Source organism: Ornithodoros turicata, chromosome 3 (assembly GCF_037126465.1).
Source record: "Ornithodoros turicata isolate Travis chromosome 3, ASM3712646v1, whole genome shotgun sequence".
NCBI classification, from domain to species: Eukaryota; Metazoa; Arthropoda; class Arachnida; order Ixodida; family Argasidae; genus Ornithodoros; species Ornithodoros turicata.
In genome coordinates, this window is record NC_088203.1 from 28,746,959 (window position 1) to 28,819,047 (window position 72,089).

General features: G+C 45.9%; 2 protein-coding genes across 2 annotated transcripts; both read left to right on the top strand.

Moving 5' to 3' along the window:
• The first annotated feature begins 9,169 nt into the window (after positions 1-9,169).
• Positions 9,170-37,709, top strand: LOC135390131 (tetraspanin-33-like). The gene is made up of 5 exons (XM_064620124.1): positions 9,170-9,466; positions 11,179-11,420; positions 13,717-13,932; positions 18,073-18,289; positions 37,255-37,709. Exons 1-5 carry the CDS (start codon positions 9,302-9,304, stop codon positions 37,621-37,623), a joined length of 1,209 nt encoding a protein of 402 aa, XP_064476194.1. The 5' UTR covers positions 9,170-9,301; the 3' UTR covers positions 37,624-37,709.
• Positions 37,710-47,457: 9,748 nt separating this feature from the next.
• On the top strand, positions 47,458-50,209 carry LOC135389247 (E3 SUMO-protein ligase ZBED1-like). Its single transcript, XM_064619312.1, has 2 exons — positions 47,458-47,759; positions 49,150-50,209. Exons 1-2 carry the CDS (start codon positions 47,458-47,460, stop codon positions 50,207-50,209), a joined length of 1,362 nt encoding a protein of 453 aa, XP_064475382.1.
• The last annotated feature ends 21,880 nt before the right edge of the window (positions 50,210-72,089 follow it).

Here is a 72,089-nt window from a genome sequence, read left to right on the forward strand (position 1 = left end):
TATACTTCGTAGGACCTGGAACTCATAACGTGAATATTTACTCTTAAAGTGAATACTGACGAATACCAGACTTTCCTCTTTTTCTCTTTTCTTTTTGCTGCCATGTGTGTCTCTCTTACTCATTACGCTGTACACCTACGGTTGGCGTCTCATGATATCGAAGTTCCCATGATCATCAGACACTAACATTTTTAACCGCCACCTATTTAAACGAGTACCACAATGTAATATCCGAATGTATCTTGTAGGATCCCTTAGGTATGCGAAGAAGAGGAGGAGGACAATAAAATTCATTCTGAGGTTCGGAGGCACAAGAGTGAAGTGGTCTTACATTGGCGCAGTCGACATTCCCAACAATGTGGGTTGAATTCCACATAAAAGGCACCCCTGATAACCCACGGGTCACCAGCTGCTCCGCTGAAGGAGAGCAAATTGATTTATCCGTGTCTAAGAGCCAGGATGACCTCCTTCAATATATACTGGCCAAGACAGAGGCAGGCAACGTAGCAAACCTTCAACAAAAATAAGTTGTTAATATAAACATGAAGATAGAGGACTTCCGTCGACTAATCCCGCGGCATGCGAGCGTTGGATCAACTCTGCTCAACATAGAGGGGGGAAGAATGTCGGTTGTCCATTGGCAGGAAGCCAGGGGTGTCGCCACTAGGCGTCGCAGAATTGAACGGCGTTCGCCTCTCAGCAGAACAATACTGGTCCGTTTCCGATACGAGAGTGCTGCTTCTGCGGCGCTGTCGGCCTGCTTGCTCCCCACGGCACCACAATGGGCTGGAACCCACTGGAGAACTAGCCTGTGGCCTGCTGCGTAGATAGTGTGGTAAGCTATTAACACATCTGTGACTAGGGGTGCGGATGGGCCTCGTATGCCGGAGTTTTCAATTGCATAAAGTGCAGATTCGGAGTCTGTGAAGACTGCCCATTCCCGCGGTGTAAAATCAGCGATGTGTTGTAGAAAGAAAAGGATGGCATAGAGTTCCGCAGCTGTGGAGGAGGTTGGATGTGAAAGGCGTCTTCAGTCTACTACGCCTTCGGATGGTATGACGAATGCTGAGGCGGACTTGTCGTTTCGGGGTGCGCCATCGGTATATGCTGCCGTAAACGTAGAAAACTTCTCGTCTACCAGAGCATGAAAATGGGCTCGGAGGACTTGAGGGGGGACCTGATCTCTTCTTTCCAGAATGTTTGGAAGGCGTACAAATGCTGCATTAATCCACCGAATGCGCCTCGATGTGGCCTTTACAGCTCAGTGGCGTTATCGCTTGAGGCAACTTTACTCTCCCACCTGCTGCCAATGTGGTGTTCTTGAGGATCTGGAGCATATTCTTCTCCATTGCTCCCACTACCAACCTTGCCGAACCACACTCTCCGAGTCTCTTCGTCAGCTGGACTCTCGCCCCTTCTCCCTATCGAAATTGCTTGTTCCCTGGCCTAATCCAGCCCAGCAACGCTCTGTGCTCAAAGCTATTCTGACATTTCTGGACACCATCGGACTTCGATCGTTATTGTGATGGGGCTCGTTATTTTATTCCCCACATTCCCACCAGCCATGGGGTAGAGTATCGCCTGTGGCGATGAACTTCCCCACTCTCCAAAGCCAAAAATAAAGTTGTTGTTGTTGTTGTCCCGCGGGTATCTGACGGAGACCATTCTCCCGCGACTCAGAGCCAAGAACACTTTCCCCATGTCGATACACAAGCCATTCTTGGTATTATTCATGCGCAACAAAATCGAATGGCAAAGCAACAGCAGATATTACTAGATTTCCTAAGCATTCACTATGGAAAGTCGCCGCTCCGATATCTTCAAGCCCGACTGTTTTGACGGTCAATCGCAAAGCGCTGACTCTCTGTATGAGCACGCTTGCGAACGGTATCGATGGACCACCGATGCAGCCAAGATAGAGAATCTCCGTTCCTTCGTAACAGACACTGCAAAAAAGTGGTATGACTTCCGCATTTTGGCCAATCAAGCTGACTCGTGGGAGTCGTGGAAAGACAGTTTCTCGAAGTCATCCCAAGAAAACATAGTGCGTAGATGGAATGAAGCCATCATCTACGAATACCACACTGCATCCATATATAACGGATTACTTCTTTGAAAAAATCCGACTTCTTCAACGCGCAGAATCACGTCTCCCAGATGAGACTCTGGTTGCGCTAGTTATACATGGCCTTCCAAATGACATGCGTCAACTCATTAAAATCCGGGAGCCTCAAGATCCCCAACGCCTACTCTACTGCCTTCGAGATTTGGGTACTGAAAGTAGGACACGCTGTTGCGCTGCTCGAAGAATGTCAGTGCGGTCGCGAAGTGTCAATGTCCGGGCCTTGTTTCTCACTGGTGTCATCGGCACCGTCTTGCTGCACATGATCGGAGGCAACAGCAGCAATCACACCGTCATCAGTCATAGCTGCACACGCGTCATCATCCTTATCAACGTCAACGTAGTCAGAAACCGCAGCATCATCTACGGCAGTCGCAGTGAGCCTCTGCATCAGGGATCGCAGCTCAGCTAGGGGAATGTCTTCATCGGCCAACGGGCTGTAAGCAGCAGGCCCTCTGGTTGGAGTTTTCCCCTCTAGAACCGGACAGTTGCTCGAGATATTTCCAAATGACTCGACTGGTCAACGTGACCCAACGCACACAAATAGAAAAGGGGGTCATCGTGCATGGTTGTCTCCCCTACGGAGGAATGTAGGTCCCCGACGTGTGACAGGAATAACCCTAAAAGAGCGAAAAGGGTGACGAGGCGGGGTCAGCGTCTCCTCTTACTCATGGTAGTCCGGATAACTGAAGCTGGATTACAAGAATTTTTGACTTTGGTTCCCTGGAATTCTTGTCCGAGTACGGAAGCTGAAGTCCGGATAAACGAGAACAAAATACATGGAGGAAAATCCGTTCCCGTGCCTTTTTTCAGGATACCGGGGGATCTGGATACATGAAGTCCGGATAAACGGGGGTCGACTGTAGTAGAATAAAGGAAATAATTTTGGGATAGTGATTCAATAAATAACAGGTTCCCTGTCTAGAGCGTACGCGTCCTTGAGCCACGCAGCTGCATGATGACGTCCTACCGCGACGCTAGTGTTTCAGGTGGACCTTGTCCAGAGGAGCATTAGTGGAAAAAAACAGTGTAGCCCTGAGACAATAGGATGGCGTCACGACCAATGAGCAAAGCCTGCAGGGGGCGCAAGGATTCACTTCTCTCTTGGACACTGGCAGGTATGGACACATTAATTCTGCTCCTAGCAATTGCGTTGGCCGTCAGTGGAAGAGCGTAGCTTGGGTGGGGTTCTGTCTGGCTCTGATTGGGTGCGGATGTGTGGTTCGTCACTGGTGAATGGTGTTCGACGATGCAGGTGGATTTTGTGGCGAGCAGATTTACAATGAAGGAATGTAGTGTACGTGTCCGATGATGGTAAGTGTCTTTTCACTCTGTTCAAGTGTCTCTGTGTTTGTTTTCCTCTGTTGCCCAGCAGTCGTGCGATTTGTCCTGACGTGTCCTGACATGCCCCGACATGTATGCTTTCCTTTGTTGACGCTTTGTATTTTTAGTGCTAGAACAGTTCTTAATAATTTTGTGATTAAATTAGTTCAGAAAACAACTGCAAGAGGGACAGATGCATGCCTTTATAGAAGAGAAAAAAGCATTACGATTCAGTTCCATGCCTGGCTGTCGGATGGAGTAGACGCATCGTTCTGCGCTCCTTGTTACCCATACACTGTATTGAATTGTTGAGTGCCTAGTCCTCTTATTAACCATTGATGGAGTTACGTGTTAGAATATTTTGTTCTTTTGCAAGTCTCATTTAGTAAGACTGAAATTCCTACGATCAGTTTCCATGCATGGTGCTCTTCTGCAATAGTTTCCTATGCAATCATTATAGAAGAATAAAGGAAATAATCTTGGGATAGTGATTCAACAAATAATAGGTCCCCTGTCTAGAGAGTACGCGTCCTTGAGCCACGCAGGTGCATGATGACGTCATGCCATGGCTTCATTGCAGATTGACCTTGTCCAGTTGTGTCGACCGTGTGAGAAAGAAAAAAAACGGTGTAGCCTTGGGACAATGGGATGACGTCATGACCAATGAGCAACGCAAGAAGATGGCGCAGGAATGCTCTTCTCTCTTAGCCTCTCGCAGGTGGTCGCTGCAGAGAGCGCTAGGAGCCCCCGCGCGCGTAGTGGCCGCGGCGTCTCAGTCAGTTGCTCGCTGGCTGTCGTGGATAGCAGATGTGCGCTCGGTTGCTCCGCAGTCCCCACGCTCGCTCAGTTTCTGCCTGGCTGTCGGATGGAGCAGTCGCATCGGTCTGCGCTCCTGTTGTGGTGGGTTGATTTGTTGTGTAACTAATTCTTTCGCCAACTTTGTCCCCGCTTTGTTTGCGATTTACATGCCCGTGCACGTCGGGTGCTGGTTGCTGTTGTCCGGGCATTCCCGCCATTTTCTATCTTCTTCTGCCTTGGAAACGAGAGTAGTGCTGGCATGATCCTTAATAATTTTGTCATGAGATTAGTTGAGAAAGTAACCGCTTGGGGGTGCAGCTGCGGGACTTTATACAGGAGAAAAAACCATTGCGAGTCAGTTCTCTGCCTGGCTGTCGGATGGAGCAGTCACATCGTTCTGTACTCCTGTTGTGATGGGCTCATTTGTTGTGTAACTATTTCTTTTTGTTGTTAGCTATTGATGGTTAGCATATTTACTCTTGCTTTCCCAGTCTCTGTATTATGAGTGTCTTTCTCCTCGCATGCCCAGAGCTGTCCTAACCTGCCCAGACATGCCATGATGACGTCACACCTGACGTCACAGGATGTCTGGAACTGGTGGTCATAGCTGCGATGCTTTGCAACCTGCCTCTGTGCTCCGTCGCCCGGCGATGGTCAGCGGCCGTCCCGTACCTCTTTCTCCAAGATGGCATCGTTGATCTTCAACTAAACTCCTTCTCTCCACTCTATCACTATCTATTTTTTTCTTTTTTATGGACACAGGTTGCCGCCAACGCACAGCTGGCCTGAACACGAGTTAGACGCTCCCCAATTAGTGTGATGACTCATTAGATGATGCTGATTAATGTGGGAGGTCCCAATTAGCTCTAATCAGAGGTGGGGAGTAATGCATTACAAAGTAATGCATTACCGGTAATGCATTACTTTTGAGTAATGAGTAATGGTAATGAATTACATTTTGCCAGCAAGTAATGAGTAACGGTAATGCATTACATTTCGACTGAGTAATGCAGGGTGGCATTACTCAATACTTTTGTCGAATGTTCATTGAGCCACGTGAAGATTGGGAATATCCAGGTTTTCTTCAACCCGCCTTTAACAATGAGCGCAGGGCAACAAGGAAAGAGAAAGGCGCAGCCTGGGGAATTCTGCAAGGGTTCAACAGTCGGCGGCGTGTGTCACAAGTGTCTACATGATGATATCACCGATTTTCTCCTGTGTGAATTTGGAGTAAAGGATAGTCAGTGGAATCGAAACATAGCCTCTATGAAGGTATCACGTAACATTTGCTGTAGTGATTCACTGTTTTGGTATGGCACCCTGTTAGTTTCTCTTGTGCTGTCAGAGGTAGTTTTTCTGCCAGTTTTTCTGTAGGCTGGGCTTCATCTGCCGGCTCCATAATGCTAGAAAAGGCATCTGCAATAAATCTTATCTATAGTATTTGCCTATCAGACTTGCTTCTGCGGGGATTTACTGGCACCAATTTGGGGATACTCGGGTGGCTATTGCCTATAGCAAAAAAAAAGCAAGAGAAAAACTTTTGCATAGCATCTTTGAGGTTTATACCCTAAAACGTAAATGTAATGCCACAGTAATGCCATTACTTTGTTAAAGTAATGACATTACTAATGCATTACTAATATCCAAAAAGTAATGAGTAATGTAATGCATTAGTTTGTTATGCAAGTAATGAGTAATGGTAATGCATTACAAAATAAAAGTAATTTCCCCACCTCTGGCTCTAATTGATTAATTAATCGTGTTTAAGGCTAGTTGTGCGTTGGTGGCAGTCTGTGTCCGGTGATTACTACTTGCGAGGACGGGGGAGATAGCGTCACGGACAAGTTTCAGATTCATTACAGTTATGCGATCGTAACCTTGGGACACGTTACGGAGTGATGATATCACACGCGACGCTTTCACCGGGCACGTAGGTTGTAGGGGGAAAGACTGAGATACACGCGGTAGAACGGGAGCGAAATGTGACTGAGGTGATTGTGATATCTCTGTTAAATTCCTAACTGTAGAAATGAAGTGATTACCGAAAGCAGATGCGATGTCATGTGAATCATGATAAGTTAGACCATTGGAAGTAATCTTATCAGAAAGAGAAAATGACTGACGGCTCTGTCTATTAAGGAAGGAATTGACGATTTTCCACTTATCTTTGACGTTTGTGCAAGATGCAATTCTTGAATGAAAATACAATCTCTTAGCACTGTGTAGTACTCCGGATAAATATATGGAATACATGTCCACCAAGGTCAACCTAGCGACTGATAAAGGGTGGTAAAAGAAATTATCATCCAATTACAATTAAATCAAATTATCCTAATTGCTGCAGGTAGAACTTTGCAACCTTTTAGGCACAACATATGCGACGACTATTACCTCCTAAAAGGTGTAACTGCTCAACCTTGTTTTCTAAGGGTGTGGTGGCTGTGAAAGGGCCCGCCGTTGTCGGCCTCACATAGGTGGGCAACGTCTCGACCGACGCCCTGGGGGAATGTGCGTGCTGGGCCGATTTCTAGGGGAAGTGTACCGACATATGTATGAAAGCGTCTGAGGAAAACCCAGGAAAAACCCCAGGCAGCACAGACGGCAGCGGGATTTGAACCCGGGTACCGCCTAGTGTCGACGTGACATGGCCAGCACCCTAGCCACTGAGCCACGGGAGCTTTTTTTTTCACCATGTAATAACGTATATTTACAAACATTAAAATAAGCTATGACTGTACAGTGCTAATGAGTGATGGATTATGTATGATGCACAACGCAGCATCCAAATACACAGGATACAATAATTACATGGTACACAGGACACAGGTTACACAGGTCACACACAGAGAGTAATAATTTACATAGAGGACAGCGATTCACACAGACGTTCTAACCACGGTGGTGCTTCCAAATGCTGCATGCAGCATAGCTTCAGCTGCGTTATTTCCACTTTAAAATACTGCATGGGCGACGCCAATGGCTCTTCATTTCTGTCCACCATATGCAGCTTCCACATAGCTATCAACATGATCATATCGTAGCGTATCTCTTCATTCGGATGTAAGGGTAGAAATCTCATTGTGTGTGTTCAGAGAGAGGCGTTTATTCAGCACTTTAATCTGTATGTCGTCCCAGAAAAACTGTGCTTCCGTACAATCAAGAAAGATGTCGTCAACGGTTTCAGGGACTTTGCAAAACCTGCAGTTGGCAGACCATGGAACATATATGCCTTTCTGTTCCAACCATGCTTTCACAGAGAGCGTTGATGTGCGAAGCTTTAAAAAGAATCTTTTCATATTCGGCTTTATGTGCATGCGTTTGACCCTGTATAAAACATCCGCTCCAGGCCTCTCAGACGGAATTTGCCTGTAAATTGGCCCGGGAAACAAGGTATCTATCAAATGGGCTGCCAACACTTTCTTCGAAACCGAAAAGAGGTACTCTAGGGTAAACCTGACTTTCAGAAAGTTGATGCAGCCCACGGCCTCCTTATAAAACCCTGTAAACTGCAGGCTTTGTTCGTGGAATCCAACATTATATATCAGGCATATAGTTGTAGGCTACCGCTCTCTTCACGGCGTCTAATAGCGGGTGCACAGACTGCCTATAAAACCAGAGTCTCATAATTAGCTGCTTTACAAACAAGTGCTGCAGATCTAAACCTCCATCCTTGACTTTCTTGAAAAGGTTTTCTCGGCGCGTTCTTTCAAATGTTGAGCACCATATCGTGGTGGCAAACACCCGATGGCATGCATGTACTATTTTACGGGAACACTAGAGTACTTGCAAAATATATACCATTTTCGCCACCAAAAACACATTACAAACTGAAGCCCGCTGGAATATTGACAGTTCCTTGCCTTGCCTCTCCAGGTGAATGCATGCTTTTTCATCTTATCAATTCTTCCTAACCACATCCTGTTCGTGTTTCTACTTTCGTCTAATGGCACCCCCAGGTAGTCCGGGTTGCGCATCTGCCATTTGATATCGCAAAATATTTCTGGAGTTGAACCCCAAAGCCCACACCATACTCCTAAAAACTTCTCTTTGTTTACTTGAGCTCAAGAAGCTGCACAAAACAAGTCGACCTGCTCCATTATTTTTTCGGCACTTCTCTTATCTTTCACCAAGAACGCAACGTCATCTGCATACGCCACAACTTTAACTTCAACACCACACAGGTGAAAGCCATTAACGTCATACTGACATATTACGTGTCTACACAGCGGCCCTAAGTACAAATCGAAAAGTAGAGGCGATAAGTGACAACCTTGCCGAACCGAAGCTCCAAGCGCAATCGGGGTGGCAATGAATCTATTCACCACAAGGCTCGTTGCAACTAGCTTGTAGCACAGCTGGATGTTATTTACAAACCTATCTCCCATGTTGACATGACGCAGCAATGCGAACAGGTATGTATGGCAAACTCTATCGAAAGCTTTCGAAAGATCCAACTGTAGCATCGCCACATGCCCACGCTCATATCTGCACCAGCCCAACACCGTACGAACTAGATGTATATTGCTTTGTATTCTTCTATTCTTGATGGCACACGTTTGATGTTCCCCTACTATAGATCGGGCAACACGAATTGCAGACGTGCAGCAAGCACGTTAGCGTAAATTTTGTAGTCAACATTGCAGAGGATAATAGACCTATAGTCAGTCACTTTCGGAGTGGGCCCCTCTGCTATTTTCTTCGGGATTAATACAGTGTGCGACCTCCGAAAACTAAGAGAAAAAAATGCCCTTTTCCTCCGCTTCTCCATAAACATTAAGTAAAACAGGGGTGAGCAGCTCTACGTAATTCTTGTAGAACTGGTCATGGAACTGTGGGTGGCGGTGGTGGTGGTGGTGAAAGGGCTCGCCGGGAATTGTGGGAAAATGACGACCTAGACCCACCTGGTGTAGCAAACAATAAATCGCCATGGACAGCAGCGTGCACTGCACCCGCCGATCGTGACGGGAAAGAAGAAGTGCGATGGGCGACAGCGGGGCTTGAAGAAGAAAAACACCCACCGCCGGTACTCGTGCCCGGAGAAGAACATCACCGGTGGAAATGGATTTTATTCTATCAGGGCTGAACAGCATCAATCGCTTTATCCCAGACTATTTCATCAGGCCCTTCTTGATCGCCTTCAACTGCTTCGGCATGTTGATCACGGGAACTCTAAGCTCCGCCGTGCTTTTGGAATTCCTAGAGCACCACTACATTCACACCAAGGTATGTATGAATCTCGGGTCCAGAAACCTGCCGCCCAGCGCGATTTCTGAAAGCTGATAACATTCTGAGAACGGGGGGGGGGGGGGTAGCTTGCCGTTGTTGGCCGCACTCAAGTGGGCATCGTCACGACTATAGCAAAAAAAAAAAAAAAGAAACAGAACAGAACTTCACCGCATAGCACGTTGTCCGCCAACCGTTGCCACGTATGATAGGGTTACCGCGTCTGATTCGAAGAGCGAGGGAGGCGTACGCCTTTTTGTAGCAATTTGGATAAATGATAATTGCTACAAAAAGGCGTACGCCCCTTTCTCTCTTAAAATCAGAAGCCATAATCCTATCATTCGTGGCAGTGCTGGTTGGCGCACAACGTGCTATGAAGTGAACTCTGTTCTGAGAGTGTAGGCCATTACGGATAGGTATCATACCGCGTTCCTGGCATCGTGTTGTACTGATCTGCATTTGCATGCGTGTTTGTTTTCCTTTTCAATTTCATGTAGCAAATCATGAGCAGTCCGCAGTAAAGTCAGAGCTTGATTTGTTGCGCCGTACTAAGGAGATTGTACGCTGAAGGAGCAAACATCGACGGCTGTTCAGCTGTTGCATATCGACCCACGTGTATCAGTGCCGCGGGTAGAAAACGTAGTTCAGAAACGGATATCCCACACTTAGAATACCTGAAACACAAACGGAAACTATAGTAATTTACGGTAATAATTCGGATACCGCAGGACCCGAATTATTACCACTAATGTGTATATTTTGGGGCACGTATATGTATATTTTGAATAAACGTCTCTTATGTGCATGTATCCCTGGAGTCCTCAAAATAGACTTCAGAACGTACAGGAATTAGGTTCTGTCACGATCTCAAAGCAAAAAAGGAAAGAAAAGAAACAAGGAGGAGGAGGAGTGTCGTTGGGAGGAACCCGAGAGGTCTGCCTGCCTGATTAGGCGGCATGTTTCTGGGGAAGGGAAAGGTGGTGGAGAGGAGGAGAGGAAAGGGTGAAGTGGAAGACCGAGCGGAATCCGCTCGGGGGGAGGATAGCTGCGTCCATGGGCCGACTTCAGGGGAACTGTGCCGGCATACGCCTATTACACATCTGAGGGAAACCCAGGAAAAACCCCAGACGGCACAGCCGGCCCGCGGATTCGAACCGCGGAACTCCCAGTCTCCAAGCGCACGCGTTACCGCTGCGCCACCGGAGCTGGTCAGAAAAGAAACAAGGAAAACAAAAAGCGGGGGTTGGGGCGGTACCGAAAACCGAAACGGAAACGAAAGCTACAATGGTGGTAACCGAAACTGAAACTGAAACAAATAAGGGCAAGTAACGGAGGTGGTAACGGAAACGAAACATATTCCATTACCTTTCCCTGCCTACACACTTAAAGCAAAGCTTCACCACATAGCACGTTGAAAGCCAACCATTGTACAGAGTGATAGCTCTATCACTCTTGATTTGTGGAAAGCACAGGGCGTACTCTTTTGTGTGACCATTAACATCCCCGCATACGTGTCACAAAAAGGCGTATACCTCCTGTTTTCAACAAATCGGGCGAGATGTCATTCGGGATGATGGTTGGCTAGGAGCGTGCTATGTGGTGAAGTTCATTTTTAAGAATGTACGTTCCTTTAGTGCCTCTGAAAAACGTGGATAGTAACAAAAAGAAAAAAAGCGTGGCAATGCAGGCCTTACGGCTTCTTTCTATTGTAGGGAGGACGAAACCTCAGGAACACGGCGTTAGCCCAAGTGATCGCCACAGTGGAACTTGGTCTCATTTCGGTGGGTGTGTCGCTGTTCGCTGTCTTTGCCCTAGGCTTTACGGCCGTCGTACGGAACGGTGAGAGGCTGCTTAGCTTCTACCTGAAGTGCCTCGTCGTTCTCTCTGCAATGGCTTTCTCCGCGTCGCTTTGTACAGCGTGTTTACCCTTCGTAGCAAGCCCCCTGGTTAGCAGGTAAGTAGCCATTCTGATGTCACGGTCCCCCATAAGTGCACCATTGGGGAAGCTTGATGACTAGCAAAGCGTTTGCACAGAGCTTATATCAATCATAACGAAAGGAAAGTTAGGTAGCACGCGAGCTGGTGGTGACGATCCATGACTTGAAAACCCGAGACGAGGTAGGGACCAAAAACAGACAAACACAAACACGCTCTCCGTTAAGTCGCCATTAAGTAGTAGCAGCAGTAGTAGTAGTAGTAGCTAAGTAGTAGTTAAGTAGTAGTAGTAGTAGCCATTAAGTAGCCACAAACACGGTCTCCGTGTTTGTGTTTGTGTTTTTCTGTTTGTGTCCCTACCTCGTCTCGGGTTTTCAAGTCATGGATCTTATATCAATAGTTCTTCTTGAACATCATGATACTGGGTATTGGCGCCTGAATACTAGCGTCCTCTGTCGGATGGAGTTATCCACGGAGGAAAGAATCCTAACCGTACACTGCATATCCCTGCCCCAGAGAAATGTGGGAGAAGTGCACTCCTAAAACAGGACTTCGACGCATCGCACGGTGAAGGCAAACCATTCCACATAATTATACCTTTGTCACTCTTGATTTGTGGAAGGTGCTAGGCGTACGCCTTTTTGTAACAATTAACATAGCTGCATGAGTGTAATAAAAAAACAGACGCTTCCCGTTCTTAGTCAATTAGGGACAGAAAGACGTCATTAGGGTTGGTGGTTTGCTATAAGCGTGACATGCGGTGAAGTTCGGTTCTAATGGCGAATTCGGGTGGTCATTTCGTGGCAACACGGCCTAGCGCTCGGAAATTTCTAGGTCGGCGCCCGCGCTGCATCACGTGACCACAGCAAGTTGCCGTAGCCGCACTAACCTAACCTAACCAATCACCGAACTAACCTAGGACAGCGTAAACTATGAGGTTAAGTTAGGTTGGTGCGGCTGTGATAGCCTGCGTCGTCCCCCAAATTCCTTTTAAAACAGATCCTTTGAAACCGGGAGGCGAGGCAAGCTGCCACAGTCGCACTAATCTAACTTATCACTAAACTAACCAACCTAGGTTAGTTTAGTTTAGTAGTAGTAGTACTTTAGTGATAAGGTAGATTAGTTTAATGCGGCTGTAACATGCTTGCCTTGCCTCCCCAAATCCGTTTCTATAATGAAGTCGACTTGCGGAATGGTGACGCCCAAAGGTGATCCAATGTCCAGCCGGCAATGGATCAGTGGTCATTCCGAAGTGTCATTTCGTGTCCGCATCTCGTTAAGCTGGTGATTAAATGCGTGACGATAAAATTTCCTCGAGATCGAGGGAAGATACAGGACGAGGAGAAGACTGTCACATTATGTTCATCGAGTAGAAGCGCACATAAATACACGGGGTGACGATATGAGATGGGCGATTTTACGACCGCTATGACGAGTAAAGTCTCCTTCATTTTATTCCAATATCATGCACGTCGTAATTATTCTATGTGATCACTTCCATACTTTATTGTAACTGTCGCCTTCTGTTCTTTTTTTTTTTCGTTTTTTCTTCTTTTTTCGTTTTGCGCACATCACTAACTCAAAAACAAGTCCATATGATCCGTTCCTTTGCGTTCCGGCTTCCATATTGGTGGTGCCAATTTCTCCATGCTCTTTTTTTCTTTTTACTCACTCACTCTTTGCATTCCGTTCCTTGTACATAGCACTCCCGAAGCGTTTTGCAAGATTCCCGACGCAAACGGGCATTTAATGAAATGCCTAGCCGAGCCCGGCATTTCATAAAATGGATGGAATCGTTCAGTTCTTTAAGAGATGCCTGGTTTAGCCCGTTGCCTGTAACACATGTTACGAATATCAAATAGTAGTAGAATAAACAAAGAGTTCCAGTCATTTTTCCAATGAATCCACAGAGGTTAAGATATCTGCATTCTGTAACGTTTTCATCAGTGTTGTTAGAAGAGATGTAAACCAGTGGCTCATAGTATTGCAAAACTTTGGTAACAAATAGTCAGCCGTCTGCATGCCGTAGTTCGTACGACTATAAGGGTAGGCATGTAAATTACGCTTTCGGAGTGGGTAGCGCTTGGTTGTGGTGAACTGAATTGCACCTTAACAAAAGTTGTTGTACGCCAATAACCCAAGCTTTAAAGTATATAAGTACTGACAAACCGAAAAGTCCCTGAAGATATTGCTGTAGCATTCACAATGAAGTGTATACTGCTTTCTTTTCCAATGCATAAATTGTAGTTCATTTATCGAGCTAGAGTCCTTCTTAGCCAACTTGCCATGTCTAATCAACCCACACTTTCACGCAGGCTCATCGGCGCTGACGGCCTGAAGATGTACGGTATAGCTCCTGAATGGGACCGCGCCTTCAACTTGGTACAGGTGAACCTACAGTGCTGCGGCATTGGTTCAGGCGGTTTCCGAGAATGGTCGCACAATGACGCCTTCAAGTGCTCCGCGGATAACCCGAGCTCAACTCGCTGTGGCGTGCCGTCGTCCTGTTGCAAAACCCACAAAGGTGTCCGGTAAGCCATGTAAAACCTCCTCTGACACGAATTTTTAGACTTCAGTTGGTTCTTATAGCGAAGTTGTTTGGTGCCTGCAACGTAGACCTTGCTTGTTGCGAGGTGTGCCCTACATTAGCGGTTTGATTTTGCGACCCGTGCTGTGAAAAGCACATGCAGGTACAAAAGTAGATAGGTGCAGTAAACTGTCAGTAATCGACTCGCTGACAGCACTGATGACTTTTGGAAAACGCCCAGACGCACAACAAGGCAAGGCGTTTTGGCCACCGCACAACTAAGGGTGTCTTACGTAGACTGTGAAGGTCTGGAACACATGTATGCCATACAAGGTGTCGAAACTTTCTTAACGGGAAGGCCCACAGCGGAAAACCTGAAAGTACCAGCACTGTTGCCAGTACTGTTGGTACTGCCGATCAGGGAAGGGTAATGGTAATTGAAACAGAAACGGTATATTACCGAAATTGGAGATGGTAACTATAACGGAAACGCGTACTAGTGTCCTCCATTACCGGAAACAGGAACGGAAACGAAAATTATCGTCCGGTATTGAATTCGGGTAATGGCTGTTACTGTTGTGCGATGACATTTCAGTGACTCTTCATTTTATCTTTGTATTTTTATGACTTCATTCCCTGTGATTCTCTAAATATTACACGACAGCATGCAAACAAAGCGCAATATTGGATATCGAGGGTGCATCACTCGCTATCTATTCGTGACATTACCTACCTACATGACATCAAAACATGATACTTACACAACATAGACTTCACGCACTCTACTCCACCATAGCACGAGGATGACAGCATATGATTTTTATCTTTCTATATTTTTTCTTTACTTTCTTCCTTTCACCATGACTATGGCAGTATTGTTTAATACTGAGAGCGTCCGCCTATGAATGCGACATTGGACAAAGGTTACGCCCATCTTGGGTTGCTGGGTGACTGAAGACAGAAGTCTGACTGGTACATGTTCCTACGCTTCGGCGTGAGTTTACTTGCGTAGTGTGTACGCGTGGCACCGAAGCAGCACTTGGGCAAAACAGGGTGCTGACAGAGCCGGACGGGCTGTCCTCCCGCAGCTCCGTAGCCGTTCTATGTCCTCCCGCAGCCGTTCCATTACCGGAAACAGTAACGGAAACGTAACGGAAACGAAATTAAAATCCGGTGTCAGAAACGGATAACGGAAACGAAAATATAGCAGTAACGAAAATGGAAACTGCAACGAAAATACTTCCGTTATCCTTCCCTGCTGCCGATCGAAACGTCAACTAATGTCGACTGACTATAGTGCTAACAACAGAGAAGGGGAATCTACAAGTTACCCATACCGGCCTCTGTGGCTCACTCGGTAGCGTGTTCGCCTTCTGAAACAGAGATCCCGGGTTCGAACATGGCCGAGGACGCCAGCAACTTGGTGGCAGTGTACAGGTTGCTTAGACACGTCGTCTTCCGCGAGGGACTTAAATACGGGGTGCCGTGTGATGAGCTTTCGTCGCACCTTAAAGGACCGTCAGGTGGGCAAAAGCAATCCACAGACCGACCGCTGTGGCGTCGCTCATGATCTGTTGTCTCGCGACGTAAACCCCCAATTATTATCATTATTATTACAAGTTACCCGTCACAGTGTAAAATAATGTAATCAAGTTGCGAAGTTATTGAGATGGAGTTGAGGATTAGGCCACGATCATGGACCCTTACATAGCAAGCGTTATCGTTATTTTTCAAGTTGGCGCTCTTGAAACACCACGCGGCGGTACGTGTAAACCGTAGTGGTATGGGCTGCGATTTCCAATAAACGTTATGATTGGCGTTAAAACATCCCTTTGGGGGACCAAGGGGGACCGCTTTTGATCAAGAAAGCGGGCAACACGTGTGTTAGCTCGGAAAGTATTTCGATATCTGAAAGGGAAAGGGAGTTCCTGTTGCAATGAATATAAGCACTTGCCATGTGACATGTCAGTAAAGTTGTTGAAAGTGAGCGCTCGATGTTGTGTGTGTCTGTGTTCGTCCTGGTTTTAGCGCTTTTACGTTATGGAAGTTATGATTGGCCCTCACGCAAGAGGTGATGTGATGCATCTAACGGGATAACGAGAAGTTGAAGGTCGGAGCCCTATAGTTACTTTTGAAACGTGAAACCAGGGGCCAGTTGTTTTCGAGGAACTTGCAAGGTAATATGGCTATTTAGTTATTGGCCGTTGTATAATAGACCTCGTATTGCCGACTGTAATATGGGACAAGCGTAAGCTTGCTCACTTTTAGAAAAGCAAGTGCCGCTTGTGGCACGGAAAGGCTCATCGGAGCTCAGAGCGGCTTGAAGCATTACGAGACCGCCAGAGACGGAGGCAGAAGAACAACATTCCCATTGTGCGCAGCGGGATCGTCAGCCTTGGTAAACCATAACCGAAGCAGACGACACAGCAGTGTCCCTCAAGGTTCCCATCATGCTTTCCGCCGCGCGCTTGCTGGCGCGCGCATCTATTTCACATTGATGTTGACGTTTTGTATAGTATCTGTACGCGTGACGAATGTTTTGTCTGCAGCATGTCGACATACAATAGTATTGGTTTTCCAAATTTGAAGAATATGCCCCTGCACCGAAAAGTATAACAGAAAAGAGAGAGGGAAAAAAAGATATCGCGAGCTGCGTACAATCCGACAACGGATGGTTAAGATCTATATTATATTATAAATCTTCAATATGACTAAAGAGACCGTACCTTGATGTGCCATCTTCGTAGGATGACGTTTGATGGATTCGACAGGTAAACTTCGTCAGTAGAAAAGTCATCGAAATTTGAAGTGCGATATGAGTTTGCGTGCATGTTTATGTATCAGAACTTTTTGAAAAGCAGCTTGCAACATACCCCGGGTTAAAAAGTTACCAACACTCTTAAAAATGAGTTTCACCGCATAGCACGCTCCTAGCCAACCATCATCTCGAATGATATTGTTATCTGCCCTGATTTGTTGAAAACGGGAGGCGTACGCCTTTTTTGTGACAATTATGCTGTTCATAATTGTCACAAAAAAGGCGTATGCCTCCCGTTTTCAACAAATCAGGGCAGATAACGATATCATTCGAGATAATGGTTGGCTAGGAGCGTGCCATGCGGCGAAACTCATTCTTAAGAGTGTAGAAGCTGGACGAGCTACCTCATTTTTGCGGCAATTACGAACTGCATAATACCACAAAAATAAAAGAACGAACGATGGGGAAGGAACGATGTCACTCGGGATGATGGTTGGCTAGGAGCGTGCACTCGTAGCAATGAACTTCACCGGATAGCACGCTCCCAGCCAAGCATCATCTCGAATGATATCGTTATCTGATCTGCCCTTATTTGTTGAAAACGAGAGGCGTACGCCTTTTTTGTGACAATTATGAACAGCATAAGTGTCACAAAAAAGACGTACGCCTACCGTTTCCAACAAATCAGGGCAGATAACGATATCTGAGAACGATATCAGCGCAGATAACGAGATTATGGTTGGCTAGGAGCGTGCTATGCGGTGAAGTTCCTTTTTAAGAGTTTACGCGCTCACTCTAAAAACTGAAGTTTACCGCATAATACAACTCCAGCTAAGCATCATTGCGTTGCGTTGGGCCCGAATGACATACTTCTCTCACCAGACTTTCGCACTTGCACAGTTACGTCGACGGTTACAAAGAGGGCGTGCGCCGCGTGCTTTCCACACATCCGAAGTGCTGATGGCGTAATTCTGTGCGACGGTTCGCTTTCACTATGTTGCGTGGCGAAGTGCAGGAGTCGAGAAACGAGAGGAGGAACGCGACGTAAAAGCAACGCGTAAGAGGGTTTCAGGGAGCCGATTTTACAACCGCACTTGGAAAATCGGTAAAATTTTATTCTAATTTTTTTCTGGTGTACGAGTTGTTCGACGGGAAGAACCTTCCAAGCAAAAATCCTACGAGGCGTTATGAAAAGTATAAAAAACATCATAGTCCTCCCTTTAATTTAATTTTTCTTGGCAGTGCGGCTCAGGGATAGGTATGCTCTTACCGCGGCTTTGCTTCTGCTTGATATGTATCACAATATTGCGATTGCATATATTGCATATGTGTATTTTACACCATTTCATGTTGCGAGTAACGTGCTAATAACCCGTGTCGTCGCAGTGCCGACTCCAGTTGTGGCCGCGGTGTACAGAACCAGACGGACGCGGTGGCATGGAAACGTGTCTACAGACAAGGCTGTGTTCAAGCTGCGATGGACTCGCTCCGTGGCAGGATGATTCCGTTAGGAGGAAGTGTCATCGTCGTTGCGTTGTTGGTAATCATCGCGGCAGCTTCGACGAGGTATATGAGCATGAGAGAAGAGGCCCGAAGACGTAAGGTACGTTGTGACGTATAACGCCCAGGTAGGTTGTGTAATACGGGGCGATATGGCACGTCCGAGATACAGCACGGTCAATGGTCCATTACCATAAAGATCAGGACAGGCAGTTTATGTTGAAGGTGTCTAATAGCTTGTGGCCTGTAAACCTAGCGTAACCTAGTTACAAGTATGATGACAGAGAACGCCTAATATTCTTATTTGCTTGCAAAATTGAGGAAAAAACGGCTCGAAAGACGCCTGATGGCAAATAATCCCCAATTCATCAAGCAACAGTGATTTATGCGTGATTCCACGATTCCGTGATTTATGCGTGATTCCATGTGCGTCTAGATATACTGAACTACCCCTAGTACACTGTAGCGGCAGAGTTATTCCGCTCTCCGATTGGCTAAGTGTGCGCAGGCGTATAGTGTGAGCTCTCCTTTCGTTTTTCTTCTTTCATAAGGCCCAACCGCGTACCTCCCACGACTTCCCGACGGAAGCCGGACAACTTTCTCACCGCCAGGACAACCCGTGGGAAAAATGGCGGAACAAACCGCATGCACAGATTTCCACTGCGGCGGACGTACTCATTTCTTCCGCTTTTTTTTTTAATATGGATTATGCACTGCATGATGCTACAAAAAAAGCCACGCCTCCCGCTTTCGTCAAACCAGGACGAGAACGAAGTCATTTGTGATGATAGTTGGATAGGAGCGTGCTATGAGATGTTCGTTTTTAAGAGTGTACCGCTTTGCTGCTTTTCACGTGCGAAATGGAGTAACGAGCCGGTCGCCCCACACTGTGAGCACCCTTCTAGTACCCCGCAAAGCACCCTTCTAGCCAATCATCATCCCGAATGACAACTATCTCACCCCTGATTTGTTGAAAACGGAAAGCGGAGCCTATTTTGTACCCATTTTGCCGTACGTAATGACTAGTCTCCACCTCCCATTTTCAAGAAATCAGGGCCGAGAACGTTGCCAATCGGGATGATCGTTGGTTAGGAGCGTGCTATATGATGTTCATTTTTTCGGAGTGTACGGTGTCCAAGAAGGTAAGAAGTGCTATGATGGCAGAGCGTTGGTGGGCTGGATTCGGCCATGGACGAAGCAATTTTGACAAAGAGGGGGGGGGGGAGCGTTCAGCTGATTAACAGTCCCAGAAAGAGTGGTTCGGGAAGGTTGGTAGTGAGGGCAAGAACGTGCTCTGCAGGGTTAGTCTAGCAAACGCTACACATTTCGATCGCAACGTAAAAATAGAATACTGGGTTTAGCCTACCCCAAACTTCACTACCCAAACTACTTTCAAGTATTGTTGAAATTTTTTGTAAGCACTATGGTCATGTAGAAAGGAAATTAAAAATCAAGCAAAAACACGCGCAATGCGTTTTCAATGGCCTATCTCACGCAAACACCGCCTTTCTTTCTTGTGTCTGCTTCACGTTCACATCACCGCACACAGACTACGCTGCCTACAATAGCCATTCTGACCATGATTCTGACGTTACGCACTAATCCTCTTCCTCTGTATGTTGGCGCCACCTGTGCGCGGTGAAATGAAAATGGAGTGCACATAGGAGAAAATGGCGGCGTTTGAGTGAAATAGGCCACAGAAAACGCATAGTGTGAGATTTTGCTTCATTTTAAATTTTTCTTCTACAGGGCCATATAACGCTCACAAAAAACTCGGGCAAACATGAGGCAAAGTTTGGGCTGGGCTAAACCCGCAGGGGTGACACAAACCTGCCATTGTTGTAACCACCCTGCTGGTGCTTTTGGCAAAACTGCCATCTTGTCCTGGTCGCACGTCATAGAAGACGTCATTTTGAGGTCATGTGACTTCGTTTGCATGTCGTTTTGCCGCTTACCGACATATTTCTGTCGTCATAACGAGAACAGATGAACGTGTTTTGTCAGCGTAGACTATGCGGTGCTTCTTCCGCAACATGGTAGCCCATTTCACCTTAGTTTAAGTACATCGCATCGGCTCAGTGCGTCTTAACGCGCGGTCGTTACCACATCTTTGGAAGTCGTCAACAGTACGAGGCCTGATTTGCAAAACTGCGCGTTTTACTGCGAGATTATCGGATACAAATAATTACCGTGATCGAAAAACATCCAAAACGCCGCACAGAAAAAACAACCGTATTGTTTGCAAACGGTTTGGCCGCCAATCACGGGCGCCGCCATCCTTAAGCCCACGTGTGCCTTGACGTTTGCTGTGACGTGCAACCAGGACCTGCCCTTGATGCATTGCGTTCGCTCAGCACGCTTTCGCCCATGGAACAATACATTGGATGCCACCCCTGCGGCTAAACCCCGTCTTCTATTTTTACGATGCATTCAAAGTGTGTAACGTTTGCTAAACTAACCCTGTGGATCTCCCAGATCACTGCAGTGACGGCATCTGCGAGGGCCAATTTGTCTCAAGCGGTAATGCCACTCAGCTGTAGAAGCCGCATTGTGTCGCATCCGATGAATTAATGCAGCTTCTTGACGGGAAGTGTTTCGTTCCGAGAGGTGTCGAGCGATGGATCAACTCTCTAAGTATGGAAGGTGTATGATGTCATGTGTCCCTTCGTGGGAAGCCAGGGGTGCGACTAGACGTCGAACAGTTTACCGACAGTCTCCTCTCAGCAATGCAATACTCGTACGTCTCCGATATGAGAGCCTTCCTCTGCGGCGTCCTTGACTGCCACATAATGGCACTCAAGAAATCCGCATCCATGAGGGACCTGTGATAACCTTGTCTCTTACAAAATTGTGTGTAAATAAAAACCGCACACCAGCGATGCGAACACATAGCAGTTCAGTATCGTAGCAGCCCAGTATCGTGTACCGGCTGCTACAACAGCCAGCGAAAACTTATGGTGTTTTCGATTGGTCGTGCCGATGCTCCGAGTTGGTGCAGGTCAGAGCGCATCTCACTCCGGGTCTGAGCCACATGACTTGTGCAGAAACCGAACGCGGCAGGTTCCAGCAAAGGAGCGTTAACTCAAGGAATGCTAACTCACGTGACTTCCGGTGTTTACCTCGAAGCCAAAACGACGACGACGCAGAACGCAGAACGTGTCGGGCATGGCAGAACAGAAACATTGCTCAGCGGAAGTTGGCGCAGTCACGTGATCGGAAACCAACCAAACTTCGCAACCGCTCCGACGCCTGTGGTGAGAGGAGCTCTCCGAGTTGGAGAAAAGAGCTCCAAATGAACCAGTGGAATGCAGTGAGACTGCTCTGTTTCGATCAGATGAAGTTGAAACGTCGCTCCAGAGCGCTCTAGAGCGCTCGGACCCAACCAGTCGGAGACACCTTTAGCCTTACCAGAGAGCGGAATAACTCTGTGGGTAGACTAATTTCTATGCTGGAGCCTGTCCGCACAATCCGCTAGGGTGACTACACATCGGCCGGCGAAATCTCCGTTAGGACTGGATTATGACGCGTGCTGAAGCGAACATACAACCGTGTGCCAGAGGTCTGTCAGCTCGCGCAGCTCAGTGGTTAGCGTGCGGGCCATGTCACGTCGAGCCTGGGAGGTACCCGGGTTCGAGTCCCGGTGTCGGCTGCGCCGTCTGGAGTTTCTGCAGTGTTTTCCTCAGGCGTTCTCAGACATATGTCGGCCCAGGACGCACATTCCCCCAGGGCGTCAGTCGTGACGTTGCCCATCTCTGAGGCCGACGACAGCGAGCCATTTCAGCAGCACCACCACGACCTGTGGGAGAGGTCGGCATTTTGGCTGTGATCACTCAAACCCAATTATCTGATAAGAGTGCATCAACTTCGCACTCACTATGAACTCACGCGAGGGCCGATATCCCGACCTGTGTCGCACTATTGTGCAATACTTCCAGCAGCTTAAACTAATCATGCGAGTAGAGGCGATAAAAGTTGGTAATCGCCGACGTCCATGCCGCCAGACAGATTTCACACGAATGATTGTGGGTGCTCGCACTATCGCGATCATGAGGTGTCAAGAATACCCACGATATCGGTTATGGCATATTCCCAGGCAGCACAATGTACTGAAAGTCGAGTGCAATAGGGGTGGACGGTATGTGTCTTTAGTTTCACGAGTCTGTTCAAGGCCTTCCACCTACCTGTCCACCCCTATTGCACCCGACTTTCAGTACATTGTGCTGCTTGGGAATTAGTGCTCTCACGATATAAGATCATACCCAGAAATGTACAGCTGCGAGCTACCTAATATCAAAACTTGTTTGTGGCGAGGCCGTGACTGTACCAAGGGCCCGAAACTCGCCAGTTCCTTTGCGGGATAAAGTGAGGCGCTTCATGCGTTTCACGTCATCGGACGTCAGAAAACGTCACAAATTGAACGTCATGGAGACGTCCGGTGGCTAGTGATTACTGATTGGTTCCCATGAGAATGAATTCGTTTTCTGAGCGATGATTGGCTGTTTTCAAACTTGTTCGCGAGCGCTCGAACAGGCGACAGCGCGGCGGCTGTGCCGGTTGGAACCGGCGTCCACGGAGTCGCCGGCGTCCGTTTCGGACGGCTTGCGTTGTGTAGCGGTTGTGTTGGACTATGAGTTCTGATTTTTCCTGTTTAAAAACGCAAGCTCTATCATGTGAGCGTCCTCGAACAGTCACAGCTGCCAGGGAAGATGCCTGCGCAACATTTGTGCTCTGCTTCTTGGTGTAGAAACTATTCGAGCGTCCGAACGCCTTGTACCCGATACCTGGTCAACGACTGCCGAGAGGTAAGTCATTTGTCGTTGCTTGTTGCCTCACAACACCGCATTCACTTCGTGTATTGTGAATAAGTTGCTTAACAGTTACCGGAATACGCGGTGACCGAGACAGACAGCGTAGCTTTGCAGATACGATGGTAGACTATATTTCTTTTCGTGAAACAATATCATCTAAATGTTATGATTAAATACCCGTTCACGTCGTACTGTATAAAGGTATGACGCTACTGTAAGTCTGATTCTTGGTGATTTCTCTCGACAAGTTTCGTCAGACGCGTTGACTTAGTAGCTGTTCTGTACGTAGTGCCAAAGCCAAGATTGTCAGGCTAATCGATCTGAATATATAATGGTGAAGTAGCGCAATGAAAGGTATTTTTCGTACTAAGGTCGCTCATCACTCCCCATGACTGCGAGCTTCTCACAACCCAACCACCGTTCTTATTTTTGGCGTTCAATAGCACCGTTATTCTTTCTATTTACATTGCAACTTTCACATGCATAACCGTATATCTGATACCAATTGTTTTCATCTTGCAGCCACTGAGCTCCAGTTCCCAGTAGCAGTCCTTGCCAGAGGCAGTCCGACATTATCAGGCTTCTTCAAGCAAATTGTGGAGCAATGTTAATGTCATCATGTGTACATCTTGCTTGCATAACCGTATATCGCGCAATAAAATAATTCATGTGACAAAAACAACCAAGGCTTCATCGTATTCCTGTAACTCCCACTGCATTCCAACAAACGCGAACCAAAAAAATAGTGCATGGAAGAAAAAAAGGAACAACAAAAGAAGACGGGAAGCAGAGCAGAGAGGAGGAAAGTAGTGAGAGAGAAACGGATGACACGTCATTTACGTCATTCGCGACATAATCAAAAAAGGAAAAAAAAAAGGGTGGCTAGTCCTCAGTCATTGGTCCAGCTCCGGAGGTCACGTGAGTTTTCAGCTACAATAGATTTATACTACAGCTTCGCGCCCCTGACTGTACCATGAACCGTGACTGAGGACAGTGACCGTGATAGAACGTTTATCTCTTTCTTATGTGTATGTTCGATGAACGATGAACCACATGTGCTTCCGAATCTTGATAAACAGATCAAGAACCCAAAAACAACAACTTTATTTTCGACCTTGGAGAGTGGGGAGTTTCATCGCCACAGGCGATACTCTACACCATTGCTGGATGGAATGGGGGGAATAAAGTAACGAGCCCCTACACAATAACGATCGAAGTCCGATGGTGTCCAGAAATGTCAGAAGAGCTTTGAGCGCAGAGCGTTGCTGGGCTGGATTGGGCCAGGGACCGAGCAATTTCGATAGGGAGAAAGGGCGAGAGTCCAGCTGACGAAGAGACTCTGAGAGTGTGGGGCGGGAAGGTTCGTAGTGAGGGCAATGAAGAAGAATGTGCTCCAGATCCTCAAGAGCACCACAGTGGCAGCAGGTGGGAGAGTCAACTTGTCTCAAGCGGTAACGCCACTGAGCTGTAAAGGCCACATCGAGGCGTATTCGGTGGATTAATGCAGCATCTTGACGAGATGTGTTTCGTGGCATGCGGAAAGCGAGCGTGGGATCAACTCTGTTCAACATAGAGGGGGGAAGAATGTCGGTTGTCCGTTGGCGGGAAGCCAAGGGTGTCACTAGGCGTCGCAGAATTGAACGGCGGTCTCCTCTCAGCAGAACCCAACAGCAGCTCCTCTCAGCAGAACAAGAACCCAAATAATTATGTTTCGCTTTATTAAATTCGCTTTAAAGCCGTAATGATATAATGTTATGCAATTAATTATAGCCGCATGAATACGCAGTGTGAAAGCGACAACGAAAATAAAAAAACTGTGCGTAAAAGAACACTCATTAGATCGTAGTAGAAAGGAGGAGGAAAAGCAGTGTTAAACAATTTGCAACCTCTTTGTACACAGGTCCGTAGCTAGGTTTCCGATTCTCAGTACTTGGCGAAAAGCACCGATCAACGTCGACCGCTACAATCATCACGCGGTCAATGGAAATTATTAACCACCGGAAATCTCCGGAATGAGCGCTTCCACTCATTCAATTTTATTTCCTTTGGCTTCATGTTGGACTACAATAGACCGAATGAAAACAATTTCCAGAAAAATAAGTATAATGAACCACTCTCCCATCTGCCACCATGACAAATTACAAGGGCTATACTTAGAGACTGGCCAGGTTAAAATTATGCCTGTTTCATCAAGAAGCGGCTTAGCTGAACCCTGGTGTAGTGCGTTTAGCTGCGCGCATGAAAATTCCGGCTCAGACTGTCTTCTAATGTAAAATGTGACCACAAAAGCCACCGATAGGTTGTGAGCGAAATAATCACCGATCAGGTCTGATTTGGTCCGCCGAACATGGGAAAAACTAATAAACTAATAATCAAAAACCAGAAATCCCATCAATATTCTAGCAGTACGCATGCCAGATCAGCTTACGATAATGAATTATTTCGTGTCATATATTGTCCCGTGGGTCTTGCTCATTTGTGGGTCATTCCATGAGGATAGTCGACCACAAATCACCATTATACATCATCCTTGTACGTGTTGTTCCTGAAATTATTTACTATAGCAACTGTTCAAAAACTGATCAAAACACAGGTAGCATGAACCGCTTGGCAAGATCATTCTGCACACGCACGCGTGTCTGCCCAGAGTCACCTACTTAAAAACTCAGATAAAAGTTCGAAAAGTGCGGGTATGTAGGCATGTGTGATTGCAGCAGAGAAACACAGGTATGGTATATTGGTTACAGCATACACCAATGCACCACCAATGCAAAACATTCGAGAAAGCAAGTGCAAATGTAGAGCAGTGAACGTCAGGCGTCAGACTGGCGCAGCGACAGCTGGACAGCGGCCTCGCAACGACAACGATCGCGGACTCGCGCGATTTCGTTGGCAGCCGTGCACAGTGGTTCTCGTTAGTACCGCCAGGAGACGCGACACTCACGGTATCCGAGTGCAACTAGAGCGCGATCACAATAATTGCGGTCCTTTGCGTTGCCATGTCAACGTGATGGCAGTTTATCGCTGAGGTGCTGCCACACGGTGTGAAAACATGCGGGGCTCTAGCAATCGGCAATCGTGATTGTGCGTGTCCTGAGCATTCGTGTGTTATCGCTATCATGAGTCATTTTGCCGAACTCTCCCATGTGATGGTGCCATTGTCAGCCCCAATAACGTCCGGCGCGCGGTTAATAAATATTCGTGGCGCCGGCAATTTCAGTCTGCTCGGGCTGCCGCTGTGAATAGATTTTTCCTGACCTTCTTTGCCCAACCGCAACATTCTGGTGACCCGAACGTGATGGAGGCCTCTCCATCTACATCTTGGGACGCCGTTCATACTATCGCAGATGTTCCTTCCCACCCCGTCAAGACAATTCCCCCACCTCAAACATTGATGCTTTGACGTTGTCTCGCAAGTCTCCCAGGTTGTTGCGGCACTTACTACTCGAAGTCGATCCCCAAGCCCACGTCCTTTCCGCCAACACCCAAGTTTTCGCTCCACTTGGCGTTCCCGCTCCTGCAGCGCGCAGTCTGCAGATACCAATGTCGTTTCGGAGTAGACTCTCTGCCTTCAGTCATGCTCCTGCCAGCCAGCCACTGATTACGACAGCCGCCTCTTTTATGTCGTAGCTCCTCCAGGAGACGATTCCTCGATTCACCGGTGCCGAGGTCAGCGCTGTTTCTCGACCCAGGCACCACCAACCTTGCTTTTCTCTGAGGGCTACCAACGCCACCGCCATTCTAGCATATGGTCAGCAATCCCTGACCTTAAACTTGGATCTGTGTCGATGTTTTTGTTTGTTGTTGCACGTTGCCGATATCACTGACGCCACCAGGCGGCCTCTCTCGGGTACTGTCTTCTCGCCGACGTGTCTCCGCACCGTCTCCTCGATGGTACCACCAGCCTTCATGCCAACGGTCCTCGGAACAATATAGCCCCAGCAGAGTACTGTCGTGCTGCCCATCCGCAGGCGATTACGCTCTCACCTTGGGAGAGTTATCCGAGATCACTCAACCACCTCATTGGGCCCGCCCTGTTAAGCACGACGTTGTCCACCACGTTACCACGCGCGGATCTCCCATACACTTCTATCCGCGTCGCCTCGCGCCAGAAAAATGCAACGCTGCGAAGGCTCAATTCGAGCACATGCTCGAGTGTGTCATCATACGCCCCACCTGAAGCAACTGGACCTCTCCACTCCACACGATGCCAATGAAGACTTGGGACTGGCGCCCTTCTGGGGCGAGGATCGCGCCTTGTATCGCGTGAAGGAGCCGGACAGCTGCGGCGTGGCAAAGCTCTTGGATTTCGCCGACAATATCGAAGGTGGCACTGTTTTCTCGAAGTCCGGCTTGGTATCTCCAGGTGCCCAGGTGCAGGTCCATTGTAAAAACTGCCATCACAGTCCCATTTGGCCTTTTGAAATTTGTGCGCAAACATTTCAGTGATTTATTGACTCCGTCCTCCTGGGACTCCCCTTCGTGTACGCTTATATGGACGATAGTCTCGTCGCAGTCCCCGACCTTAGAACGTACGCCGAACATCTGCGGGCTCCCTTCACCAGGATGCGAGACCACAGTCATTAACGTCAAGAAATGTGAATTCGGCGTCAATGAGCATAATTTACTGAGCCATCACTTCAACCAGTATGACACCTTTCCCTTGGCGTATGCAAGGTCGCTGGGATTCGTGAATTTATTTCCGCAGCCGTCATCAACGACCTAGCTCCGAAAATTCCTCGGCTTAGTGAAGTTCTATCGCCGCTTCATACCATTTTGTGCGGCTTCGTCCTCTGGAGGCTTCGCTGGCCGGTCGCAGCGATAGTTCCTCGAACCTACCGTGGTCCTCAGAAGCCATCGCTGCCTTTAACAAGATTCGCGACAACCTCGCTTCCGCTATACTCCTGGTTCACCCACGGCATGATGCCCCGACCAGCATCATGGTGGACGTCTCGATTGTTGCGTATTTCTGAAAACTAACCTAACCATTTCTGCTGTTCCGACGTGGCCGCCATGCTCTGGTGGCCAAACATCTGGCTTTTATTCACGACCATGACTTCTACCACATGCTTCTATCGACGTCAGAATCATGCAATACTGCAAGATTTGTCAGTAATATGTATTATTCAATACTATCATACTGCCATTCTTCATATCAAAGCTTTAATTTAGAAATCCGGGATTTCGAACATCTGACATTTGAAACTGGATTCGTAACGGTAGCATATCGTGGTATCCCCCTGTGAAATCACTTCTGGGCATTTTCTGGAGGGAGGGGGGCGCGGATTTACCACCTATACAAACCACTAGCCCCTGACGTATGTCTTCTCGCCCTTCGGCACTTGAAATACACTCTAGAAATCGGTCAGCTCTCCTTTATATTGTATAATTTTCCACGGATGTCTGCAGGTCAGCGAGGCCAACAACCCACCCGTATCCGCGAAAACCCCTCGACGAGCCTCCGGCTTGGAAGACGTTGCTCTGCCTAGTGGCTTCGACACCGGTTACCTGCGACAAGTCGCTATCTCCACCTACGCTTGTGGTGGTACCATCGTCAGCGTCAATAGCGCCCGGCGCGCGATTAGTTAATAGTTGTCTCTTGTCTTCCTTTGCCAGTCCGCATCAATCGTAGCCATAGACCGTACGAACGAGAACAACAGGTCCCAATGTAGAATGGTAATGGTACTCGACATGCTCCGGTTGTACAAAAATCACGGAGTAAGCTGAAGTACAAGGTATTAGAGCAAGCGATCGAGGCAACAATTAACTCTTGTGCGGTGCCACCACTAGCTTCCAAGTGCGGCGCTGGTAAGGGGTTTAAATGACACAGTTGCTATAATATTGTAGGTCCAGGGCAAGACGTGTGTGACTATCTTCGTGGTCCTGATGGCTACGTATCCGACATGTTGCCAATTTCTTTCGTTTTAGACCCAGGCTGCGTTCCAATACGTCGCGCCCGCGAAGCCGCCTGACTAGGCAGCTGAGTAGACCCCTTTGTCTGTCACTATTGGAACAGGCTTGCCTAGCCGAGGCGCCTGTGGCGCCATCTCGTTGCTCACGCAAGAAATGCGTACGGCGCAAGCGCAGCAGGACTCTAACGCGCTAAGTAAGGACATCGTGCATAAACTGTCACCTTCACAACTAAACATGTGTTGCAACTCTCTACGCAGTTTTAAAAGACATACCACTATGTGCAACTTTACATTTAAAGCCAGCAGAAACAGCGGGCACGCTGGTACCGTCAACGCGCGTCTCCATCCCGGCTGTCAGATGGTCAGGCGTATAACTAAACTGCATCGATGCGCACTAGGCGGTAGCCGACTGAATAGTGGACTTGGCGAGATTTGGAACGAGACTTAACATGGCGGCACTTCGGGTTAGACCGCTAGGCAGTCGACTAACCGGGGTATTGGAACGCAGCCCCAGTGTTGTCTGCATGCCGCCGTAGCTGACAAGCAATGCGCAGCTGGCGGCCTCTTCTGCGCACTTTTGCCCGTAATTTCTAATTCTGATTTTCTAAAAACTAAGCACGGGTCCATGAAGAGACTCCCCAAAAATCAGATGTCAGGGGAGAATGGCTCCCAAGGACGTATGGCTTATTATATTATGTGAAATGTATTCTATTTTTGCCCTGTTCCATTCAACGCGAGCGCAGTCCAGGCACCAAAAGAGAGTCGAGAGGTCACCCGACACACCCCCTACAAGCGGATTGACGTCACTTACATCCTTTGCTCATAAAAAGGTTGACGGGACATTAGATCCAAGGGTGCTCCTGACGCGTCACACACAAAGATGCAACAATTGCGCTCTGTAATGTAGTCCGCAGCAACGATTGGTCGAGATTTGAGCCATTTCACCACCGCGCCGAAAGCCGAAAGAAATAGAAAAGTACGCCGAGGCTGGGCTGGCATAGTATGGAATGGAATGTCCATTAAATTTTGCTGCGTTTGAGAAATATCTTGAGGAATATTGTGCGTGTGTGTGTGTGTGTTTTGTTTATTTTTTGTTTGTTTATTTTATTATTGACCTGCAAAAGGGGACCGAGCCCTGTGTGTGGTGTGTATCGAGTATCGTCCGTTTTGCAGCACCTTTGGTTTCTATGTGGACGGTTTTTACTTTGAAGTGGTTTCGAGAAGTTGTGGGTGATCGCGGTTAGAATTGTTTGGAGGGTGAAACTTGCCGCAGACTCTGAAAAGGCAGCCATCTCCTTTGTTTTTCAGTACACCGTCCCCCTGAGGCAACTTGAGACTTGTGTTATATTCGTATATTCCAGCCTTAGAAAATGGGCTCGATATGGTGGTTCGGGCTTGTGCTGAAGGTGTGGTACGCGGCACGTAGCAGTTACAGGTTACAGTTCCTGTAGTTGCGAGCTTACGTGCGTAGACGTAAGGAGGAACACAGGCAAGCGGTGCAAGTTTAGAATCAGTGACCCATCATCAACACATAAACATGTGAACTTGCACCCAGGCAAGCTGGCGAATGGTGAAGCAATGTAATGGGCTGTGCGTCGTGCTACTGGCGCTTCTGGCGTTTGCCCCGTTTACTTGTAGGTTGCATTTCATCGGCACGTTGCAGAATATGAACGTCGACCAAAATAATGCCTAAACCCTTTCTTTTATGGTAAACTAATTTTGTTGTTTATTCAGTCTTTTACCGCCTGGAATTTGAAAGATAGTGTTACTCTTTGGCTGTTGCCTGCGTAATTACCTCCTTGTAAGGAAAGAATTTGCATCACGCCAGCACGACGCGTGGAAAAAAGGAGCACATCTTCACACAATAGAGAATATAATAATAGATAGAAATATAAATAATCCTTGTGAAGTAAAACTAAACCTAGCTCACTGACATTGAATAGCTTGTTCAACGGATACCAGATACGAAACACCTCTCGCCAAGATGCTGCATTAATCCACCGAATGCGACTCGATGTGGCCTTTACAGATCAGTGGGTTACCGCTTGAGTAACGTTGACTCTCCCACCTGCTGCCACTGTGGTGCTCTTAATGATCAGGAGCACAATCTTCTTCATTGCCCCCACTACCAACCTTCCCGAACCGCACTCTCCTAGTCTCTTAGTCAGCTGGACTCTCGCCCCTTCTCCCTATCGAAATTGCTTGGTCCCTGGCCCAATCCAGCCCAGCAACGATCTGCGCTCAAAGCTCTTTTGACATTTCTGGACACCATCGGACTTCGATCGTTATTGTGAAGCGGGCTCGTTATTTTATTCCCCACTTTCCCACCAGCAATGGGGTAGAGTATCGCCTCTAGCGATGAACCTCCCCACTCTCCATTCTCAAAATAAATTTGTTGTTGTTGTACCAGCATGGTGAGTACCACTTTGAGGGGTCACAACACTGCCAGCTGAAAACGATGGAAGCACAAAAAACAAAAGACGACAAAACTGCATCATGGCCAGAGTTGCTTAGCCTTGGCCAATCTCCCTTAGTGAATGAGGTGGAAAAACTACACCAAATCAAAATGCTTAGTAAATATTTTGTGGTACTGCTTTAAGCGTTTTGATTTGGTGTAGTTTTTCCACCTCATTCACTAAGGGAGATTGGCCAAGGCTAAGCAACTCTGGCCATGATGCAGTTTTGTCGTCTTTTGTTTTTTGTGCTTCCATCGTTTTCAGCTGGCAGTGTTGTGACCCCTCAAAGTGGTACTCACCATGCTGGTACAACAACAACAAATTTACAACATTTACAACTTTTTATTACACCATTGTGCACTCTACTTGATGGCCTATTTTATACTTTTTCATATGAGTACAAAACTGTTGGCTAGCATTAGATACATATTTACAAACTGACAAAGCTATTTTCTTTTCCTTATTTTCTCAACTCTGAAATAATACCTAATAAGTCAGCCGATTCTCGTCAACCACCACTTTTTCTCAATTAAGACCACTGCAAGACTAGTCGATGGTGTAATGGATAGTGGGGTGTGCGCTGGGAGCGCTATCTTTTCCGCTTTGGTCAGCGTTGTTCATCCGAGGCGTAGGGCCCGGTGCAATCACACCAGCAGCAGATGCCTCGAACCAGCCCTGTGTCAGACAAATGCACTGTGAACACTGTAACAGGAAGCACCTGTAGTAAAATGTGTTGTCCAATTGATTGTCAGAAATATAATTTTATCTTTCTATCTATTGGTATAGCAGCAAATTTCTGAAGCAGGGAAATAACCTGCAGGAAAAACATTTAAAGCCCTTTTACACTTTCACAAAAGCTAAATGTCATGATTTTCGTGACTTGAGATTCCTCCTTTAGAGGATGGTACCATTTCCTTGAGGAGGTGTCACCACTCTCTAGTGTACACCAGCTCGCTTTTGCCCTTTTATTTTGCTTTGCCTTCTTTGTTCCACGGGCAACCATCTCCCATCTGAGCAACCACAGTTGCAATACTAGTGTCCATCTCAAGGAACGAACACTTCGCCATGAATATTGTTACCGATATTGTGACTGGTACACAGTACATACTGGTACAGCAATTATATAGAAAGAGTTGCACCATTCCATAGCCGGCTGGTCGCAGTGCACCATATGCATGTGTCACATTCTTACAGCATTTATTGTTGTCCGGCTATGGTTCACTAAATGAATTCATGATTCGCTATGAGCGAATTTATTTTAATTTATTATCGCATGGCGGGGTGTTGGGCTCTGCGAGGGGGTGCATTTACATGCTTTTAACAAAATATTCGCAATCTCACAAAATTTAGGGGGGTCTCCTCTACATTTTTTTTTGGGGGGGGGGGCGGGGAAGTGTAGGGGGGTCTGGACAAATCACTGGCTGAAAGTTTATGGCTTATATACCTAATACACCTATCAGCCTTAGTCACGGGTGACTATCAGTTGTTGAAAGAAGCAGGAGAGTCTAAGACCAGTGAAGTACTGCGCGAAAATGCCCTGCAGGGCGGTTCAGCTCTGATACTGAGATTTTCAAGTAATCTTTTTGCCCTTGCCCAGCATATTGCTGCCCCTGTCCATGTTAGGCAGAATGTGTGCCTGTGAGCGCTTCCTGTGGTTCAGGAACCTCAACACGGTACAGACACAGCAACCTGGTCTTTGCATGCATTTTAGTAAACTAACAATGTTAACTAAAGTGAGGGGTAAGATGGGGTCATCTTAATTCTCTCACTAAGCAAAATAATGACACACTAAAAATGGAACACCAGCATGTCATGACCAACTATCACTGATGTCAATCATGTCTGACATGAGATAGTCAGCGCAAAATATGCGACTGCACTCCTGTAAATGCAATGAGTGTACTTTTTATGCAAGTGGAGACACTATTTAAAGAAGAAAAGACAGTGTGCAACGCTCTTGTAGACCGTGTCACCCGGTAGCAAAAATATGTACGAAACACGTAACCTGCCCAAGAACCTCTATGCTGAACCTGTCGTGAAAGTGCCAATTGTTTTATTCTACACTCTCATGAAACACAGTCCTGTCATGATGAAATAATGAAATGCAGCCTCCTATAGATAGGTTAGAATGTGCTAGTTTTTGCTGTCCATGATATTTACAAGCCACATTTCTAACAGGCCTGTGAGGCATGCCTGTTGAGCAGTCCAAAATGATACATAATCAATGCAATAAATCTAGAAAGCTTGTGGGTAAGAGAAATAGCACTTACCATCATGCACATAAATGAAACAGATAGCAAATAAAAGGCATATCACTCTACATAGCAGTGATAAAGCATTGTTTGATGGCCTTCATGACACATGATTAGTGTTGGAACGAATGCACACAGGAATGTCATCCCAAATTTGACTAGCAGAGGAGGAAAGGTAAATATGGACCAATGAATAATTTGTCATTCACATCCATGCAAATAATTTCTTCCTGCACTGTGCTGTTGAGGCATTGCATCTTATCTGCTGTGCCACACTGTCATTTCCGCTTCGACAAATTTATATCCCTCCCCTGTGCCATTCTGTGCTGGACTAGTGCCTTGAAATGGTACTGAGTATACCACTGTCCCAAATCCATGGCATTTGAGGTACAGTATAGGGTACCACACCCACCTTACAATATCCCACTTGCGACATACTTGTCTGATACTGACAAGTCCTGGTTTATACCACCTCAAACCTCCAGAGCTGCTGCAGGATTTTGTATCCCGGAATAGCACAAGGTCGATACAATAGTGCAAGGTTGATTGAGACTTTTGTGCATAAGAAAGCAAATAAGTGCGGCACAATGAAACTTTGGGCAAACACAATGCAGTCCTTCTTGAGTGTGCGATGTGCACACGTAGCAGTTGTAGCTGTCATGGCGTCGAGCGGTATCTGTTGCGGTGGGACAATGTCACGGGAGTGAGTATTCGTTTAAATGAAAGAGCATGGCGACGCAAGGTGCCACCGGGGCCTTGTGCCCCCTCGTGATGAGGCTGGAGGTATTGTCCTCCGATGCAGGCAGTGTTATCCACACAGATTTTTGTAAGCAGACTGCAGACTGATGAAGGTGAGCCTCTACGCACTTCCTGCAAAAATGGTCAGAGGTGTTCCCTAGAAAAGTCATTCTTCTCCATCAGTGCCGGTTCTCACACTGCCAACATGACAGTAGCAACTTTGGCCCGAAGTCTGCTGAAAGTTTATGGCTTATACACCTTATTGTTCAGCCTTAGTCACAGGTGACTATCAGTTGTTGAAAGAAGCAGGAGAGTCCAAGACCAGTGAAGCACTCCGTGAAGACGCCCCGCAAGGGGCGAATCCAGACCCTCAGTTTGGGAGGGGGGGGGGGGGGGGCTGTTTCTTTGTCGGAGCGCATAGTGGAGATTTAGCTCTTTCCATACGAAATGCATCGGGGAGCCTGCACACTGATAGAAATGGACGCACATTAGGCATACCTTCAAAAGCGGATGTAGTTTGGTGCTTTCCCTTCGATGTCTGGAAATCTCGAAGTCTCACTCAACCTTGAACGACCTGAACTGAGCTGCTGACTAATGATTTTAGACAAGCGTATTACAAGTAATACCTTGCTGTCAAGTATGTTAGTGTGCTGTACCGCATTTGGTAATCGCAATGACTGAGAAAGGAGTTAATATAGGCATTCGTCGTGCAGCAGTGGCGTAGCCAGAAGTGTGTGGGTGGGGAACTCTGTCCCCCTCCAGAAATCATACCTTTGGTAGTGCATCTGGGAGAGGAACACAGGGTAAAACTCTCCTCATGTAAAGAACCCGTTCAACACCTCCGGAAATATTTTTCTGGCTACGTTGCTGTCATGAATAGAGCTCTTTTTTGCACTGAGCTGGAACGCACTGCAGAAAAGTATTTCAAAATGTACCTGATGTAGTTGTCAGTAGTTTACTAGTGGTAGTGCAAGTTTATTCACTGTCGTTGCGTGAGGCTTCATTACGCTGCAGGTAGTACTATCACAATGGTATTGGTTGTGGCAGTTCCTCTCGCTTTTTTTTATTCTGTGTTAGTGCCGCGAAGCAACTGTGGCTATGAGCGGCGCGTACACAGTTGCAGAAGGGGAGGGTCAGAGGGGTCAGTATATGCCCTGGGCAGACTTCAGGTGAGGCTGTGTCAACATATTCGACTGGAAAGTCTGCCGGAAAACCCAGAAAAACCCTCAAATAACACAGCCGGTGCCAGAACTCGAACCCGCGTCACCTCCCGCGGTATGGAAGGCTATATATCAAGGACTATCTTTATGCATTTAACCATTAAACCATTTTTTTATGCATTAAACCATTTTTTGTTTAGCCATCGTTTCAAACTCATGCGAGACTAATATACACTTTTCACTCAACATTGAAATAAGTAATTGAAAGAAGAAGAAAGTTCACGTATCCGTGAAGTGCACATGGATAGGCACCGTTCTTGAATTTGTACCACTGTAGCGAAATGTAGCAAAGGCTCTAAAACTGTGGTACGCAACACTCCCACACGTTGTGTAATGAATAACTACTGAGCTTTTCAACCTGCGCGATACAACCGACTGCATAACGTGCACACGACTTGGACACGTTGCTACGACATTTGTTTGTCATTGTGAGCCGTTCATTACAGCAAAGAACGATGGGAGAATAAGCCTCCCAAACTACAGAGAAAACGATCAACAGCTTCATACTTTGGAAAATATTCGGAGCAGCCGACTCATTTCAACCGGTCTATGGCCGGAATCACGACCCGAATGTCGCTGTCAGCCTCTACGCAGTTCACATCACGTGAGCAAACGGCACTGCTTATCACTAATGATTACTAAGCATCACGTACAGGTCACATGCGGCCCGACAACACAAACGTGAGTTAGTAGTGTTGCTTATTTGGCGCACCTAACGTTAACCTAACGTTAATCGCAGGAAAACTACCCAAGGAATTACCGGAATAGAAACGACAGAACAACATACGGGCAGACACAAACACACAATAACAAATTCACAACCTGTATAATAACACCAACACAGGCACGGAAGGCTGACACAGGCGAAGCGAGGTAGACAGGGGCAGCGGGCACGACAACAACACGCGCGCGCACACACACACACACAAGCGAACTACATTTGCGCGGCGCGTATGAGCATGCTTACGAAGGAATACCCTGGTCTGTAGCGTGCTCCCTAAGGTTGCACCAAGCCAACGCCACCTAGATACAGTAGGCCTCTTTATTGCCTCCTCTCCCTCCTTCGCTACGTGGACATATAGTGAGAATTCGTCTCCTATCAAGATTCGCCGTTCTGCGAAGCTTGACAAAGGTTGCAGCAAACTTCGCAACTTTGAACCTGGTGAACCTCATCTAATAGATCAATCTTCCAAGCTACGGTCAGTGCGGTTCCCCGCCGCTGTCTGGCTTTTTCGATGACTGCCATATTTCCACTGTTCATGAAGTTGCTACTCGAACAGTGTTGGGACTCTTCCTTGTGTTCTACGTTTGCTCTGTAAAAGGACGTACAAAACACACTAGTACTGCTTGATTACAACTTCTACGCTATGATTGCGAACGTCCGTTCGCCCTTTGCTGTAGTGCATGCGCACGAAGCTCGTCAGTATAACTGCAAGCGTAGACGCATAATTGAATTTCTATCCACTCCATAGTAATTACTTGGCGCACATGGTGAAGGTGTCATGAATTACGTCCCCTTTAAGTACAAAGTAATTAGGTGTATATGTTAGTCTGATGCGTGACGTCACTTACCGAAAGCGTTCTGCATGTTTGGAAATGTGTGAGGGTATGGTGGATGAACGTCTACTGCTTACAGAATACACGCGTAATCCCATCTTGTGTTAAATTTTTGTCCGTTGCAGCGCGACCAGGAAGCCTTAAGTAAAAGCTCAACGCTGCTCTCCGTGGAAAATCCGTACGCCGTCAACGTGGACTACGGCAGCTCTTCGCACGGTTCCTACGACCTGCAGACATACATGCCGGACGTTCCCGTCACCAACCGTTATTCCGCTGCTCAGCCGTACGTCGAATGGCCGCCCTTCTACGAGAAGGGTACCCCATTCCCGGGCAGATCACTCGAGAACGCGAGGCCGTGGTCTTCGCCGCCTCAGCGACACGTGGAGGGGTACGAGCCGTATGTTCCGTACCCAACACAGGAAGGCTACCTCGAAAGAACCGCCAGCTCGCCCGTTTACTACAGCCCAACGAAGAGACTCTTAGAAGACAGGTGAAGGCTCAGGGTCCTAATACTTCGTGTGAAGTTGCCACTAAGCGCCGTTGTAAAGTATCCCGAGTAAAGTATCTTCGAAGCAGCCTGTGAACTGCTTTTGTCTTTCTCGCACAAACAACAGACGCAGTCGTGCAGTCTAGAGCATTGCATGGGCTCGGGCCCGCGGGCCGGGCTTTGCCGCGGGCCGAGCCTTGGTGAGACGGGCTTCGATTTCAGCCACAGGGCCCGGGCCGGGTACGGGTTTGACAACGCCGACCACGGTCGGGCATGTACGCGAACATATTTGGCGAGACTGAGAAACACAGCCTGTAAAATACAGAGCGTACCTCCTCACTCTCCACCAATTAGCTGCGTCCTTTTCCTCGCTGCGCTGCGCTCTTTCAATACGCGGATCTGAAGGGAGACCAGAGCAGAAATCAGAGCATAGCGCATGTCAGAAGAACTCCAGGTGGTTAAAATTATCCGCATTCCTACCCTGCTGCATGTACAACATGTCACCACACTGCGCAGACAAACCTTGCGTGTAACATTTGGTGTGAAATTCTTCCATATTGTGACGACTATTCTGTGTATAGATGCGATCGCAAGGACAGGGTCGGAGGTGGAGTAATGATCGCTGTAAAAAGGTGCATCCCATCAATGCAGGTGTCAGCGCCCGATGATATTGAAACTGTTTGGGTATGCCCTCAAATGAAACACAGGAAACTCATCATTGGTGCTTGTTATCGTCCACTTGACAGTGGTATTACGTTCACTGATAAACTCCACGACTGTCTTTGTACCATGCGAATAGGTAACCCATTTCCGACATAGTTCTAACCGGCGACTTCAACTTCCCTCAGATAACTTGGAGTCAAGGTATCATCTTTCACGCGCTTGCTGCAGAATTCCTCGATAACGGTGCTCGACATTCAATCTTACCCAAGTGGTAACCGAACCGACACGTGTAGTGCCTGGGTCGTCCAGCTTAATCGACTTAGTGTTACTGTGGGACCCATCCTTGTTGCAGTTCACCACATATCTACATGGCTTCAGCGACCACAGAATCATTCATTTCGGCTTATCGCTTGAAGCTCCATAAACAAACTTTAATCAGAAAGTAATAAGGGATTACAGAAGGGGAAACTACGATGCAATGCGTCAGGAACTGGTGGCTTTTGTCACCACCTTCTCCCATTATTCTCCAAGTCATTCTCCGGAGGAGAACTGGCAGTTATTCAGGAACAAGCTTGACTAACTAACAGACAAACATATACCTTTAATATCCTTCCGTCCGAGTGAACGGTGCCCCTGGTTCCACTCAAAGCTGAAAACATTAGCTAATAGGAAGAAGCGCTTGTATCGTCGTGCCAGAACTTCTAACACCAGTATTGCTTGGGGTAAATATTACCAGACGGCCAGGGAATTCAGACTACAAGTACAGAAAAGTAAAGATAAATTTTACTCTGAAGACCTTCCCTGCTTGCTCTCGTCCGACCCGAGGAAGTTTTGGCGTACCATTGCACATGCTGAGTCCAACTGTATCACAATTTTTGGTAGTAACGGCATGCTCGTTAGCGATGTAGACAGTGCCTGACAGACTTCTCTTCCGTTTTCACCAACGAGGATCCGGGCCCTCTCCCGCCACTATCATTAACTGCCACTGCAGAGATGCCCATGATAACTGTATCGACTAATGGCATAATCAAAATCATGGAGAATATGAAGTATCATCGGCAGGTATAGACGGCATCAATAGTAAGTTGCTTAAAAACATTACAGAACCTGTCGCTATAATACTGTCACTCATTCTCGCGCAATCTCTAGTAGCGGCTATGTTCCCACTGATTGGAAGGTACGTAAAGTTATTCCGGTGCACAAATCGGGACCACATCATGAGATATATAATTACCGCCCAATATCACTCACGTCAGTTCCTTCCAAGCTATTAGAACACAATTTTTTCTAACGTCATGTCCTTTTTAGAACCAAATAACCTGCTCCACCCACGCCAGCACGGATTCCGAAAGGGCCTCTCATGCGAGTCGGATTCACTAGCGACTTACACAGTATAATGGAGTCTGGTCTCCAGATTGATGCCATATTTCTGGATTTCTGGTAGGTCTTCGAACCCGTACCCAACAACCACAACTTATAAACTCTCCCGTTATGGCGTCCATCCAAACTTATTTGAATGGATTCTTCATTTCCTCACACCCTGTGTCCAATTCTGCACAATCAACAACGTCTGCTCCCCCTTAAAAAATGTCACATCCGGCGTCCCACAAGGCACTGTACTTGGCCCCCTCCTATTTCTACTCTACATCAATGACCTCCCTCTGGTATGCAACTCATCCATCCGACTTTTTGCTGACGACTGTGTTGTATATAGGGCTATCTCCACGAGCCATGACCAAGACATGTTACAACATGACATGGATAAAATTTCGGACTGGTGTTCATCATGGCAAATGCATCTAAATAACACCAAATGTAAAATCGTTCACTTTTCAAGGAAGCGTAGTAGCCTGCATTATAAAGGTTAAATCAGAAGCTCTCACGACCTGTGATTCGTACAAATATATTGGTGTCTTACTAACCACAGACCTGGAGTGGAGCTCTTATATTAACTCTATATCCGCTGAAGCTAACCGAACTCTAGGGTTCTTAAACGTAATCTCCGCCCTTGCCCACCACAGGTACGGCTCCGAGCCTACGAAACATTTCAAAAGCCAAAACTTGAGTATGCATCTGCCATATGGAACCCCCACCAACATTATTTAATCGCCTCCCTCGAGGCGATTCAAAACAGGGCTCTACGTTTTATTACCTCATCTTACTCCCGCTTCACAAGTGTATCTGCCCTTAAGTTACACCATAATATAGCTCTCCTCTCCACCAGGCACCGAATTGCGTCACTATGCCGCTTACACAAGATTTACCACAACACCACACTTTACACTAACTTGCTTCTCCCACCTGATTACATTTACAACAGGGTTCATCATGGTAAAAAGATTAAGCTTGTTCACTGTCATTCTAATCACTGCCAGCAATCATTCATTCCATCTGCAGCCAGGGAGTGGAATGCTCTACCTGAGCTTATCATCAACATTACTGACCCCCAGTCATTTCGCCGTCACTTATGTTCACACTTCCGTGTAACATGATATTTTTCTATGCTTGACGTCCAGTGCTTTATGTACTTTTTCTTCCTAGTTGTTATTTTTTCTTTTGTAAGTTCGTGTGCTTGCTATCCTATTTTGTTTCTTTGCCCATCCCTCATGTGATGCCCTCGGGCCTTTGAGGTAATGGAAATAAATAAATAAATAACATCACAGTACCACAGTACCAAGGGTGCTCTTTAGTAAATCTAAATACGCCTCCGAGCCTCGAGAACACATAGAGCAGAGGCGGGCTGGGACCGGGCTGAGCATGGAAACAGTCGGGGACGGGCTGGGATCGGGCCGGCTGGAAATCTATTGAAGACGTCGGGCCCGGGCCGAGTGCGGTCCGTAGCAGCCGGGCCTGGGCCGGGCACCCATTAGTCCATGGCTCTAGTGCACCCATGGCTCTAGTGCAGCCATTCCAGCCGAATCCAGCCAGAGGAGCTTGACCCTCTTAAATTTCGCTTTTAAAAAAATTATGCACTCCCGTATGGATGTGTATGCAGGATATAAACTCGAAGATTTCTCAATATTTTGTTTTCTTGAGCATTGCGCGTCCCTCAAACTTGGCCTAAACATTAAAAAAGTCTTGTCCGTTCCGCGCGTACTTCTGACACATATAGACCGCATCCTTTATCTGGTGTTAGAGGGGAAAGGCACATCTAGCTTTCGGAACAGCATATGGAACGAGAACAAATCCGATGACGTTGTAAGAGTTCAGCGAAGGAACACGCTTTGGGCAGAGTTTAGGATAAATTTGTGGCAAGTTAGCATTCTCTCCGGAGCCCGAGATTATGGAGTTTCGCTCACGAAAAAATATGAACCTGATAACGAGAGGATAGAGAGAGTCGTTTTTTTTTTTTTTTTTGTCCCCTAGTCTCGGGTTCTTAAGTTATGGGTATGAACCTGATTCACTGTTTAGTGACACATTTGAGATATTATTTTCACATACCTTATGTCGTCTAGGAAGTAAAGAAGTCGTGCCATTTATAAAACAGATACTGTCCTATAACATATTGTAAATCTACAGATTCGTCGACGTCGTCTAGGAATAAAAACTGATGCCTTTGTGACCCTCTCCTTTACCATTTTGAAAGTCGGCAGATGTATTCGTTCCTACGCAAGAAAAAAAAATTCGTCTGCATACCGTCTGTATGGAACCATTATCTCCTTTCGGACGAACGTCGCCTTCTACTGTTCTGCCAAGTTCTAACCTTTACGCACAGCCGCTGTTTCGTAACAGATTCGTCGTCATTTACGATTGCTTTCACATACCTGAAGTCGTCTGGGAAGTGAAAAAATCGCACCAGTTTCAAGAACAGACCATTCGCTGATTTTTCTAATGTTACAATGCCACCAAGTCAATTTGTAACGTATATTTTATGTATATTCTTCCCTTTAGTTGTTTCGTTTTCCCCACGACTGGCTGTTTTGTCTTCTGTGTTTCATATGTAGCTTCTTTGTATTTGTGTATTTATGCTTATCTTTATATCTATGTATTTATGGTTGGTGCATGATTTCCCAGACCTTCTGGTTGTTTATGCGCACCTGCTCGAAATAAATAATGATTATCAAATAAGATGTGTGGCGACGTACACTACAGGATGCGTCATAGTTTAGCTAAATGACAATTCTGTGACAAAATGTGTTGTCCTGCACCCAACAACTCGATAACCTGGGTTGAACACGAAGACTGAAGAGAAAGAAGCCATCACCGAGGCAAGCTCTGGGAACCCGTAATCACTCCCCGTCTGTCATCACCCAACGAAGATAAGACATGCGGCCACGTGCTTCGCAGCATCGCGTATCTTTCGCTTGCATGGATCGTCGGCTAGGTAGAGGTGACGCCAGCAAATATGTCACGTGAATATGTCACAAAGAATTGCGGATGCTAGTAAACGGTCAGTGTGCAAACCAACGTAGCGCTGGTCAAACTGCTCGCGAGCCTCTGATGGACCTAGATTTCTCCTCCAACGAACTGCAGTCTGCAATATCTGTCGCAAAGCATGGCTCGTCGCCAGGACCAGACGGAGGGACGGAGTCGTGCCTGACATGTGGAAGACTTCCCGCGTAATCCCGGGGCTGAAACCAGGAAAGTCACCAAGAGAACTGATATGGTTTCGACCCATCAGCCTCACTAGCTGTCTTTGCAATCTTGTTGAAAGGCTAATCCTGAACCGCCTCGACTGGTTCCTGGAATCCTGAAGCCTTCTGAATCCAGCGCAGTCTGGCTTTAGACGGGGACGTAGCACGATGGACCACGTGGAACAGGCTAGTGCTGACGGCCTTCTGATGGTTGCCGTTTTTTTGTGTGTGTGTGTGTCAAGCGAGTCTATGACACCACAAGTCACAGTCACGTGCTTCATGGGCTTTTTACTATAGACGTTACGGGGAGGGCCCTTAGGAGGACCTCTGACTTCCTGCGAGACAGGTCCGTATACGTGAAAACCTCAGAAACCTCTCCATCCCCAGCTCACTGGTCCATCTACACGGACCCCAAAGCCTCCCTACAAGTCATTCTCGACTCTACAGGATCGGGGTGTCTGTCTCCAATAGTGCATGACGTCCTTGAAGTGTACACCTCTGCCGTAATATGGGAACATGATATCCAGTTGCAGTGGGTCCCTGGCCATTGCGGTGTCCCCGGAAATGAGGCTGCGGATGCAGCTGCAAGGGTTGCCCATCTAGCGCGTGGCGTTCGCACGCACCCCGTCTACTTCACAAGAGGGGATGCAAAGAGCACGATAAACGAAGTAGTGAAGCCTCTGAGCGGGGAACACTGACGTCGATGCGTCCCAGTTTCCTCACTACTGCACAAAGTGGATGCAGACCTGCACGTTTTTAATGACCCCAGCGCTCCCCCGGACCGTTACCTCCATCAGTCACCGGCTCGTCTCAATGTGCCATCTCAGGTTTCCTCACCAAATTGTTCTGAATGCGGGTTATTGGAGACACAGAGCATCTTATCGAGGCCTGCCCTCGATACTGAGCGCCTCGTCTTTCCCTTGTGGCGCCACTGGCCCGCCTCGACAATCGCCCTTTCTCCGTTGGGAAGGTTCTAGGCCGCTGGCCTGCCCATCACCAGGTGACAGCATTGCGCGCTGTTGTGGACTCCCTTACCGCTTCGAACCTGCTTGACACTGTGACAACTTCTGTGACACTGTTTGCACTGTATCTGACATTGTGCAGTGAGTGTTTCTCGGTGCCTAACGTATCCTCCTTTCCTTTCCCCCGTTTCCCTTTATGCTTTATCCTGCTACATACACTCTACCCCTTTCCTGTTTTGTTTCTTTATTTGTTTCTTTCTTTTTTCTAACTCTTTTTCTTTTCTTTTTTTTTTCACCCGCAAACGCGTTTTGGATTAGCCATACATTTCTTTCTTTTTCCTGCGAAGATTGCGTCATGCAACCTTGCGTACATACCTCGGCAAACCTCACTCGTGATCATGTTCATTCATGCTCACTAATGCAGTCATGCTCAATATGGCGAATGAGCTGAGCATGAGTGAACAAACGAAGAGCTGACCGAGGGTCAAGTGAGCGGGAGTGAGCAAGTGGACAGCTGAACAGGGAGCGATTGACCATGAGTGAGCAAACAGAAAGCTGAGCATGGAGTGAGTGAGCACGAGTGAGCAAGCAGAAAGCTGAGCATGGAGTGAGTGAGCCCGAGTGAGCAAACGGAAAGGTGAGCATGAAGTGAGTGAGCACGAGTGAGCAAACGGAAAGCTGATCATGGAGTGAGTGAGCACGAGTGAGCAAGCGGAAAGCTGAGCATGAAGTGAGTGAGCACGCGCAAGCAAACTGAAAGCTGAGCATGGAGTGAGCGAGCACGAGTGAGCAAGCAGAAAGCTGAGCATGGAGTGAGTGAGCCTGAGTGAGCAAACGGAAAGGTGAGCATGGAGTGATTGAGCACGAGTGAGCAAGCGGAAAGCTGCGCGCGAGCAAACTGAAAGCTGAGCATGGAGTAAGTGAGCACGAGTAAGCAAACGGAAAGCTGAGCATGGAGTAAGTGAGCATGAGTGAGCAAACGCAAAGCTGAGCATGGACTGAGTAAAGATGAGTGAGCAAATGGAGAGCTGACCATGGAATGAGTACGCATGAGAAACACGGCGCACGCACGCTATCCGACGTTAAAACTTCGCATATACAGCTGTCGCTGTAAAATACCTGTAAGAATCTAAGTTGTCCGGCAAGTACAGCGACAAACATGCGCGTAGGAGCCAGTATACGGGACAGGGCGTGATAAGAGAAGTCCGTTTGATTTCGAGTGGAGCGAACCATTCTCTCAGTAGGTAGTCGTAGTATACATCGGAAGGTGTTGACAATAACAGTTCCGAAAACATGATAAGCCAACCACCTTTTTATTTGGAGAGAGTGACATCACATTTACTTTAGACTTGATAACTTCCTCTATCTTATCGCTATGGTAAATTCTTCCGATGTACAAAAACTTCCGAGTGTTCTGTACTTCTTCACTGCTTGGTAGGACGGTGGCCTTCTGCATCCGTAGTCACAGCAGGAATTTGGCACTATATACGCCATCGGTGTTGAAAGTATTTAACTCAACACCAACGTTTCTGTACCAACGAAATCGTGTTTGGTCAAATCGTTGTTCAAACAACAAGTTTATTTTATGATGGTCATACGTATATAACGTGAGCAATAGTAGTGCTTTCATGGGCGCTGCAAGTTTTTAGGAATTAACAAAATTGCCTGACACTCAATGCCAGATATCATTCAGGGAAAAAAAAATACGTTTGAAGTCGTTCCACAGAAGGTATCTTCGTAAAGGAGCCTTGAGGTTACATTTAGCCTAGCTGGGAATCCTGCCTCGTCTCTCAGCTGTCCACCAAGAGTTACCCCGCAAAATATTTTCGCTCAGCGGTGCATTATAGCTGTATAATCGAATTTACAAAAACGGTCGGAGAAAGCAGTCGCGGACGGCCGCCACGATGCTCTCGTAACGTAGTGAAGGCTCCGTTCCTTGTTTATTTGTTTTTTTCTTCGCTGATGACGCGCTGCTTATACATGCTTGAGTAAACACCGCCTGGATAGAGAAATCATGCTTACTCGTCGACGTGGCGTAACAACTAAGAGTCAGCCAATCAGAATCGTGTTTTGAACGGCAGTAGCCAATCAATGACGAGCTTTCAGCGGTCGTAGCCATGGAGACGAACCACCGTCGTCTGCGAGCAGTGATTGAGCGTCCCCGCGTAAAAACAGCGGGGCTGGGTGACACCCATCAGGGGCCTGCTGCTCCATTTTTGGAGGCGTTTCAATTACGCATGGGTCAGCAAAGTCAAGGATAGTCAGCAAATGTAATTTTTTACGTTAGTTGTCACACAGGCGGTACTTTGTTTAACGAGGATAGTAATGCACAGATCAATAGTAATGCAAGATACCGTCGTCGTTTAATGTTGCAATCGTGTTTTTCCGACAGTGGCGGATGCAACGGGGGAGGGGTGGAGGACGATCGCCCCCAAAACATCAGTTTATACATTGGATTTCCCTCTCCCCCACTACGCGCTCCGACAAATAACCTCCCCCCCCCCCCCGCCAAACCGAGGGTCTGGATCCGTCCCTGTTTTCTGATCACATATGTCTGCGTGCTGCGAGCTAGAGACCACAGAAGTGTGATAGAGTAACTGCAGTTTTAACTCTATTCATTCAGGTTGTTTCGCGATTGTTCATTGATTCAAATTATCCGAGTTCGAGGGCGGAAGCACCATCTAACAAGCGTCTGCAGTACTGTTGTTTGCATGCTGTTACTTCTACGATCTTGCTCTCTTTATAGAGCAATCAAAAGACATTTCTTTCAGCATGTCAGATAAATGATTTTATAGGTTATGCGTGCTTTTTTTTTACATTAAAAATGTGTGTTTCCGGTTTTGCTCTTATGCTGTCTGTGACGCGGCGGCCCGGCTACAACGATGTAACTGCATACTTAAATGATCGAATATTGGTTAGGAGTGCGTGACGTTTCATCACTCTTTCTTCATTCAATGACCAATGATAGCTCTCATTATAAACGTATTACTTGTCTGGAATATGACCCTTGGGTTCCACAATGTCAGCCGCGAATGTAGCTGCGCTGCTACGTTTTTTTCTTCTTTGCAATACAGAAAAAATTGTAGCTGCTCTTATTGGCAGCAATCTTGGAGATTAATGATGAAAGACGGAAGCCACTGAAAAGGTTGGCCAGCTGTAGGACTCTAATCCACATCTTCTGGATTACCGGTCCAGGGATTTTACCAACTGAGGTAAGCGTCATGTATAGTTTTGTTTCTATGTGTTCCAGCCTCAGAACACCAATAGCAATCTTGGAGATGCCCGGATCAACATCGCGCGCTCACGAGAAGGGGATAGGTCGTGAAAAGACTGTGGCGCCCGTGAGACTCTATCGGGCTTTGCATTATCCATACTTGGTTGAACTTCTCCAAGGACGGCATCAACTTCCTGACTTTCTGCTAACATAATATGCCCACCCCTTTTCCCTTATCTATGGTCTGCAATAAAATTTTGTTTTCCTCGGACTGTGGCTTGACTACCTTTCTTTTCGGTGCTCGTAGTTATTCACAGACGGTATTGCTCACAGGAGTATCTGACACCTTACTGCCGTCCACCTGACCATTACGAACAGCCTTTTTGGTTGTCCTAATACTGGTGTTTGTTTTTAAGACATTTCCTGACATGTCTGGGGAAGGTTCTCTCCGAGGGAAACCAAGTTCAATATGGACTGTATTTACAGTAGTCTCCGATACAAAAGCAAAGTGCAACTTCTGTGCGACTGTGCTCTCGTACAAGGGAGGTAACACTGCAAACCTACGGCGCCACATCAAGGCAAAACATGTGGGTGTGGACCTGGACGCAGCAAATAGGCCGGAAGAAAATGTTGACGAGCCTCCATCACAGCTACCGCGACGTGAGTCACCGACACATCAACCAAGGGATGCCGCCTATGGAGCTGCTATACCTTCTTCTTCTGGCGCAAGGTAAGTTGTCTTGTTCATTTACAGGTTCGGCAACCGATATGCATTCATTTCAATCGCTTTCCATTCACCAATTAGCTCTCATTTGGCACAAATCGTTGTGTCCCATTAATATTCGCTTCCTACATTCGGTTTCCCCCTAGCCCCTAAATTTCACACAACTCTTCCTCCTCCTTAGTAGAAAGGTGTACGCAAATACTTTGCATCGGAGTTCGAACACTGTCATGATGAAGTACTTGGGAAAACGAAGGCTGGGTCCTAGGTCAAGGTTTATCGTGTCTTGATTGTGACATATACGTAAATCTTATGTTGACGAAACAAGGCTCGAACGAATCAAATTAGTAACACAGGGGAAGAAGCCAGTTCAGATCACGCAGCATGCGTGTTTAAGAAAAAAATAAAAACAGGGACTGAAACCGAAACGAATTTCGGTTCCGTTACGGTTACCGGATTCGCCGTTTTAATCGCGGTTACATGTAACCAAGTAGTTGAACCGGTATATTTTTCCCGTTTTCAATGGGTCCTATACATAGCAGGCTGCGTGGATTTCGCAAAATGAGATAGGAAGTGGAAACGGGTAAAAATAAGCGTACTTATCTGTTGCGCTCCAACAGTGTGGTGCAGTACCACCTCCCACCACCTCGAAGAAAGAGTTCACTCTTTCTTCGACGCGCTTTTGCCGTTTGCGGCATTCCCTGTAAAATAATTTCTTCTGGTCTCTGTCTCGTGCACACGGTAAGAAAAACTGCGTGCGTTCAGCGGTAAAGCAAACAGATCCGGATCAAACAATGTGCAACGCTTGGTAACTTAAACAATCACCAAAATACAATTCATAACCCATGAGGGACGTGCGCAATACAAGTCATACGATGCGTATGTCACCCGATTATGTGTCCAAGCATATAAGACGGTACGTTGTCTGCACAACTTCTGAATGAAAAAGGAAAAGGAAATACAGACATATGACGAAGAGATCTACTTCAAACAGCAGCAAGTATTACACCACTAACCAGAGTTATAATGCGACAAATGTCGCATCCGAAGTTTGCGTTCAAATTTGAACCGATTCGTATGAACCGGTATCCGGAATCACATTTTTCGGTTCAGGTTACCGATTCGGTTAATTGCCGATGGCGAATTACGGTTACGTTCCGGTTACGGTTCCCGAAAAAATTAGGGTTCCAAGAGGTTTTTGGTTCCCTTGTGGTTTCAGTCCCTGAAAAAAAAAAAGAAGAAGAAGAAGAAAATACTGATAAATTTTGTGTAAAAAAATGGAGGGGACGGAGGAGAGGTGAAGTCATCTCATTCGGTGTTCACAAATACGAAAAAACCAAGAATTACCGGTAACGCAACGCCGTGCACGACCACGCTTATGGATATTGTTTGCATGCAGTGCTACTCCAGCATCATCTCGTGACCAGCAGCCCACGACACAACCAAGTCGGACAATGCAGCAGTCTATTATGGCATACAGCAGGCAACCAATGTCTCTATCGAAAACTATTCGGCAAAATGAACAACTTGTGAAAATGATCGCCAAGGAATATCAGCCCTTTTCACTCGTGGAGGGTCAAGAATTCAAGACGTTTCTCGCGATGTTAAATCCCGGATACCAGCTTCCCAGCAGAAAGACCCTCTCGACGGTGCACATTCCACAGATGTACAATAAGGTGCATGAACAAGTCAAGAACGAACTTACGGGCATCAGTTCGATTTGCCTCACAACGGACGGCTGGACATCGCTCTCCAATCAGAGTTACATCGCTGTCACTGCTCATTTCATCGACACCGATGGCGTGCTCAGAGCTCGCCTTCTCGATTGCTTTGCGTGGCAAGACCGCCACACTGCAGAGAACATTGCCGCCGAACTCCGTCGAGTTGTTGTCGAATGGGAAATACAAGAAAAAGTTTGTGCCGTCGTCAGTGATAATGCGACAAACATCACAGCTGCGATCCGCTTGCTGGGATGGAAGCATTTTCCATGCTTTGCACACACACTGAATCTTATAGTTCAAGCAGGAGTGAAGGAAATTAGTGAGGTGCAAACTAAAGTAAAAAACATAGTTACTTTCTTCAAACACAGTGCGCACGGCACGGCCAAGCTGGAAACGATTCAACAACAAATGGGCCTTGACCCCGTGAAGCTGAAGCAAGATGTGGTTACGAGGTGGCACTCCACTTATGATATGTTCACGAGAATGCTGTACGTTAGGGATGCTGTGCTCTCAGCAATTGTGATACTTGAGGCGGACCTTCAGCCCTTAGTATCAACGGAATGGACAATCCTCGAAAAGGCGTGCGAAATCTTGAAGCCCTTTAAGGAGGTGACCGAAGAGATGAGCAGCGAAAAGAACGTAACAATCTCCAAGGTGATTCTCTTGGCAAACGGACTAATGCAGCATATCGACGAAGTAGAGAAGGATGACCTCCCTGGGCAATGTCGAAACATATGAAGGCTCAGCTTAAGCGCCGATTTGATAACATTGAGGGTAACAGCATGCTAGCAGAAGCTACGGTATTTGATCCTCGCTTCAAACAGTACGGTTTTTCAAAAAGAGCTTCGTATGAAGCGTCGTACCGCTCGATCAGCCATCATGTCAGCTGGGTAGAAACCGTAGAAACCGCGCATTGCAACGCAGAAGAAGAGGAAACGCCACGATCAGTGCCAGCCCAGAAGCCGTCGTCTCCGCTGTGGAAGTCGTTCGAGGCTCGTGTCTCGCACTTGCGTGTTCAGAATCCGACAGCAGCAGGAATTCGACAGATATTTAAGGAGCCCCTGGTGTCCAGAGACGACGACCCTCTGCTTTGGTGGCAGGACAGAAAGCAAGTCTACCCTCGCGTTTATGAAGTCGTCAAGAGCAGAATGTGTATTCCCGCCACGTCTGTGCCATCCGAGCGTATATTCTCGAAAGCCGGCCAAATAGTCACTGAGAGGCGGAACAGGTTGTCTGCAAAGAATGTGCGGAGCTTGTTGTTCTTGAATGCGAACATGTAATCAACTATGTTTTGGCGGTGCATCAAGTTAAAGCTCTCTATAGTGTTGTGGTACTGGTACATTGTTTTTATCGTCGTTTTGTCAATTACATATTTTATCGTCGCTTTTTATGCTGTGGTCAGTGCTTGTTTTATACTTTCCATAGTGCTACCTTTATCATTACAGTGAATTATAATCTGTCTTGTCGTTTCTATGCTGTGGTTTCTTATCTTGCATTGTTTATTGTGTTATTGTTGAGTGAGTTAGATTTTGCTGTGTATTTTTCTTTTTTCTTTATTTCGTATATGTTAACTTGCCAATGCATAAGTGAGCTCAAATAAAAAGTACAAAGTCTAGCGTTGTGGAGAAAATTTGTGAAGTTTGCAGTGCATTGCTGCGAAAATAGCGTGACCGATCCAGAGCGTGCCAGTCACAAGCAGTCAGCCAGAAGTCAGAACATAACGGCGCCACTAGCAGTTCACAACTGCCAGGGGGAGCTCAGCGCATCTCAGCGCAAAAAATCTAAAAGATTGACTCTTCTTCAGCGTTTGGCGTTCATATAGTTCACTTGCCCAAAGTACTTCACTCCATACGGCTTTCAAAGCCGCTCCGCTGGCTCTCCCTGCCCCCGCCGCCCACGCTTTTCCTGAAGCGCTGTGGACGAGCAACAACTCTGACAGGCAACGGCAGACCCTGCGAGTACTTCAAAACGACCCGCGGCATCGTTTAGTTATTAGTTCATCCAGTCCAGTTCCTTCACACCTTCATACAGTCCACTTGAGGCTCTCCTTCCCCGCGCCGCCCGCGCTGTTCCTCAAGCGCATGCGCTGTGGACGAGCAAAAGCTCTGACATGCAACGGCAGGCCCGCGAGTACTTCAAAACGACCCGCGGCATCGTTTAGTTCTTTAGTTCATCCAGTCCAGTTCCTTCACACCTTCATACAGTCCACTTGAGGCTCTCCTTCCCCGCGCCGCCCGCGCTTTTCGTCAAGCGCATGCGCTGTGCACGAGCAAAAGCTATGACAGGCAACGGCAAGCGCTGCGAGTACTTCAAAACGACCCGCAGCGTCGTTTAGTTCTTTAGTTCATCCAGTTCAATACCTTCACACCTTCATACAGTCCAATAGAGCGCAGCGTCACAGCCATTCAAGGCCACAGCGTTTCGCACAACACTCGTGGTGTTCTCCCGCCCGCCCCTCTTCTTGCGCGCATGCGCTTTGTTAGTTTTACAAAACGTTCCATAGATGGCGCAGATGTGAGACTAGCTTCAGTGACTAGCGTATCAAAGCGTATGTGTTGTGTGTGTCGAGTAGTGATGGGCAAGTCAGTTCATTTTTGTGAACTAATTCATTTAGTTCAGTTCACTCCACTGAACTGTCTAAAAGAATAGTTCATTCGTTCACCTGTTCGCAATTAAACACAATCAAGTAATATAGTCCCAAACTTTAAAGTGGCTCGACCAAGAGAGATACAACAAAATGATCTTGCATTCCAAAGGTTCGAGAACATCAACATAGCAAACGTAATCTTTTAGGTCGCTTTTTTATTTTGCTTTAATTTTCTACGTATATTTTTAACGAGAAAAGTATTGCACAGATCAATATGCAAAGTGCCGTCGCCGTTCAATGTTACAATCGTGTATTTCTGATCACTTACGTCTGCTTGCTGCGAACACAGAAGTGTGATAGAGTAACCGCAGTTTCAACTCATTTCATTCAAATGCATGAGAGAGCTTGAAGAAAAGTACAACGTCTAGCGTTGTGAAGGAAAAATTGGGAAGCTTGCAGTGTATTGCCGCAAAAATAGCGTGCCCACTCCAGGGTGTGCCAGTCACACAAGCAGTCAGCCAGAAGTCAGAACATAACGGCGCCACTAGCAGTCCACAATTGCGAGAAGGAGCTCAGAGCGATCTCAGCGCAATCAGTTCTAAATGATTTACTCTTGTTCAGTGTTCGCCGTTCATATAGTTCACTTGCCCACAGTACTTCAATCCATACAGCGTTCAAAGCCGCTCTGCTGGCTCTCCCTCCCCGCGCTTTTCCTTAAGCGCATGCGCCGTGGACGAGTAACAGTTCCGACAGGCGCTGCGAGTACTTCCAAACGACCCGCGGCATCGTTTAGTTCTTTAGTTCATCCAGTTCTCTTCCTTCACACCTTCACACAGTCCACTCGAAGCTCTCCCTCCCCGCGCTTTTTCTTAAGCGCATGCGCTGTGGACTAGCACCTTCTCTGACGGCCAACGGCAGACCCTGCGAGTGCTTCAAAACGTCCCGCGGCATCGTTTAGTTCTTTAGTTCATCCAGTTCTCTTCCTTCACACAGTCCACTTCAGCGCAGCGTCACAGCCACTCAAGGCCACAGCGTATGCGCCGTGGTCTCCCGCCCTTCTTCTTGCGCGCATGTGCTTTGTTAGCTTTACAAAACGTTCGTTAGATGGCGCAGATGTCACACTTGGAAGCGTATCAAAGCGTATGCGTTGTGGGTGTCGAGGCCCAATGAACTGAATTGAGGACCTAATGTTTTGCTTGTTGTTGAACTTGTTCGTTCAGTTCACCCGAATGACTAGTTCAATTTGAAGGGTTCGTCCACGAACGACACATCACTACCTCAGATGTGTAATAGGCGTATGCCGGCACAGTTCCCCTGAAGTCGGCCCATGGACGCAGCTATCCTCCCCCCGCGCGGATTCCGCTCGGTCTTCCACTTCACCCTTTCCTCTCCTCCTCTCCACCACCTTTCCCTTCCCGAGAAACATGCCGCCTAATCAGGCAGGCAGACCTCTCGGGTTCCTCCCAACGACACTCCTCCTCCTCCTCCTCATATGTACCGAAAGACTACAAAGCGACTACAAAGGACGGGCTTTCCTCTCCCGCATTTCGAACTATGTCTCAGAGGGGCGAGGTGCAGTGAATGGCGGCTACCGAGGCCGCTTATGAGTTTGTTTGAAGTTTATGAACATTTGGTAACCGTAAGTCAACGAGTGTCGCTGGCAACCACCGGTCCTTTTCTCTTGTCGTGGGCTATCGGTGATGGTGATGGTCATGTGGTAAAAAAAAATGGAGGTGTAAGTCACGACGAAGTCGAACTGGCTATCAAATGAAGCAGCATGCAGCATTTTCTCCTTAGTACCAAGTGCTATGAACTCCTATGCGATTGGTTACGGCCACCAGCTGGGGTATCACACAGTAATGTCCCGCTTGGGGATCGGTTTCTCTAGTACCCTAATAGGTCAATTACAGGTCAGCACAGCTCAGAAGATTCGATACAGTTTCTTCCCTGTCCATAATGCACATGCCTTCGTGGAAGCGGATGAAAATATCCGGATGGATATAGGGACATGCTGGATAGGGACGCTCATACAATATCGCCTAAATAAACGTTCGGTGCAGACTAGAGTCCCCGCCTACTTATGCCATTACATTCATCAAGTAATGTCATTACTCCGTCATTACGTTATCCCAGAAGTCTTCAACAACTCCCTGCATTTTAGGTTACGGTAACCTGAATATACCCCAAATAGGTGCAAGTGATTGTGCGCAGAAACAAATATAGTACAGTATACAGTACGTACAAAATACAGTATATACAGTGTATACGAAAATACAGTATATACAGTGTATACTATACTGTAAACGTGTTTACATTCGCGATGTATTAATTTTTGCGAATTCCGCGATGTCGATAAAACTACAAGTGCAGCGCACAATCCAGTCTAAGTACTCGAGAATCTGTTTAAAGGACGACAGAAGCGAAAATAAGCTGCAAAGCTGTTTGCCTCATATTGCGATGTGTACCAAAACAATCCGGAATTCGACTTAGATTTACGTATATTAGTTGAAATGCCGCCACAATCGCGATATAAAATTCGTCCGCGGAGCACTCTGAGCCCCTGGTGAGCGTCGCCGCGCCGCCGTAGCAGACCACGGAAGTGACGCACGTTGTCTCTCCTGTTGGTGTTCCTGACTTCATTGCGCAGTTGTTTGATCGGAAGTTGATTTTCGCGAAAAGAAAAATTGTACATGCTTGTGAAGTCTTTCCTGGGTGTGCTACAGCATGTTGCCGACTTCCTTTCAGCAACGCGAGGACATAGTGTTCCTTGCACGAACGACACAGGGATAGACAGCACAAACATAGCGCCAAACATCGACTGAAGTTTATTACAAAGACAACGCTACCGAGGCTGGCCCCCAGAATCCATTCGAAGGAAGGTGATCTCATTCTCTCTAGGGGTGAGAGTCTTGCTGCTTACATTGCTGGCTGTCTTACCTTGCGTTCGGCCAGGATATGTTTCATTACAAACACGCGTACCAGTCTGTGGTTGTTTCCGTGGCCGTATTGGCCATTGGCGCTCGACTGGCAATCGAGAGATGCGAAGTTCAAATTCCGCCGATGTCTGATGTTTTTGATGACTGTCATATTTCGATTGGTTCCGAAAGACAGGAATATTATTGTCGCCGCGAATCCGTCCATGCCTACTTGCAGACAGGTGAAATAAGACAAGTAGTGTGCAGACATATTGTTGACGAGTGGTTCAAAACAAATACAGAGGTGCTCATTAGCCCTGGCTTGTCAACGAAGTACATCAGGCTGAAAGAAGGAGCGGCCCCTTCTGTATTTTCACGAAAACGGAAGGCACAAATCTTTACCTCCACTTGGCGTTTCGGCATACGTCTGATTCCCGCTACGGGGAAAAAACGGAGACGAAGAAGCATGTACGAACCCATCTCTCATAGGATATACATATCGCCTTCAGACTTCCACGAGATCTCCGAATCGAACATCTTCAGGCGTTATTCGGAATTCGAAGTGTTTATCACGTTCACCGGGCAGCCGCACATGGAGCTCGAGAGATATTTGACGTCACGCGCTCCTCAGATTTTCCCGCAATGCTTTGCGGCAGCGGCCGCGCTCCATGGGCGATCGTGTCGAGTGGGCGGCCCAGCGCGCTCGTAATCGTAAAAAACATGTCCATCCGTACAGCGTACTCGCAAAATACGAGTGGTACCATAATTCTACGTAATATTTACACCTTGTTCGGACCCTTTTTTGCAATGGACAAATTTCGCTTCCGTTGTCCTTTAAAAACTGACGATTTGAAGATTCGCGATAAATCGTGTGCGCTAAAAGAAAAAAAAATAGAAGACGTTTACAGTGTAAGACTTATTGCAGCGCAGAGGCAGCTGGTGGTCAGTACAAGACAAAAACAGCCAATCACCTGTTATAGGTGATTTCTCTCTTCTCTTCTCTCTCTCTCTCTCTCTTTGTTCCCCTCTCTCCCTCAATCTCCCTCTCTTCTCTTCATACTCCCTTGACAAAAAAGCGTTAGAGGGAAAATCCGTCTGGACACGTGTTGGCCTACCTCAGGATGTCTCACGCCTGGTCCTGCTTCTTCTTTGTGACCATTATATCATTGTTATTTTAACCATTGACCATTGTTAAAGTTGTGTAGCAAAACCAAAGTTTTTCTGCGCTTGGACACGGCACCGTGCCAGGACATTCAACCCAAGTAATGAGTATGCCCAAAACCTACTGTATTAAATGTGTAATGTCCCAAAATGTAATACATTATCATTACTCACTACTCAAATGGCATTACCTTGTGATGTATTGCTCCCCCGTATACGAGTATATGATTATCCGTAATACTACGTGCTTCGGCTAGCAATAAATGTTTGACCTTACAGGAACACAATTTCGCGATTGGAAAACTGTTTTCTTTTTCGGACTGAATGCAAAGATCTGTTAGAGATCTAAAGTTCTGTTAAAGACATGTCCAACTCTTTGTCAAATGGATCCAATTCCATACAAATTGTTCAATGTTATCATTCACGAATTCTTACATTACAGAAAGGAACGATATGCTGGCAGTATTGTTCTCTTTCGAAATCAAACCTGTCTCTGCTGCCTGTTGGTGGATATTAATGCGTCAGCATTAGGAGTGTGAAAATGGAAAAAGCTGCATGTATGCATGTACACTCTTAAAAATGAACTTCACCGCATAGCATGCTCCTAGCCAACCATAACCTCGAATGATATGGTTATGTGCCCTGATTTGTTGAAAACGGGAGGCGTACGCCTTTTTGTGACACTTATGCTGTTCATAATTGTCACAAAAAAGGCGTACGACTTGCGTTTTCAACAAATCAGGCCAGATAACGATATCATTCGGGATTATGGTTGGCTACGAGCGTACTATGCGGTGAAGTTCATTTTTAAGAGTGTATGTATGTGTGTGTGAGAGAGAGATAGTGAATCCTCACCAAGACCGCGGTATAAGTGGACATGAAAAGGGGATATAAGAAGGTAAATGTAAATGGAGCCATATGATTTGAAACTGAAGTAGTCGGAGGTAATTAAGAGTAAGAAGTAAGAGCAATTGAAGGTAAGTAAAGGCAATTAAAACAAGAAAGTTGAGTTTAAAGGTAATGGTGTAAAGTGTATGTAATTAAGAGAAAGATTAAATGAAATTAAAGAATGCCGAAGGCAACCGCAGGTAATACCGAAGGTAATGAAATGTAATTAAAGGTAACTAATGTTAAGTAAAGGGGAACTGAGACTAATTAAGGCAAGTAAACGTAATTAAAGATAATGAGGGAATTCAAGCTAAACTCTGGTAACCTGCAGTTACCTAAGGTAATTAAAGGGTAATTGAAAGTAATTGAGGCTAATTAAAAGTTAATTAAATGGACATATAGATAGTAATTGAAAGTGTCAAACCGGAAGTCAAGCCTTGACTGGAGGTGGACAACCGTAAGTCAGGTTAGACCGGAAGTGGAGAAGCGGATGTTGAGTTGGACCGGAAATCCGTACCGGAAGTCGGGTTTAGACTGGAAGTGGACAACCGGAACCATAGTCATTTGGAATGATCTCCCAAGACACAGAGCCATCACTCACGACCACCAGTCATTTTCGAACATTATACGCCCGCTAAACTGATTTTTGTTTGTTTTTGTTTTTCTCTTTTAGATTACTTGCAAAGTGTATTAAGTATGTTCGTGCTGTTGAATGTTCTCTTTTCTCTTCTTTCTTTCTTTTTTTCTCTCATCATGCAATGTTCACTGTATTTTATTTGTATTTTATATATTGTATATTTACTGTTTTTCCACTGTAACTCTATGCATGTAACGATACTGTAATTGTAACTGCTTTTTCCCACCCCCCATGTAATGCCCGGAATGGCCCTGGGGGTAAAATAAATAAATAAGTAAACGACATTACTCTATTCAGGAAGTTGGAATCGCTGCCATCGAAATGAAGGTGAACCATTCTGAGCCCACAGGGAGTAAGATGCAAAGCGTTCGAATTGTTGGGCATAAACGGAAACTATCTAAGCGCGTTGCACTCCTCCGCAAGCAACTCAAGGTCTAACTCAACAGCTGACGTGCGCTGCACCTGTGTAGTGCTACTTTGTGTCCGAAGTAACTTGGAAGTAACTCGTTCTCTTTTTAAGTAACTGCGTAACTGCGAGTTGCACTTCAGGCTGAAGAACTTCGTTATTAACATAGCCATATTTTTCACACGGTAAATTAACTCGTAACGAGTTCTTTTTAAAGGGTAGCTTCTCGATCTATGGTTTTCATTTGTTTTATCTCCATTACAAACCCCGAAGTTTATTTTGAAGAACCCTGTATTACCCAATTTGGTGCTTTGGGGGGCCTAAATGCTTGCCTATTTCCGTTGTTTTTGGCGCCTGAATTTTCGGGGCCGTGAGGGTGGAATCAAATGCCCCGTACAGTTTCGGAACCGATGGTACGAAGGTGACCATTGAGTCAGCCCGCACTCTTAGCCACAACTACACAAGAGTCCGCATAGCTTTGTAGTATCTCGACCGACCTTCCAGCAGTGCAGTTGTGCGTTGCGTCATATCAGTCGCGTTTCCAACGGCGCACAAAGGGAAACGCTTGACATTTGTGCGTGTTCCCTTTCCCGTAGTTAGTTGCGCTACTATTGCGTGTCTCCTGGCAATCTCCTTTCTTCCGCCAAATACATTCCGCCACCTCTTCCCATGTCACGGGGCTGGAGCGCCACGGAGGCCGGGAAATGGAGGACTTTGAAGTCGCCGATAGAGCACTGGAAAAGATAAGACGTGTCTCGTTCGACTTGGTGCACATACGGCTCACGACTTGGAGCTTCCGCTTCAATCCACCGTCACTCGACCGCCGTATTTTGATCTTTTCATTAAAAATAGCGCAATTTAAGATATTATAAATTCCGTGATACCTATGGTAGAGGCAACTGCACAAGTAACAAACACGACTACAGTAACTGAGGGACAGGGGCGTTAAAATGGAAAATTTCTTCGATTGGTTTCCTCAGACGATCTCCCGCTCCCATTGTTTCAGTTTCAGACGAATAGTTTCAGGAAACCAGCGCGAGTCCGTCCCACATTGTCGGCCGTTTATGTTGCCACCGTGTCTTCCCACTTCGCCTAATACCATATTCGCCTAATGCTTTTTAACGGATTATCTCGTCATACCATAGGAGGTTCACCAACTTCCAACTCAAGGGGTCCCAATTGGCCTAATGTATGCTGCAGACAGTCGCACTTCGCCTACTGATCCGTGTCACGTGAGGAAAGAAGGCTGTCCACTGGCTTGCTGCCAAAAGTAAATTTTGCATCTTCACATACACTGAACTTCATGAAAATGAGAAAAATTAAAAATGGGCTTCACTGCATAGCACGCTTCTAGCCAACCATCATATCCAATGATATCTTTATCTGCCCTGATTTTTTGAAAACGGGAGGCGTGCGCCTTTTTTTGTGACACTTATGCTGTTCATAATTGTCACAGGAAAGGCGCACGCCTCCCGTTTTCAACAAATCAAGGTAGATAACGATATCATTCGATATGATGGTTGGCTAGGAGCGTGCTATGCTTGTGTATGCCGGTGTACTTTCAACAGTAAGGAATCTGGTCGCCTAGATAGGATATACTTTCCCATTTTTTTTCCTTTTATTTTTCCTCTTCTTTTTTTCTTTTCAGCTATGGCCTCAGTACAGCTCACCCTGAGCTAGCTCCCCAAGAAAGATGACATCACCACCAGGACTTGACCTTGCGGCATGTTCCAGAATATGACTCACGGACAACTGCCACGTGGCATACTTGCACCGATTGTGACGTCACTCAGGGAACCTATTTAAGCAATATGCAACCCTTGTACCTCTTTTGTCCTGACGAGGACAGTGCCACTGTCGAAACGTCGACCATTCTTCTTTTAATCTACCTGTAAAATTACCCATTAAATAAATTAGTTTTTGTTAACGTTCCTGTAATCTGTAGTCCACGTCTTATTATTTCACTTTTATCCAACTGCGTAGCCGTCTGATATATTAACCTATTTGTCCTATATATATACAGGGCGTTTCAAAAAACGTGTCATTCGGTCTTTATAAAAAATGGGGGCAACGGAAAAATACGGGGTAAACGGCATTTGTGTGGCAACTGAATTTGCCATCTTGCAAAAATATTTTCATTTCATTTTAATTAAAAGAAATTGAATGTCTTTAATTGAACTCCAAAATTTCCCAAGTCAACCTAACGTTTTTTTCTGTTTTTTTATTTATTTATTTTTTCTTGCAGAATTAGAGAGCCCGTAGCGAACTTAGTCAAATCCACCAAGAAATCCGCTCAATATTGCAAATAGAACTGCCCAAAAAAGTTCTGAAATTGAGGCTTCAAAGTTTCGGGTATTCAACGGCGCACCAAATCAGTCGCAAAGGTGCGTGGAGAGGGGGACATGTTCCTGCCTCCATGAAAGATTGTACAATTTATCGCCGGACCGGCGTGCAGTACGAGACGCGCCGATAACAAGGCGTGTGGCATTCCACCATACGTTGATGAGCAGCAAAAAAAAGAAAAGATTCCGCCTCTTTCTTTCCCGACCTCATTTTGTTGATTGTATCTCAGTACGGCCGAAGCCTCATTACGGCCGATGTCTCAATACGGCCAAAAGTCTCAATACGGCCGATAAACCTTTAACCCCCAAGCAGTGGCGTTGCCAGACCTCCAAGGTAGGGAGGGCTCGATACGAAAACTCGCCCCCCCCCCCCCGCTGATCCTGTGTCGACTACACACGCATACTTGTGCACACTGCAAACTGAGGATTAAAAAAAGGAACGAAAATAGTTGATTTAGACGTTCACAGTACGATTATATGTATCGGCTGTCATGACCAATGAGGTGGTGTCACGAGATTGGAAGTATGTTGAAAAGCTCATACTTTGAAAACCATTCAAGAGTGCTTCTTAGATAGACGCCATGAACTGCAAGAACTTTCGCGATCGTCACACTGGTCCCCCCCCCCCCCCATATATTATGTTCTCGGATTTGCACGATTTGCGTGGGTCGGTCCGTGGCAGGTAGGGGGGCTCGAGCCCCCCTAGCCTCCCCCCCTCCCGTGGCTACGCCACTGTCCCCAAGTGTCTCATTACGGCCAAAGTTTCAATACGGCCGAAGGCAGTCTCATTACGGCCGAAGATGTCTCATAACGGCCAAATGTGAAAATGTGTATTGTAACCTGCATTGATATGCAATGTCGCAGCCAGGTATGGATATATATTCAGCAGGGTATAAGCCATGCACTGTGCCCTTAGGGCCCTTATCATATTTATATACACATATTGCGAGCATAGGTCGGCGAATTCATTCATGATGGCCTTCACCGACTTCATTCACCATCACATCATAGAGAATGATGTGATGTTGAATGAAGGGCATGATGTGATGTGAAGTTGAAGTTGAAGTTGAATGAGCGGCATGATGTGAAGTGAAGTTGAAGTTGAAGTTGAATGAAGGGCTATGATGTGATGTGAAGTTGATGTTGAAGTTGAATGAAGGGCTATGATGGGATTTGAAGTTGAAGTCCGCGTGATGGGTTTTGAAGTTGAAGTCCGCGTGATGGGTTTTGAAGTTGAAGTCTGTGTGAAGGGATTTGAAGTTGAAGTCCGCGTGATGGGTTTTGAAGTTGAAGTCTGTGTGATGGGATTTGAAGTTGAAGTCCGCGTGATGGGTTTTGAAGTTGAAGTCAGTGTGGTGGGATTTGAAGTTGAAGTCCGCGTGATGGGTTCTGAAGTTGAAGTCAGTGTGGTGGGATTTGAAGTTGAAGTTCGCGTGATGGGTTCTGAAGTTGAAGTCAGCGTGTGTGGGTTTGGAAGTCGAAGTCCGTGTGTTGGGTTTTGAAGTCAGCGCGATGGTTTTTAAGGGGAAGTCAGCGGGATGGGTTTTGAAGCTGAAGTCTGCGCGATAGATTTTAAAGATGACGGATAGGTTTCGAAGTCCTCATAATAGGTTGTTTTGAAGCCGACAATGTGTAGTCGATGTCTGACCTTCACGTGTAGTGACTGTTACTTGTGCGAACGCGTGCGGAGTGAATGGCAAATGTGTATTGGAGTGCACCGAGCGAACATAAACGCTTCGCGTTTCGTGTCTAGTGTAGGCGTATGGGCCTGACACTGCAGATGCCTGGCGGACTTCCTCCCCCCCCCCCTTGTTGTGTACCGGCGGTCGCAGGTAGGGAAAGTGTTTGGAACGCGTTAGTCTCTGGCATAGTGGGGCGCGGAGGGCAATGTCATGTAGCCGGGGCAACTGTATGTTGCGAATGTGAGCGGTAGATTAGATTAGGATCCGATTTGGCGTTCTGCGGTCGCGCGGTCTGCACGTTGCGGTTGTTCTGTTTGACTCATTTGCTCGCCTACAGCTATAATGTGCGTATATATGTATATTGGATGGGTTTGGATTTGAGCCTCCGCCTTCGGTCGCGTACGCGCGTTGTACTAGGCGACAGTTGATTGATGTCGTGCTGACGAAGTGTGTTTTATTAGGCTTATTTTGTGTCTTCTTAGATTGCTTATTTTTCTTTTGTGTGATTGGGATCCAAATAGGACAAGATCGGGCTGGCATTGTTTTTGTGGACGTCTTTTGTTTTAAATGTAATACACAGAGGTCACTATAGGTCTCTTATTTATCTGAGGTGCATAGGTCATGTTTTGGGGAATTATGTGTTCGGCATGCATGTAGCATCCATCGGACACAAGCATTCCATCAGAGCACGCAGCTGATATTTCTTAGATATTCATGGCCAATAATGTACATTTCAGCAGAGGCGGGAAAGTTAATTACCACCCAAAAGTTGCTAGTTACGAGTGACGTCATTAAGCTAAATATGTAATGAAGTTACAACCTTCAAGTTATCAAAATGAAATTAAGTGAGAAATGAAAGTTCTTGCTACTATGCCGAAATTAAGTTGGGGGCGGAGTTTCGAATATACCTTGTCAATTGGGCACAAAGTGAGAATTGGAATCCCAAGTTCTGCGAGTTCCCATTTTCCGCGCACATTTCATAGAACCTTGCCAGTGGCATTATCGCCTTCCCCGTAAAAAAATGCACTCCACGCACTCCAAACGAACGCTCTGCAGCGACCTAACTCAGAAGCACGTCGGAATTGCGTTTGCGTACATCCAGTACATCGCGCTGCAACAAGGCGGAGCAGACAGGCTGCTGGCGCCGCGCACGTGCAAGAGGCGGGGTCACTGTCGTCGGATTTTTCAGCAGCAAAATAAAAAGAAAGGAGCCCGCGTTGTGCGTTCTGCCTGCTTGGACGTCAAGCGAAATAGAAATTTCTAACTTTGCTCATGATACTTTTGCGAAGTTAACCTCAAAAAGTGACTAACACTACACTCAAGTGATTATGATGAGAGGTTGTTTCAAATATCAAATAAAAACAGGTAAGAGTGGGAATTGTTGTAAACTGTGTCGACACATATTTATTTAGAGATTGTAAGAGAGGAAAAGAAACTGTTTCACGGACTGTGAGTTGGTGGTCTTCCGAGCTCCTTGCAGTGTTCACTTCGATTTGCGCCTCACATTCTGTATGTATTACATGTGTCCAAACGCCTCGGTCGTCAAGAATTCACTTAGTGTTCGTCCGTATATACCCTCCTCGGAGGAAGAAGAATACAATGGGTTACACTTCTCCGAGGAGAGATTCTCAGTTTTTGGTGTCAGTGATTTATCGAGACCATGATACATCCCTGTGACACCCCCCACCCCAAAGAAAAACGTTTGGCGACACCCCCTGCAAAATAGGGGGCTTGCCGTTTCAGCTGTAATTACATGTCGGTAATTATACGTATAAAGGTGTTATCACGTAGCTGTAATAATACCCACGCCCCCTGCTTGGGATTCGTTCACGACGGCTATTTCCGGTGTCAGTAAGCATCATGTCACAAGAACTCATGTAATACTGAGTGGCTGGCCACGATGTATTCCGATGCTGAAGCTAATAGCCGAAGATACCCCCGCGTCACGAGTGAAATATGGCACGGCGGAAAAGCCAGACGTACGAAGCCACATGATCGTGCCATGTACCGGCAGACACGGCGATCGTACGAAGTCCTATGAACGTTCAATGTTCCGGCAGGCAAGGATGTCGTACGAAGCCACATGAACCTGCAATGTGCTATGCGCTCACTAGCTGTCAACAACGGGCGCAACATTGTGCAACAACCCTACCGCGTAAGCAACATACCTCCCGCGGCCGTTCACATGCGACAGCGGAGGTCAAAAGTTGCATCCCTCCCTTTCCTCCTTTCTTGGTGCACCCTGCTTCCAAGCCCAACCCAGAGCAAGGCGACCGCACCCTCCAAACAACATACCCCTCCTCCGCTTACGCTTTCGCCGCCACTATACCAGGAAATCCACGCTAACACGGGCGAGGAAGACGCCAACGTCGTAATCCTCCAGCAGCGAGCAGCCGGGCACACCAACGTAGGCCTTCGTTGGTATTCAACTTCAAAACCCATCAGCGGTCACCCGAAGCCACATGAACGCGCAATGTGCTATGCGCTCACTTATCTGTCAACAACGGGCGCAATATTGTGCAACAACCCTACCGCGCAAGCAATACACCTGCCGCTGTTCGCATGCGACAGCGGAGGTCAAACGTGGCATCCCTCCCTTTCCTCCTTCATTGGTAAACCCTGCTTCCAAGTCCAACCGAGTGCAGGCTGACCGCGCCCTCCAAACAGCATACCCCTCCTTCGCTTACGCTTTTGCTGCCACTACCAGGAAACCCACGCAAACGCAGGCGAGCAGGACGCTAGCGTCGTAATCCTGCAGCCGGGCACACTCCACGTAGGCCTTTGTGTGAGTTCAACTTCAAAAACCCCATCACCGACGTCACCACCCATCATAGGAATTGAACTTCAAAACCCCATCACAAACTTCAACTTCAAAATCCATCACCGACTTCAGAACCCATCATAGGAATTCAACTTCAAAGCCCCATCACAAACTTCAACTTCAAAATCCATCACCGACTTCAGAACCCATCATAGGAATTCAACTTCAAAGCCCCATCACAAACTTCAACTTCAAAATCCATCACCGACTTCAGAACCCATCATAGGAATGCAACTTCAAAACCCCATCACAGACTTCAACTTCAAAATCCATCACTGACTTCAGAACCCATCATAGGAATTCAACTTCAGTGCCCCATCACAAACTTCAACTTCAAAATCCATCACCGACTTCAGAACCCATCATAGGAATTCAACTTCAAAACCGCGATGGGATGTGAAGTTGAATTCTGATGATGGGTTCTGAAGTTGAATGATGGCTTATGATGTGATGGATTCTGAAGTTGAAGTTGAATGATGTGATGTGATGTGATGGGTTCTGAAGTTGAATTTGAATGATGGGTTATGATGTGATGAATTCTGAAGTTGAAGTTGAATGATGGGTTATGAAGTGATGAATTCTGAGGTTGAAGTTGAGTTACGGGCTCGTGATGTGATGGTTTATGACGGTGATGTGATGTGATGGGCTTTGCGGAAAACTGACCATGATGTAATGTTGAATGAATTCTTAGCAAAATGCCGACCTATGATTGCGAGACAAACGGTATGTTATCATACCACAGCACAATGCAACATATTGTGTAATGTGTACTCCCACAAGGTAGTGTTGATGTTGCTGTGAAGCAGGCTACTATGTGGAGTTAGCTACTTGTAGAGAGCTAGATGAATAGGTGACGCTTTTGGAGCCATCCTACAGTCACTGGCCAAGACGGAACACCTATCTCAGTCGATGTCAGTTTAGTTCCATTCGCCTTACAATGGTACAATTCTTGCTTCTGGAATGAGTAAACCTGCAAGAAGCGAAGAGCAACCATGAATAGGCTAGAATATATATTTAAAAAAAAAACAAGCATTTGTCTCTACATGGCTGGTGTTAATGAGCACAAGCTGCACACGTGTTCTACTTTCATTAATACATACAATACTGCAGCCACACTGGATAATCTGAAAAAAGAGACATTTAAATATCAACAATTATACTTGAACTATAGCAACAATAATCTGAAAGAGAATCTCGCAGGGATTATAACGACAAGTGCCGATAGATGTATGTAATTAATTGTGAACAGCAGAGACCCTGGAAGGCCATGAGACACGAACGACAAGAACTACACGAACACAAGAGGAAATAAAATCTATAACACCACATTTAATCAAAGAAGAGGAGAATAATCTATCAATTTAACTATCATAAAATCATCCTCGTGACTTAATGTAATCGAACACCATACAATTTTCGTTCTAAGAGACACTACAAACCTTACTTTGTTTTATAAATCCAACACAGAAAATATGTAAAAAAAATGAACTTCACCCCATTGCACGCACTTAGCCAACAACCAGCTCTAATAATATCCGCACTGATTTGTTGAAGGCGGGAGACGTACGCCTGTTTTGTGACAGTTATGAACATTTCGAGCGCAATAGGGAAGATAATTCGATTATTCCAACAATACACAACTTTTAATTAATAAATTTCTTATTAAGTGAATAGCATAGACGTAAGGAAATAATGAGAAACATCACAATCAACAGCTAGCATTAATAGAGAGCCAAACCTGCAACTCCTAGCCAACACGTAACCAACAGATACATGCAATAGCGAAACAATCTATCGAAACAAGAAACATGACGAATTTAATACTGTGAATAGCACAGACTTAACGCTGAAGAACACAGGAACACTCTAAGCGGCGCCACGTAAACAACAACAAAGGAAATTATCTATCATTGAACCATCATAAAATCATCTTCGTGACTTAATCTAATCGAATACCATACAATTTTCATTCTAACGAACGCTACAAACCTTACTTTGATGGAGTAATCCAACACCCAGGCCCCATGAGAAGATCTCGGTTTTTCTTCAAAGCCCGGAGACATATTATCTCTCTGTCTATAATACGGCCAAAGCACTGCGCATGCTTCATCACTCAAAGGGTTGGGGCCTATATTCCTTTTCCTTCCTCAAGCAAACAGGGCGCTCTCGGCGTCAAATAAGATAGCACAAAGGCGATATATTTTATTGTGCAGCGCAAATAGTTATTTATATTATTCGTGGGGATCACTACCTTTTCGCATCCTTTCCTTGAAACGGAAGCCTTTCGTCAAAGTGGATGACATAGCCGGCTAAATTTGTACAGAGGCAATATTTTTTATTGAACATGTAGAGAAAGTCCAAGTTATTAAATGATAGCAACAGTACTCAATCAATCAAAAACGAGAAACAAATTTAATGACATCAATTTTTGTAATATCTTGCAACAGAAAGTTCTATATAGATGAACCACACAGAAAAATCAAATGTGAAACACAACTGAGAAATATGAGGCATTCCCAACTCGGAGATTACTTTTACTGATGTCAATCGAGTGATTAGTTGAAACAAATGCAAGACAATAATTATTTCAGGCAGTAACTTTCTAAGCAAGCGAGAAATATTTAAAAGTTTTCCCATAGAGGAAATCGACAGACACAATTAATATACGTATCATGCATACATAATGCCCAACTCATAGAATATCAATCGAACCTGAAGCAAAGTCAAAACAATAATTAATTCAGACAAATCGTCTCTAAGCAAGCAGCGTGAATACACCACAGAATCTGAACAGAAACTTGTCATTTCAATGAATAAACAGGATCAACTAGTGGGTTCAAGCGATAAAATGAGGGTGAATGAAAGCCGACGACCCCAACACCAACATCAAGTTATGGAAGGGAGGGTTCTAGCACGGTCTTGTACATAGAATCATTGAAAGCACACGTTTTTTCTTACACATCACACCTTTTTGTAAATCAATATCCATAATTCTCATGGCAGGTGGATATTAATAGCATTCTAAACCAGTTAATAATTTTTTTATCAATAAAATGAGCATAGATATGCTTTTCGTTAAGTGTAAACGCGCACTTGAAAACAGAAGAGACAATTGCTCTACATTGAAGAGATGGACAGATTTTGTACTCGCTACCATAAGTCATGGGAAGATGTGATATAAAAAACTGCTTCGAAAAAGAAGAGCCGCGAAACGATTCCATTATCGCTGCATTTCAATACGTCCTAGACATGGTCGTATTCGGAGATATGGCACAAACTACAGAATTGAAGGTGCAAGAATTTATATGCCGCTTCTACAATACTTATAAAAATATATGCACGTCAACGTCGGAAGGGCCACTGGAGTTTTTGAGTTTTGCTAACGAAGAATTGAAATACACTAGACCAGATGTAATTGTTGTAAAGTGTCTTCAATGCAACAAGACTCAGACAGTCAGTCAAACCATCTTCTGTATTTCCGAGCTCTCGAAAAGAACCCTAAACTCCACGCGCCCCTCGTCCTCCTGCTCGGCGCCCACAATTGTAATCATTGCAATGGGCATTGCATTCATCAAGAAAGCAGTGAGATCAAATTATCATATACAAGCGGAATATATCGCACGATTCATTACAGATTTGTTGAAATTACATATATCTGAGATGGAAAGTACATAAAATCTTATCACATGATATGCTCAAATACCACTGCAACGCAGTAATTTCTTCTACCAGTTCTTGCAACGATGTCGAATGAGCCGAAGTTCAATATTGTCGGGCAAGGTCTGATGTGTTATCACTTATTGAAACTCAACGAACATATCAACTGCGGTGGACCACCGGGCGATTTTCATCTAATACTGTCTTGTACGCCATTCAAGAATCTTCATACAAAGAAAGGAAACATCAATAAGGGATTGTGCAAATTCATCGCAACAAAGTGCAAGTTACTGAAGCGATACAAATGCGGCGACAACGTATCGATTGCATTAATCAACGCTGGATTCAAGCGACCGATAATAAGACATCATTATGTAATACATTCCGAATTAATCACTCAAGACAACGAACGAAAACTTCAGAGATTGGAATAGGACAATTCTAATTTATCGGAATAAACAAGCATATAACTGAAATAATAAATGTAATCTTTGTCATCATTATAATGAATTCTACGCATCACAATGAAAAAACACTTTGCATTTAGCATGGCTAGACTGAGAACAGTGATCGCTAAGGAAACGAATATTCCACACTGTGTGTAAGAATTCTCATATGGAATCAGAGCTGACCATCAAATAGGTTTTACCCGACTACACTCTGTACAAGTTTAACACTCGAAGGATAGAATTGCCTGAGAAGGATCGGTCATTGAAATTTAGAGGCATCGGGGCAGCATCGCTTGCGGTGTTGTTTCCGGGAAGATTTTTCCTAAAATCAGTCTATGATTACAAAAAAGGATCTCTAATCTTTTGTGCGAACTTATCATATTTCATGAATATTCCACAATGCATGTATATCTCTCAAACAGTTGGACTAGCCCTCTTATGCATGAGCAAACGACAAATGTCTATAACATCTTTTGACAATATATGTTGAAAGGAATGTATTATAGAATGCCGCGATACAAATGGAGGATTTTACAAGCATGATGTGCAGGCGAAGTCTACATTTCTAATCACATAATCTTCGTAATACACGGCACACAAACGTATATGAAATAATTTCCAAGTGGCAATCAGATTTTGGGAGAAGCGGATCACACAACCGTCATCAAAAATATACAATGAAGATGAGCATCATGCATAAACACAATGGAAGATATGTTATATTACTTATAATAAGCAGATCAACACAGGTCACACATAAACGTAGATCCAATTTACAAAATATACTCGAGGTTTCCCGTAGCCATACTGAAAACCTATCACATTATTTTAGTGTCATAGCATCCGGGCACTACAAATGGAAATGCCATACTTTAATGTTAATTCTCTGTCATCATGAAAGAGTGCTCGTCAAAGTGAGAGAGCTAAAGCTTGCGTATTGTGAAATTACACATTCTACAACACTGATCGTATATCGCAACACCTGTTCGAATTTTAATTAAACTCTTACTGATGTGTGGTAGTCACCACTTCTCCTGAATGTGAATCGATAAATTTTAGCATTTAAGCCACAATCAAATATCTTGTATAGTATGTGTGACTATACAGGGTGTCCCAGAAAACGTGTCATTGAATTATAATAAAAAAACTACGCCACCTAGAATCGTGCGGTCAACAGCATTTGTTCTTATTAGGTTTTTGCCACCTCCTAATGTGAATGTCATGTACTCCAAGTTTAATCATGTAAATATTTGCGAACTGAACTCGGAAATTTGCCAAGTAAAGGTCACTTTTTTACCCCATCAATATGAAGAGCGTGCCGAATTCACCCAAATGCATGATAATTCACAGTGATACTCACGAGCTATCCCATCGGAAAAAATAGCCGAATATCATGCTTTTCGGAGCACCGGACCATAGCGCGCGATGACTTTTTGAGCGCAATCGCTCGCAGTGCGACGAAAGGAGGTCCCGAAGCCAGCCCACAGAGTGATAGTAGTAGAAAAAGTAACAGTTCCTAAAATTGGGAGAGGGAAAGCATTATCCCAGCGAAAGTCGGACGTGATAAGCCGTGCCTGTTTTATCTCTTTCTGCGATGTCGGGGAGGGCTGGGTTTCCAACCTCCTTTCGTCGGACTGACAAAGATTGCGCTGAAAAATTCATCGTGCGCTATTCTGTGCGACCTCCGTAGAGCGTGATGTTCGGCTATTTTTTCCGATGGGGTAGCTTCTGAATATCCCTGTCAATTATCATTAATTTGACTAAATTAGACGCGCTCTTCACCTTGGTGGGGTAAAAAAGTAACCTTTACTAGGCAAATTTCCTACTTAAGCTCGCAAAAATTTACATAATTAAATTTACGTTACACGACATTCACACGAGGAGGTGGCAAAAACCCAGTAAGAACAAATGCCATTTACCGCATGACTCTAGGTGGTGTAGTTTTTTTATTATAATTCAATGACACGTTTTCTGGGACACCCTGTATACACAACTTTTTAATCTATATATTTAAAAAAATGCGAGAAATAGCGTGCAGTTTCGAATTTGAAAATTTAAAGAAGAACATGATCTTTAGTGTGAAGTTTGCGTTTTACCACGTTATGAGCTAAAAACTTATAACATTAAAGTATGGCCTTTCCATTTGTAGAGCCCGGTTGCTATGACACTAAAATAAGGTGTTAGTTTTTCAGTATGGCTACGGGAAACCTCGAGTATATTTTGTGAATTGGATCTACGTTTATGTGTGACCTGTGCTGATCTGCTTATTATAATTAATATAACATATCTTCCATTGGGTTTATGCATAATACTAATCTGCATTGTATATTGGTTAAGCATTTCTGATGACGGTTGTGTGATCCGTTTCTCCCAAAATGTGATTGCCACTTGAAAATTATTTCATATACGTTCGTGTGCCGTGTGTTACAAAGATTATGTGATTAGAAATGTGGACTTCGCCTGCACATCATGCTTGTAACATCCTTCATTTGCATCGCGGCATTCGATAATAGATTCCTTTCAACATATATTGTCAAAAGCGTTATGAGACACGTTATGAGCTAAAAACTTATAACATTAAAGTATGGCCTTTCCATTTGTAGTGCCCGGATGCTATGACACTAAAATAAGGTGTTAGTTTTTCAGTATGGCTACGGGAAACCTCGAGTATATTTTGTGAATTGGATCTACGTTTATGTGTGACCGTGCTGATCTGCTTATTATAATTAATATAACATATCTTCCATTGGGTTTATGCATGATGCTCATCTTCATTGTATATTCTTGATGACGGTTGTGTGATCCGCTTCTCCCAAAATCTGATTGCCACTTGGAAATTATTTCATATACGTTTGTGTGCCGTGTGTTACGGGATAATAGATTCCTTTCAACATATATTGTCAAAAGATGTTATAGACATACTTTGAATTATACATTTGCCGTTTGCTCATGCATATGAGGGCTAGTCCAACTGAGAAATATACATGCATTGTGGAATTTTATTCATGAAATATGATAAGTTTTCACAAAAGATTAGTGATCCTTTTTTGTAATCATAGACTGATGTATCATG

Bases quoted from the DNA above. Each gene is read 5' to 3' on its own strand.
- LOC135390131 (XM_064620124.1), top strand. From the start codon at position 9,302: ATGGATTTTATTCTATCAGGGCTGAACAGCATCAATCGCTTTATCCCA. The intron at 9,467-11,178 runs GTATGTATGAAT...TTTCTATTGTAG, and splicing joins ACCACTACATTCACACCAAG to GGAGGACGAAACCTCAGGAA. The intron at 13,933-18,072 runs GTAAGCCATGTA...GTGTCGTCGCAG, and splicing joins AAAACCCACAAAGGTGTCCG to TGCCGACTCCAGTTGTGGCC.
- LOC135389247 (XM_064619312.1), top strand. From the start codon at position 47,458: ATGTCTGGGGAAGGTTCTCTCCGAGGGAAACCAAGTTCAATATGGACT. The intron at 47,760-49,149 runs GTAAGTTGTCTT...GTTTGCATGCAG, and splicing joins CCTTCTTCTTCTGGCGCAAG to TGCTACTCCAGCATCATCTC.